Below are 70935 nucleotides of genomic sequence, written 5' to 3'. Positions count from 1 at the left end.
GTTTGTTCATAACTTGTTTATAATTTGTGTTAGATAGATGCTTTTGTGAGTTAACTTGTTTAGAACGTGTGCTAGGATATGATCTCTGTGATTTGTTGTTTGTATATTGTATCTGAATCACTACAAGAAAACTCATTTATAAAGACGGCGGTTTTCGTAGTTATTCCGTCGTAAAATAGGGTTTACAATGAATTAACTACGAAAGCCATTTCCTCGTTAAATTTATGTTGTAACGTATATTTCCTTGCTAATTCGTCGTAAATATACGAGGAAAGCTTTCGTCGTAAAGTGGGGTCAACAATTTCCTCGTAAAAGCCACATAAACTATTTCCCCATAAAAGCCACGTAAACTCTTTCCTCATAAAAGCCACGTAAACATATCCATCGTAAAGTACACGTAAATAATTTCCTCGTAAAGTACATCCAAATCATTTCCTCGTAAAGTACACATAAAGGTTTTCCTTGTAAAGTACACGTAAACAATTTCCTCGTAAAGTAGATGTTCAATTTCGTCATTATTTACATGTAAATTTACGACGAATCTGCTTGTCTTTCATGGTAAATTCCTCGGTAACAATTTTCAGTTTCCTCCTTAACTAGACGTAAATTAGCTGCGAATTTTCTTCGATTCTTTATTCTTTACAAAAACAAAAATATAATCAAATATATTTTTAAATTTATTTCAGAATTCTTAAAAATGTAAATAATATAAATCAATACGAAAATATTTTATAAATATTTAAGTTTCAAATTTATAATACAAAATAAAAAGAAGAAAAAAAAACTAAGGATTGTTGTTGTGGAGCTCGTCGAAGAACTCATGACTCCTCCCCATACTTCTTCTTCATCCTCCTCTGTGTGGGATGGCTCTGGAATGGGATTTCGTGTCTGCATATCCGCAAACATGGTCTCCAAATGAGGATTTCCAGCCGCTATAACGTCTAGAAAGCCCTCGACTGAAGTCATACGAGCTGTGAACGTAAACCGCGTCGAGTTCATCTAAGAACACAGCTGAATGACTTCATCAGCCCGTCTGACCATAAGATGATGTCGCTCTTGGGACATCGTTGACGGAACCAATCCCCAACGTACGTCCATTTTTCTTAGGGACAACCTTAAAAAAAGATTAATATTATTAAAAAAATAGATTAAATGAATAATAATAATAATAATAAAAGATTTAAAAAATTTTACATCCTCGTAAATCTGATCTACTTCAAGTGTGGATAATGTGACCGGTATTCCATCGGGAGACTGCTGGGTCAGCTGGGTTTGGCGGTCTTCAATCCGAGCAACCACCTCGTTAAAGATTTGCTCGGACCTAGGATCTACAAATTGCCCAACCTTGTTCTTGTGAGTCCTCTCGTAAAGATCCTTAAGAGACGGGAGAACTCCTGTCTCTTTGGCCTAAAAAACATTTATGAAGTTAGAATATATTAAAAAATAATAATTAATTAAAATATTTACCATAACCATACGGACACCGGCGTGGGGTTTTTGACCCGTAGTGTGAAGCATCGGCCCGTTGCCCTGCTCATCTTTCGTCTGACGGGAGGTAGAGGAACTGTTCGAGACTTTAATGGATGATGGCAGGTTCAAATAGCGGATGAGGCCATCCCACACATCTGTGGTAAGCTCAGCCCTGCTCATAACACCTTCACGATCCAATCATCCTTCCAGTTGGATACCGTGTCCAACAATAGAGCTTTCGCCTTCCCGACAAACGCTTTCTACCCTCTCGTTCACCCCTATCGACCAATGATATTTTTCTGTAAAAAGAAAAATTAGATTAATAATTAGTTTAAAAAAAATAAAAAGTCGTAATAATAAAAAATAAAGTCTATATAATTAATTAATAGTAACTTACGGTGAACATTTTGAACCACGTCTTTCTGACGTTGTCCGGCGTCAATTTCCAGTTCGGATGAGCGTCAGAAAAGTAGCCTTCGATCACCTCGGTTACGTTCCGATCGACAGAACCGTCAACCCCAAACCTGAAAAAAACAAAAAAAGTATTAAAATTACTTATTTTTGTTATAAAAAAACTGCACAATAAAAATGTAACATACCACAAAGTTCCATCCGGTCAGTCGGGGACTAAGGCAGGTAAACCTTTTCTGCCTAGCTGAGCGAGAAGGTCCTCGACGGTGTAAATAGCATAAGGAGCACTCGGCGGCACAAACAAATCGGGATGAATCTCGGCCGCCATCGGTGGAGGTGCCTCCTCTGGAACATGATCATGATGTGTGGGTGGCGTATCAAACCGAGGAACCGGTGGCGGAACATACGGAGGAACCGGTGGAGGAACATACGGAGGAACCAGTGGTGCACCAAATGAAGGCGACTGAGAGACTCACTGATAAGACTGAGAGTCGGGGACAGTCTCCGGAAACGAAGAATCAGGAGTTGAAGAAGATGATGCGCCTGTACGACTACCAGGCTCACCAAACATCTCTCTGTAATGCGGTGTAAGCTTGTTCTTTCGAACCATCTGAAAAAAATGATTAATTGTCATTATTAGCCATATAAAACATATAAATAGATTATTAATTAACATTTAAAAATCATCATCCTATATTATCAACAAATTCCATAAACCTATCTACAAATTACCTACACTAACCACCTAATCAACACTAATTATTAAACTAACCACCTAAGCTAAATTAGAGAGGAAGTAGAGAGGAGTACCTTGCTATGAGTAGGAGAGGAAATGACTACGAAATGAGAAGTGATTTGGTTAGAGTATATATAGAGACTTATATTTTGTCGTAAAACCCTCGTAAATTTACGAGGAATTAGCAAAGCCCGGGTTTTCTTTTTTATGTTTCGTCGTAAAGCCCACGTAAATTTACGAGGAATTAGCAAGGCCCGTGTTTTTCTTTACGAGGTCTTTTCGAGGAAATACCAAGGCCCGTGTTTTCTTTTACGATGATTTTACGAGGAAGATATGTGATACCACTCAAATTACCCTAAGGAGTGTTACTCTCATCAAAAGAGGTTCAGATGTAGTACTTAGGGATCGAATCCACAAGGAGCTAGGGAACAATTAAATCTAGTGTTTATTAATTCTAAAGGTCGTAATGTTTTAGATAAAATAGCAATAGTAACTAGCGAGTAAATGATAAATGGAACTTAGGTTGGAAATGATATTAGATGCAGGGCCACTATTCAGGTGTTGGAGATTATAATTCCTATAGATGCCTAACTGTTGCATGCATGATATATTAGAGCTCATTCGCTTAACTCAGTGATCAGCTGTCGCATGTACCACTGGTTAACAGACTAGATCTTGTGTCTCACCGGTTAGATGTAGACACAAGAGAGTGTCGATCGATAGTCTATGAAGACGTCGACCGATACACTTTTGCCAACATCGATCGATTGTCAGTTGAGGACATCGACCGACGGGTTCTAGCCAGGCCTATGCGCGAGTATGAAATGCCCTACTAAGATTCTAAATTGGCGGTTAGCCCTCTCTAGCAATCCTAATATGATAGATATATTTCAGGATGGGATAACAAGGGTGCTTGAATATGCAATCCTATGATCAAGTTCTAGTTAGCTAGGCTAAAACAAGCAATGAATACAAATCTATCATGAATATCACAACAAGGCAGATCTATAGTTTGGGGCTAATCCCACAAACCTATCTAAACCATGGATCTAACAGTTGAACTACTCAGGCATAGCAAAGCAATTCATGTCAATAGATAAATAGAAACTCATAGAATATATGATAAGAAAATGAACAAGGAGTTCCAATCACAAGTGATCTTCTCTCCAAATGAAACTTGTAACAAAACTAGGTCTAGAAAAAGAAAAGCTCTCCCTGCCGTCAAACACTAAGGCAGTATATATTCTACTAGGTTAAAAACTCGTCAGGGCATTTTGGTAATTTGGCTTGGCCTTGGTCTTTAAGTCTGCTGAATCCAAAATGTCGCGTCTGGTGTCTCGACATCGATCGACGGTACTTGTGTACATCGATCGATATTAATCTTCATCTGTCGAGGCATTTCCTGATATCGATCGTCAGCACTGATACGCATCGATCGATTATTCTTCCTCTCGTCGACCTCTAAGTGGTCAGCTCGGGTGAAATGTCCTTTATGCTCCAAAATGCTCCAAAGTCGTAGCTTTACTCCGAAATGCACCTGAACCTGAAAACATACCTAGAAGAGTAGAAAACATAGATATATATATATATATTAAAATAATAATATACCATGAATAAAAATGGGTCAAATCCAAGGTATATCAACTCCCTCAGACTTACCCTTTTGGTTGTCCTCAAGCAAAACATACAGGCAGTCTCTCTGAAAGAGGTTTGAAAATATTTGGGAACTTAAGATTTTAAAACCGTAGAAATCTTTCCTCAACAATTTTGCAACCACATTTAAAAAGTCCTAATCACAGAAGCACACTATGAAATATCCTAGCTTAGCAACCATTTCTAACATAACACAACTCATCAATTCACGTCTGACATCCCCTCTACTGATTTCATTTCTTAGCATAAATATAAAGTGAATGCTTTACCTTGGGAGTATCGATCACAGGATGCAAGGATTTCAGACAGGTATCTAGAGCTGCAGGTAAAAGTTAGTTCCTAGTTTCTCTCTCTCTAAATTTCTCTCTTGAGTCAAAGTCTGCTTCCATTGCAGGATCAGTGACCAAGATTGGACAGGCTTCCATGAATCAAAACTTAATGGTGGTTGCCACCAAGTTCTGTTCACTTCTTTTTGACCTATATCCAAGAGTTCTTTGCGAAAGCGAGCCTTGAAGATTGCCGCCTCCAAGTCCCGTTTCGAACTCTTTTATTTGAGTCTTTATGAATCAAGCCTTAATGGTTTTAGCCACCAAGTCCTATTCAGACTCATCCTAATTAAACAATAGATCTTACTTATTTTTTTATTATTATTATTATTATTATTATTATTATTATTTTTTTAATATAAATGGATATACTCTATAACTAATCTAGGGTCGAAATCTAGAGAGATAAAATGTGATAAATAATCTAAACCAGGCGTTACCTTTCAGACCTATCTGAAGAATCCGATCCCATGTATACCAAGCCCCAAGACAAGCGGTTATGTCAGGTTTAGTGTTGGAAATCAGCTTTGGTTACTTCATACGGTTCAAGGCAAGTGTGTAGTTGATAGGTTGATCTGCTTTAGCATCTTTAGTGTTATCTGCAATCAGTAAATCTAAAATGTTCTAAAGATTGGTTAGATATTCATGTTTAAACCAATATAAGATTATAGTCCCTATTTTCGATAGCTAAGCATAATTTATTTGAAATTCCTTCTTACGTAAGAATAAAATAAATTATATCAGTAAATCTCCCCCCAGACTTAAATTACACTGTCCCAGTGTAACTCAGCCGGAGTTATGATGAAAAGTGTATGATGTACGAAATGTAACAAGTAGGTAAGATACATCTGACCGGATTAAATATCGATCGATGGGTAAGTGTTACATCGAACGTCGTGTGGTTGCCTATGTCGAACGATGTCGACGTCTCGTCGTCGGTCGATATCAAGTCCTCCTACTCGGTTCTCCTAAATCTGAAAGAGATAAAACGAAAGAAATTAAATGCTAGCTAATAAAACCAAAGTAAAATACCTAATAGTGGGTTGCCTCCCACTCAGCGCTTGGTTATAGTCATTTAGCTTGACTGTGGTAGTGATTGGCTATTGGGTGGAGAAGCAGCTGCTTGTTGGAAAGCAAGCATCCACGTCATCTCTGTGCATTCTGGACCAAGATGCAATGAAACTTCTTGTGGCCTCATCATTTCTTGTCCATTTGTCATCCATCTTCCCAAGTACATTGGAGATGTTCTGTAGCCTTTCTTGAATGTTGTCAATGCTGACCTGGTGCCAGCCTATGTTGTCATAGGCGTATGCTGAAAGATCTGTCAGTTCCTTTTGCATTGACTCCACTGTCTTATGTATCAGCTGCTCGCCGATTGGTATAGACTCGGCGTCGATCGATGCGATTATGTGTTCGTTGGTCGATCTCGGTGAGTTGCCGTCAATCGATTTTGCTGTTGTTCTGTCGATCAATGCTGATATCTGATGTTGAGCTGCGAGTTGCCTCTGAATGGCCTTGACTTCTTTCTGTAGCCATTCTGCGTGGTTGTCTAGTCCACTGATTTTGTTGTCGAATGGAAAGTAGATGTCATTGCAGCGTTTGTCAAGTCGTTCCTCCATGGTGTCTAGAGCAGTGTAGATCTTGGATGTGATCTTGTCAACCTCTGCTGCTGTGTAAGGAAGTAACTCCGCAGGCTTCTTGCCATCAATCCAGGGTCCTCTTAGCCTGTCGATCGATGCTGATTTTACCTGCAAAAAACTTTGATTAGTAATGTTCTCAATATCCTTTTGGGCATCAAGTAATTGACTAGACAATTTGTTTAAATCTATCATGACTGGTGATATAAAGCGGTCATGCATATCCTCGTAAGTCCTCAGCCTCTCATTCATTGCTGAGACTTTGGCGTCGAGCGATGTGAAGGTGCACATGTCGATCGATGTGGCTGGATGTTGGTCCTTCTTGCGAATGGTGTCCAGATCTTGCTGTAGTAGCTCGATTTTAGTGCTTAGCCAGTCCACGTTGTTGTTGAGAGGGCAGTAAACGTCGTTTATCCTCGTGTCGATGTATGAGACTTCCCATTCATCCCTGTGTTGTGTTGAACATCGCGGTTCTGCAAGGATCTTAGCTGTAGGAAGACTGACGTCGATCGATGTTGCACGTGGTGCGTCGATCGATGCTGAGGTCGTAGCTTCCTTCTCAAGTTGCTGACGTAAACTTTCAATTTATGTCCTCATTTCTGCCATACATCTGAAAAGCTCATTGTAGCCTATATCCAAAGGCTGATGTGTTTCATCTACCAGTGTTTTGAGCTCCTCTCCCAGTTTCTCCTGAGCTCCACAAATACCAAACACCATTTCATCGATTTCTTCTTTGGTGTAGAGTTCTGGTGCCAGTCTTGTGAGTGTGAAGGAAGTGGCATGTTCTGGAAGACAGATGTGGCTCTCTTCAAAAAGAGATGCTCTTTCCAGTATTTTCCCGATGTTGTCCTTTGTGACAGGTATCATCTCACCAGCTGCGCTTCGTGCGTGTCCACGCTCATCTCTGTAGACTCCATATTCGTCCCTTTATTCCCAAGTGAACTTTCTGGCTCCATACATGTCAAAAGTGCGGCTCCCACATTCATAACGTTTGTCGATCGACGTCGGATCATATATATTGATCGACGTTGGTGTTACCCTGGCGATCGATGTCTCTGTTATACCGTCGATCCATGCTTGCCCTTTTGGTTGGCGTGATAGATCTATGTTGATCTCTGTTGTGGTGACTCCTGCGTGGTTGTTAGGATCTGTTAGAATGACGTCTGGAGTGTCACGTTGCTGTGAGAACAGGTTGTCAGGTCCATTGGCTACTTGAAGGATGTCTGCTATGTCCTCTCTGGACACTTGTAAAATCCTTCCATCCATTGCACGTGCGTTGCCATCTGTGTCCCTGAAAATACCAAATTCATCAGGTGTTAGAAAACCGTAATCAATGTTTGCATAATTTTTCTTTTTAGAAATAGAGAGATTAGGGTTTAGAGTAGTATCGATCGATGTAGATACAGTTACATCGATCGATGGCAGAGTAGTTTCTGCAGAACTTGTGTTCTTGAGATGATTGCTCTTCATGGATTTTTTTGTTGATGTAGAAGGAAGAGTGTTCATCTTATTTGCTTGTGTGTTTGCTCTAATGTGTGTAAGTGGTTTCGGGGGTGCAAAACGATTTATATAGGTATCCAGAAACCTAGTTAGGGAGGGAATATTCTCCTGCTCCTGAATTTTCGCTGCGGCGCGAATATCGATCGATGTTACTTTTGGTGTGTCGATCGATGTGAGCGGTTGTTTTGCTGGACGAGGGTGGGTATCGACCGATGTGGAGTGCACAGCGTCGAACGATGTTGGAAACGTGTTGGTGAACTTATGTGTTTCAAGTCTTTCATCCTGCAAAGACATTTCTATTGCACGTTCTTTCCAGTAATCCTCATCGTATTCCTCGGTATGTTCCTCATGAGGTGAAGTAATTACAGTGTCTACTGCAAAACTTTCATGGAAACCACTGTCTGCCCAACTGCCTATGGAATAATCATCATGTTCTCTCCTGGTTGGAGCTTGGAAGGCAAGATGTTGGTAACAATGATTAGGTGAAGCGAAATGGTCAAGTGGGTGCATTACGTCGAGTGTCGTGTTGTTGTGGTCATCGGTCACCATTGACACATTGGAATCGATCGATGGAAAGGTTGGGGTGTCTATCGATTCCGAGTACTCTGTTTCGTACTCCGATTCATACTCTCCTCCACAATGGCATGCCCCAATGAAGCCAAGTTCTTTCCCATAATCCACAGAATTAATTACCTTTCTCTTAGGTCAGATGGGATCGTAGTGGATGTTTGGGTCTATGAGCGTTAGACACAATTTGTTTTTGTTCATGTCACATACAGCTCCTACGGTAGCTAGGAAAGATCTTCCAAGCAGAAGTGAAGAGTTCCAGTTAAGCTCGATGTCTAAGACATGAAAATCTACAGGGACAAGGGTATTACCAATCAGTACCTCCAGATCTCTTATGATGCCTCCGGATCGTTTCTCTGAAAGATCCACGAAGGTGAAGGATTTTGTTGAGGGTTCGATGGTCAAACCAAGCGTGTCTGCCATGATCCTAGGGAGGATACTAACCGATGCTCCTGTGTCACACATTGAATGGAGAAATTCAACACCCTTGACTATGCATGGTATTGCAAACTTCCCAGGATCACTCTTCTTCATCAATATGATCCTGTGTTTCATCTTTCCTCTGACTTGATGAAACATTCTCATAATGTCCTCCTCAGTTACCTTTGTTTCTCTGAAGAACATCCACAACCGGTGTGTGAAGTAAGCTTCATCAAAAGGTTTTTCGATTGGGATTCTGAGGACTCGTTTAGTGAAACCATCCATCTCCTTATCGTTAGCTTCCCTCTTAAGGTTTTTAGGAATCTTCTCCTTTCTTTTCCTTAACCTTAACCTTCAGATTCTTGTTCTTCTTGAACAGGTTCTGTTGAACTATTTAAAGGGCTGGGTTTTGGTTCAGGTGGGTTTGCTAATGGTTTAGGTGGTGGTCTGAGTGCATTGATGTAATCATTATCGATTGAGGGTAACCGCACTCGGTATGTCGACAGGCACGATGGGAGGTGTGTTGTGACGATCGACGTTGGACTCACTCTGTCGATCGATGGTTGAGTTAACCGTCGATCGATTTTTTCGTAGAAAGGGGAGGGTGGGTGAAGATGCTTAGCTGCGAATTCTTCGGGAGTTAGAATTCGAACCGCATTGCATTCAGTCGAATTGGTAGACGACATCGATCGATGACTGGAGTAATCCGTCCATCGATCTTCATCATGGTCTGTCGATCGATGTGAGTTCATCGACATCGGTCGACACCATTGGGATCCGCCGAGACTCATGGAGCTTTCGACTTCGAAATCTCCTTCCTCAAGGTTTTCATTTCTCACCACTTGCCAGAAATCATCATATATGATGGCATTTACGTGGTGTTTTCCTTTGTCGGCTCCTGCCTCTCTAGCGAAAGCTTCTTGCCTCTTAATAGTCTCGCCCGTCTAAATTACTTGGGTTTCAAGTTTTCTCACCTGAGTCCCTAAGGTCTCGATTTTGGTGTTCAGATTGTTGTAGGCAGAGTCTATCTTACCGTTGAAATCCACGATGATTTGTTGTTGTCCCAACAGTACTCGATCAAGCATTTCTTCGATCTTGCTTTCCTGAGTTTGGGGTGGTGGATTTTGATAGTAAGAGTTCGAGTAGCTCTTGCTGTTGTTGAAGGGTTTTTGAAATTGTGATCTTTGGATTCAACGTTCTTAAGGTCATAACCTTTCACCGTTTGGATTTGACCAACAACATCTGAAATTAGATGAAAAGCTTAAGTTGTTTAGTTTTTAGTTTATAATATATTCAGAAGGAATGTTAGAAGAGTTAATTAGGAAATTTGTTGGAAACATACCAGAGAGTTCTAAATTGGTGTTGGCAAGGATCTGGAGTTGTTCATAGTTGCGAACCATGAATTTTTGTGGGCTGATATGAGGACAATTGTTGATGACTGGATCAATAGTTGTTTCTTCGAGGAATCGGATTAGGAAGGTATGCTCTGTACTCTTGTACATATGTGGGCATATTCCAACTTCAAAGTGGGCAACTCTGTAGATGTCACCTTCTTGTAAGGATCGACGGTAGTGATTGGCCTGTTCAGCAGGAATGATGCCGTTGATCATAGAATCCTACAGAATTTTATGATGAGTTAAACTCAAGCACTTCTAAAGTTTAACAAAACCGATATCGATGTACAAAGCTTGTTAGGAAGATTAGTATACCTTCTCATCAAGGAAAAGCAAAGTGATTCCCTTGAATTCACCGGGGTTGCTGAAATTTGAGGAGTCCCAAAAACGGAGCAGGCGGGCATGGATAGATTGAGAAGATTTACCCAGGGGGAGTGAGGAAGAGGTTGTTGAGAATCGATAGTAGCAGAGGAAGCCATTTCGAAAGTTTGAGGAAGGAAGATATCAGAAACGGGATCAGTAGATTGATCTTCCTCTTATAATTCTCTAATTTATATAGTTTCAGTTCAACTGACGGTTTCATTGTCAGATACGGGAGATGGAAAGTTGAGGTTTGAATTGTTTGAAATGAATTTAGATTTTATTGTGGGATTTATGACGAAGATGAACGGAAGTATACGGATCGATTGGGAGATAAAGATTAAAAATTTAAAGAGTTTTGAGGCATAGAAGAAGAAGATGAAGAAGAGGAGAAGTTGAATCAACATTATAATTAAAATTTGAAAGCCTCTTATTTCTTTAAAATTACAGTTTTGGATACACATGTATTTAAATCGGGTACATAACTGTTTTTTCTAGGTTGGATCTATTAAGATTGATTTTTCGGGGTCTATGTCTATTCGGTTCGGTATTTCCAGGTCTAGTTCTGCTGTGAAAAAGAAAATTGAACCAAAAGTATTTGATAATTTTAGTTTCGGTTCCAGGTTGGATTCTTGGGGGTCAGTGCTGGGTCGGTTTTCCAGGTCCAAATGAAAAGGCCTAATCTGAGTGTTGGTTAATTATTCGAAAGGAAAAAGTTAATATAATGAGTCGTAAATTTTTTTTTGCATGAAAGTTTTGGAAATGTTGTGTGGACCTTTTCAACGTAATGGGAGTGTTTACTTTACATGCTGATAGAAATACTTATACCTATAATATTAGTGGTTGTTGGGGATGGATTGAACCCATCCACAAAGCTCATCGAACAAAAGGCCCAATCCGATAAGCTGAATAGTAGTTGGCTCGGGAGCCGATGTTTGGGGTTTCGACTCAGCTAAGGACTGCTTTTAGTCGAAACGGAGAGCAGACAGAGCGCGATCGACTTAGCGGCTCGGGGCGAGCATTCACCAGCCAGGCCCGAAAGGCCGACAAGGCCCAATCGATTATAAGAAGATTAGGTTAAGTCGATCGCGAACAGACTATAAAAGGAGAGGAAAGCAAAGGAGAAAGGCATCGACACTTAGCTACACAAACTTAGCGGCGAGATTAAGGTTTATTGTCCGTACAATCGTCTCTCTGCTATTTATACTTTTCCGGTTTAAGCTCTCACGAGCTCCGGCTTGCCATTACTTTCTCCACCTTTGTAACCTCATCTCGAAATCTAATAAACGCCTCTGTTCGACCCATTTTTAGTATTGTTTACTTCATCCGAGACCAAACTCACCTTAAACAATTGGCGCCCACCGTGGGGCAGAACAGACCCAGCGTTTCTAGACCGAAATGACCACCGGAGGTACGAACCCTGGTACCTCGGCAGAGGAGCCGGAACTCACATCTCCTCAGCCTCCTCCCCTTCTCTCGTCGGAGTTCATGAGTTCAGTCATGGCTCGACTCGCTCATCAAGAGGAAGTCCAGAAGACGACAAACGACCAGCTCGCTGCCATCGTCGCTGCTCTCAGCGCACCCACCGGCAACTCGCAACCATTCTGTCGTCACCTCTTCAACACAAACCCCCCTACTACAGCGGACGGACGGACGAACGACGAACCCAGTTGACCCTGCAGAGACCCTCGTCGCCGATGCTCTTCCGGCAGCGTCCGATCCCTCAACTGTCCGAGAGATTGCTGAGCTCAAACTAAATTTCCAACAAATGAGCTCGAGAATCCAGCAAGCAACGAGCGCAGTACCTGAGATTGATAGCGTCATCGCTTCAACATCGCGCACATCTTTCACCAAAGAACTGACGGAGGTCAAACTCCGGAAAATGGACAAGTTGCGTCTCCCAGAGTACAAACCAGGAGGTGATCCCGTCAAGCATCTGACGGCTTTCAACATCGCAGTGGCGAGAGCTAGACTTGCTCCCGAAGAAAGAGACGCGGGATATTGCCAACTTTTTGTCGAGACACTGAACGAACAAGCCCTGACTTAGTTCTCGGGACTTGAAGAAAACTCGATTAGCAGTTTCAAAGAGCTCTCCTCGGCATTCCTCAAGACTTACATCATGTTCACCAAGCGCGAAGCAACAGCCTCGAGCCTTTGGAACCTCAAGCAAACGAAGGACCAGAGTCTTCGCGACTACATGGAACAATTTAAGTTGGTCGTGTCGAGAATCAACATTCCCGATCACATCGCCGTCGATGCCCTTAGGAACAATCTTCTAGTAGAATGTAGGTTCTGAGAAGATCTCTACCGATGTCCTACCACATCACTGCAAGATTCCGTTGCTCGTTCCCACAACTTCATCCGTATGGAGGAGGACACCAAAGCCATCATGAGCAAGCACAACTCGGTGAAGCAATCAGTGCCCAAAAACGCTGCTACAGCTCACATCGAACCTCGTCAGCATGCTACCAGTGACAAAAGAACCGCAAGAACGGTCTCCTCTACGTCGTCGACGAAAACGGGAAGAAATGGAACACCTTTCATCGAGAAACAGATCCTCCGAGCGAATCCCCCCGAGCAATGGCGACGGCCGCGGTCGCCCAGGTCGATTCCGCGGCGGGTTCATCTCGGACCCCTCCAAGACTTACCAAATCGTGCAAACTTCATGGCGTCAAAGGCCACGACACTTCAGAGTGCAAAACACTTTTCGCACAGTTCCTCTCCTCGCTCGAAAGCGGCGAGATCAAGATTCCCCCTCCGAAGCCAAAAAGCGAGAACAGTTGGAGCAGGAATAAAGATAGGAAAAATCAGCGGAAAAATCAGCGAAAAAATCAGGGTAAACCACGTTAAGATGACCAAAAGCCAAAGGATGCCGAGCAGACCCCTCGTCAGGATGATGATGGCGACGCCTCAGCTGACGAAGATCAACCCGGTCAGACAAAGGATAGAAGTTATTCGCGCCCAACCAGAGCCCTCATCGGACGAAGAGAGTGACCTCGAGGAAGCTCTCGACCCGTCGGACTTACGTATGCTCCTCAAGCAAAAGACCACTCCAACGAGTAGCGAGACTCCCGGACCTTCCGATCTCCGAATCGAACTCAACGCCAAAAGAACCAAGCATGCGCTGAGCCAAGGATCTTCACCAGTATCTACAGGCGATAACCCTATCGTCGATTTATGCGATCAACTTAACGCCCGGATGGACGATCTACGTACGAAACTGGACCGCAAAAGGGCCGAGCCATCAGAGGAAAGCAAGGATCTCCGAGCTCTCCTCATCAAGAAGCAAGCAAGCGTCAGGCCACAAATCAATGTGATTATGGGAGGATCACCACCTTGCGGGGACTCAGTACGGTCTTTGAAGGATCACCGCCGACTGGTGGATAGTTCACAGCGTTGGCCACAGAGGCTTCCGAACGATCCCCCAATCTCCTTCTCGTCAGAGGACCTACTCGGAGTAAACCTCCCTCATAACGATCCCCTTCTCGTCGTCTTGGCTATCGATAAGTATGATGTTACCAAAGTGCTAATCGATACATGCAGCTCGGTCGACATCATTTTTCGCGAAACTCTCTTAAAAATGGGTATTGACTTAAAAGACGTAAAACCATCTTCCAGAACTCTCACCAGCTTCAACGGCTCCTCCGAAGTAATCCTTGGGACTATCTGTCCCTCAGTACAAGCAGAGGAAGTAACTCGGATGGTCAAATTCTCGGTGGTCAGTACCAAGGCTCCCTATCACGTGATACTAGGTATCCCATGGCTGTATTCTATGCGAGCTATTGCATCTACATACCACCAATGTGTCAAATTCCCGGGAGTGGATTGGATGGTTAAGACAGTAAGAGGAGATCAGCGAGCCGCACGAGATCTCTTGATCGCAACGGTCAAATTACAGCGCTCGCAGTCACTCGTCAACTCGGATTGCCCCCCCCCCCCCCCGATAAGTAAGGTCTGCCCACAAAAAGAAGAAGTGCTCGAAGTCCCGGTCGACGAGTCGGACCCAAGCAAAGTGCTACGAGTCGGCGCCTACTTATCAGACGAGATGCAGCGTACTATCCTGGATCGACCCTTCCATCACGACTCACGAGTTGAAAGTGGATCCAAATATCAAGCCCATTCGAAAAAAGAGACAAAAATTGGGCCCCGAGAGATCCAAAGCAGTCGTCGAGGAAGTCGAGCGCTTACTCAGCGCGGGCTCGATAACGGAAGTCTGTTACCCGGAATGGCTCGCCAATCCAGTGGTCATCAAGAAGAAGAACGGCAAGTGGCGTATGTGCGTTCACTTTACCGACCTCAACAAAGCCTGTCCAAAGGACAGCTATCCGCTTCCGAACATCGACAGACTGGTCGAGTCAACTGCCGGCAATGAAATGCTCACGTTTATGGATGCTTTCTCGGGATACAACCAGATTATGATGCATCCGGATGACCGAGAGAAGACATCATTCATAACCGATCGGGGAACCTACTGCTATAAAGTGATGCCCTTCGGGCTAAAGAATGCCGAAGCGACGTACCAGCGACTTGTCAACCGTATGTTCGCCAAGCAGCTTGGTACCACAATGGAAGTCTATATTAATGATATGCTCGTCAAGTCACTCCGAGCAGACGACCACCTGACGCACTTACGGGAGTGTTTCTACATTCTTAACACAAACAAGATGAAGTTAAACCCGACCAAGTGCACTTTTGGCGTATCATCCGAAGAATTTCTCGGCTACATAGTGACGCAGCGGGGAATTGAAGCAAACCCAAAGCAAATATCAGCTGTTCTCGATCTACCAAGCCCGAGAAACTGCCGAGAAGTCCAACGACTAACCGGCCGAATCGCAGCACTCAATCGTTTTATCTCCCGATCCACCGACAAATGCCTCCCCTTTTACGATCTCCTCCGAGGAAATAAGAAGTTCATCTGGGACGACAAGTGCGAAGAGGCTTTTAATCAGCTCAAGCACTATCTAATGACGCCCCCGATCTTGGCAAAGCCAGACATAGGCAACGTCTTATCCCTCTACATTGCGGTCTCATCCGCAGCAGTCAGCAGTGTACTAATTAAGGAGGACCGAGGAGAGCAAAGACCCGTTTTCTACATGAGTAGAAGGATGACCGGACCAGAAACCAGGTATCCGACACTCGAAAAGATGGCCCTAGCCGTCGTCGAATCAGCGAGGAAACTTCGCCCTTACTTTCAGTCACATTCGGTGGAAGTTCTTACCGACCAGCCGCTCCGAACTGTTTTGCAAAACACGAGCAGAGCTGGCCGTCTTACCAAGTGAGCGATAGAACTCGGGGAGCTTGACATCACTTACAAATGTAGAACCGCCGCTAAAGCTCAAGTCCTCGCCGATTTCCTCGTGGAATTATCTCTGGAACTTGCTCAAGATCTAGAAACCTCAGATTCAACCTGGATTCTGCATGTCGACGGTTCCTCGACAAACAAAGGTTCAGGAGCAGGAGTTCAACTTCAATCACCAACGGGGGAACTCATTCGACAATCGTTCAGCTTTGGTTTCCCGGAATTGAACAACGAGGCGGAGTACGAATCGCTCATTGCCGGCCTTTTTCTTGCAAAAGCAGTCAAAGCTAAGCGACTCAGTGCGTACTGTGACTCGCAGCTTGTCGCCAGTCAGTTCAGCGGCGATTATGACGCGCGCAACGACAGGATGGATGCTTACCTCCGAGTCGTCCAATCACTAGCTAAGGAGTTCAAATTCTTCGAACTCACGAAGGTTCCTCGCGGAGAGAATGTGTGTGCTGATGCATTGGCAGCGCTCGGAAGCAAGCTCCGCGATCAGGTCAAAAGGACTATTCCGATCCATCGGATCGAGAAACCGAGCATCGATATCTCAACGGAGGCAGCTAACTTCGTCACTACGGAGTCCGAAACAACGCCCCAATCTCTGACTGACGACGACTCCGAAATGACAGACCAAGATCAGCCGATACCAGATTGGAGAACTGAGTTCATCCAGTATCTCACCAACGGCAAGCTTCCAACTGATAAGTGGGCCGCGAGACGACTAAAAAGACGCAGCGCGCACTACGTCATCATGGAAGAGGAACTCCACCGGGTAACCGCTAGCAAGGTCCTCCTCAAATGCATGTTTGGCGAGCAAACGCGATTAGTGATGGCCGAGACTCATGAGGGAGCAGGTGGCAACCACTCCGGAGGCCGAGCACTAGCCTTAAAAATTCGAAACTTAGGATTCTTCTGGCCAACAATGAATACGGATTGCGAAGCGTATGCTCGACGGTGCGACAAATGCCAATGACATGCTCCGAGCATCCACAGCCCAACCGAGCTACTGCGAACCTCCGCAGCTCCGTATCCATTCATGCGATGGGGGATGGATATCATCGGACCAATGCCGAATTCCCGCCAACGCCGCTTCGTGTTGGTATTAACCGATTATTTCACCAAGTGGATTGAAGCCGAAGCCTTCGCGCAGGTTACCGAGAAGGAAGTTCGCGGTTTTGTTTGGAAAAACATTATCTGTCGTCACGGCCTACCTTATGAGATCGTGACTGACAATGGATCCCAGTTTATGTCCGGAAATTTCAAAGATTTCTGCAACAAGTGGGACATCCGACTAAGCCCCTCGACACCAAGGTACCCTCAGGGAAACGGACAAGCAGAGTCTTCGAATAAGATCATCATCGATGGGATCAAGAAGCGTCTCGATCTCAAAAAGGACACTGGGCCGACGAACTCGACGGCGTCCTCTGGTCACATCGGACGACCCCCGAGGAGCGACTAAATCCACCCCTTTCTCTCTCGCATACGGGATGGAAGCAATGGCTCCGGCTGAGGTCAACGTAACAAGTCTCCGCCGATCAAAGATGCCCCAGTATGTCGAGCTTAACCAAGAGATGCTGCTCGATGCCCTCGATGAACTCGAAGAGAAACGCGACCAAGCCCTTCTTCGGATCCAGAATTACCTAAACCAAATCGAAAGTTATTACAACAAGAAGGTCTGCTCGCGTCCTCTCGAACTCGGTGATCTAGTCATGCGAAAGGTCTTCGAGAACACAAAAAAGCTCAACGCCGGAAAACTCAGCGCGAATTGGGAAGGACCGTACAAAATCACTCGAGTCGTCAAACCAGGTGTATACCGACTCGAAACTTCCCACGGAGAGGCAATCCCACGAGCTTGGAACTCGATGCATCTTTGTCGCTTCTACTCATAAAATGAGTAAACTTATAAGAACGAGTAAATGATCTACGTCACCTTTTACTCGTACAAAAAAAAAAAAAACCCGAGTAGATGCACCCTATGGTCACTTTTACTCGTACAAGTAAATGACTACCAAGTCACTTTTACTTGGGCCAAAACGAACTACGAAAGGCTTGATCCTCCACGGAGGTACGCAGGCATCCCCTCTACAGGGTCCAGCCCCAACAAAAAAAAAAAAATCCTTTCTACTCATCTCGTTTCTCCCATGAGCAAAATAACGAGAGTAAAAACCAGAACACACGATGCTAGCCCCTTAATTCGTAAGCAGCGCACGAGCACTCGTCCCGATTAATCGAATGTATCCTGATCAGATATCGAACGAAGGGAAAAATTGAGTCCCGCGTCACTGATGCATCCCGCATTGACCGACTCACGGGTGAAATTTCCAGACCTTATCGCAAATCGAAGAATAACGAGTTGGCCGACCAAATTTCTCTCGATTACTGTGTAGCGTCCGGATACCTTTTCCTTGGAAATTTATTAAAATTCTTGTCTTTATTTTTTCCGACTAATCGTAAATGAGATTGGTGGGATTAAATTAACGAGCAAAGGATTATTTCAATTTCAATTAAGTCATTTATGCTCATTCATGATGCACTTAAGATAAAAATACTTAATAAAAATTCGAGTTTTAAAGGAAAGGGAAATATCCCGAGTACCGAACAACAAGACCCAACTGGGTCGATAATACAACGCGAAAAAGGAGTTCAAGGGCTTCGACAACCGAGACCGAGATAAAAAAAGAAAGAAAGTTACAACAAACAACGAGCTTCATCCATCGACGACAGGAGGATCCTTGCTGCCCGCGCTATCTCCCTCCCTGGGACCCGAGACGCGACCAAATGTTAGGATCGGCAGATCTGCGGGAACCTCTTCCGGACGACCCGCAGAAACGCCATCTTCCTTCTCAAGATCTTCAGAGGAAGATGTCGACGAACTCAAATTTTTAGACGCCTTCGCGGAAGAATCAGTCAGAACGATGGTGGGCACAGCTCCATCCTTCGGAATGACCGCGCCAGCCGACGTCTGCTTCGCAAGATCAACGTCTTGATTAGCGCACTGAGTAGAAGATCCGGCGGTTTGAGCAGGTTCCTTCATTCGATCTTCGGAGCGAGGATCTCGATCGGCGCGGGGAGTTCGGAGAGCTTTAGCGGCTTCAGAGTCGATCAAATCAACGTTCGACCCGAACGGATCGATCTGCCGCCAAATCTCGTCAATTAAGAACCGAGACTCCAACACTAGCGGAGAAAGGCGAAGATCTCCCTTTGGAATCTCCTTAACCTCTAGACGAGTTGCTGCCCGCTTATAATGCTCCTCTTGCTCGGCGAAAGTATCGATGATCTCCTGAGGGATTTCAGTTCCCGAGTCCTTGATTCGCTCGAGACATCTCCTCGTCCCGAAAGCTTGACCTTGCAGGCACCGAGCTTCATCATATTTGTCCCTTTGCTCTTCACGAAGAGAAATCCGATGAAAGCATTTTTCGGCTTTGGCAATCATAGCGATCATCACACGGATCCTCTCGTGTGTGACTTCGTACCTGCGAGATTTCCGAAGTCTATTCATCTCCTCGGTGTGCTTCAGCGATTCCGCGGCCCTCACCTTCTCCAGATCGGCCTTTTCCTTCCCCAACCTCTCCAGCACGAACTCGAGGTTCTTCATTGATTCCTTGCACATTTGCAACTCAGCTGCGTCGGCTGTCCTCGTCTCGTCGAACGCTTTCCTGAGAGCCTTTTCCCGAGTAATTGCATCGGCCTTATCTCGTACTGTAGCTCGGAGAGCTTCCTCGGTTTTCTTCCTAGCCTCTTCGCCCTCACGGACCTGCTCTCTGGCTCGTTTCAGCGCTGAGTCGTACTTCTCAACGAGAACATTCCAATCGCCATGACTCTGATCGGAGCATAACAAAAAAAATTAGGCAAAATATCCTTTTTAAAGAAAAGAAGTGATGGAGAAGAACGGACAACCACTTACTTTTACAGACGAGCAAGCGGCGTGTTGGTACTCATCCTTAAAAAGGAGATCCCCCACCGGAGGAAGCTGGTCGGGACCGCCCTTGACCAGCTACAGCAAGCGAGCGCAATCTTCCGGGTAACAGGCCAACGGAAGCTCGCGGTTAAACTCGAACCAAATTCCATCCTCCGGGGTTTCCTTGGGACGTCCGGACACATGGGTCTCGGATCCCTCTGCAATATAAGCAGGAGACTCGTCAATCAAGCGGTCTCGCCGTCCCACGGAAATTGGCGATTCCCTCAGAGCCTCCGAGATGCCCTGATCACCCGTCAAGGCTCCACGAGACCCTTCTTAGATAGTCCGCCCCTCCCGCCTCCGCAGACGTAACGCGACGGTCTTGTTCTCATCATCATCTGAGGTTCCAACCTCGGGGACAGTTTCAGGAACCAGAGCCTGAAGTTCCTCCTCACAAACAGAGGATGGTCGAGGTAAAGTGGAGTCTTTCTTCTTCGTCTTCTTCTTCTTGGGAGCGTCTTCTGCAGGCAGATCCCCGGCCTTCCTTTTCTTGCCTCCCTTCTTGGAGGAGCCACCTGCGTCGGTTTGCTCCTCCTCATTAGACTCCTTCCGAGCCCCAGCATCTTTTTTCTTCTTCTTCGAGTTTTTTCTTGGGGAAGAGCCGCCAGTGAGCGCTTGCTCGGCGGCAACGGGAACGACATCAGCAACCTCTGACCCCGAAGGACCAACCTTGCTTCCAGAAGCACCTCTCTTGGCACCTATCTTCCCGGCCATAATGAGGCTAAGATCTGGCAATTGCTTCATGGATTTGGCTCGGTTAATTTCTTTCTGTTCGGCTCGAGTGAAAAGTGACAACCTCTTGGTCGTCGACTGATTGATGTGAGGGAGTGAATCCGAGATCCAATCCTCTGCAAAAGAAAGAAACTTTTAAGTTATCGATTATTTTCTCGGAAATAGAGAAGGAAAGTAGAAGCTCACGGTTGGCAATTCGATCGATAGATCTGTGGATCTTTTCCCGAGTAAAGTTCTCCCAATGATCCTGCCTCTGCAACGCGACGGTTCGGGCACTCTCCCTCCAATCCTCGGGATAGGTGGCAAGATTCGGATGACCAACTGCAAAAAAAAAAACAACGACAAACACAAAATATCAGATGATGCAACAGTCGTCATTAAATCAGTATGCTATACCCATCTCCGCATTCCAAAGAACACGACAGCTAGATCTCGGCGGATCCTCGAACGCCGACCTATTCGACTTCACATAGAAGTACGAACGCTGCCAATCTGAGGTTTTAGTCGGATACCCGGTGACCAAGTTGTAGTTCGGGCGCATTCTCGTCGAGACTAGCCCATCATCAGAAATTGAGACCGAAGTCAATTCCTCGAATGACCTCACGCTCAACGATGTCCCCGCTTCGGCTGCGATCACCGACAGAACGACCATCAGACGAAGCGAACCGTTCATTAGCTGACTCAGAGCAACTCCCCTGCGGAATGCGTAAGCCGTGACGATTCGAGGAATCGGGAACCACAGCTTTGTGTCGTTCTGGAAGTACGACTCATAGACGCATTGATAACCTCTCGGCGGGGACCAAGGCCTCTGGTTTTCCTTCGGGATTATGAACGAAACCCTGTACGCGGTGAGATCTCGGAGAATAGCCTCTACCGACTCTATGGTGGACTTCGTCTTCTCGACGTTCGGCCAGTCCTGACCATCGACAACGGAAGGCCGCACCCGCCAGGCCTCCAATGGACTCTCCTCGGTGAAAATATTCCCCGGATAATAACTGATCGGAACGATCGAGACGTCGACTGCCTCTTGACCATCGTCGTCGCCCCGGAATTGTTCCCTTGCCTCCGAGACAAGAAGATGTTGCGCCAGATCCATATTCCTAGTATCCATCATCGCCTCGCGATGAATATCCTCCGGATCCTCGGAAGAACCCCGAGCAAGTGCTACTTCTTTCCCCTTTTGCTCCCGAGTTAACCTTTGGGGCGACGACATCTCGATAATCGAAGTTCTAAAACAAAGATTAAGAGAGAGAAGGAGGGTAGAGAGAGAAAGTACCTTGACGCTGCGGAGAAAAGTGAGAAGAAGCGAGGAGGGGTGCGCTATTTATAGGGGAAGGCGAGCGCTGGGATTAAGGCGCAATCATTACGACTAATAAGGCCTAAATGGGCCTAAACCCTATTGGCGCGTGATCGACAAACGCGTCGGTTCGTTTTCTCGACCAAGAAAGCATTTGTCTCACGATCACGACGCGTGATCGACACATGCGCCGGTTCGTTTTCTCAACCAAAAAGCGTTCGTCTCACGATCACAACGGTTTGATTCCTCGACAGCAACCGTAACCTTCCACTTCGAGAAAACATCAGTTCCAGTCATTTGCTCGGATTAAGCCTTTTGTCCTCCGAACTAAAGACACCAAATTCATCGAGGATCGACCACTCGATCTATCGATGAACTGGGGGGGGGGGGACTTACTGTTGGGGATGGATTGAACCCATCCACAAAGCCCATCGAACAAAAGGCCCAATCCGATAAGCTGAATAGTCGTTGGCTCGGGAGCCGATGTTTGGGGTTTCGACTCAGCTAAGGACTGCTTTTAGTCGAAACGGAGAGCTGACAGAGCGCGATCGACTTAGCGGCTCGGGGCGAGCATTCACCAGCCAGGCCCGAAAGGCCGACAAGGCCCAATCGATTAAAAGAAGATTAGGTTAAGTCGATCGCGAACAGACTATAAAAGGAGAGGAAAGCAAAGGAGAAAGGCATCGACACTTAGCTACACAAACTTAGCGGCAAGATTAGGGTTTACAATCGTCTCTCTGCTATTTGTACTTTTTCGGTTTAAGCTCTCACGAGCTCCGGCTTGCCATTACTTTCTCCACCTTTGTAACCTCGTCTCGAAATCTAATAAACGCCTCTGTTCGACCCATTTTTAGTATTGTTTACTTCATCCGAGACCAAACTCACCTTAAACAGTGGTGAAGATTTATTAATTATTTAGTGCAGTAAGTAACCGTAACAGTGTGCAACCATGTTGTAGCAATCTAGATTAAATATAACTTTGATCAAACTAACGGATTCATGTATCCATACTAAGCCTATTCCGGCTGATTTACCGCCAATTTTCTTTATATTAAATCAATTTTTTAAAGAAACAATACTCTTTGGTTTATGAATCAAATTTAACCCGTCAAAGATTCATTAATAATCCAGAAAAAAGAAAATATCCATGGAAATCAAAACGATAACGACAGAGATCAAAGATCATAATGAGTATCATAGCTAGTAGAAGTTTTTTTTTTTTTTTTTTTCAAAGAGCTAGTAGAAGTTTTTTTAAAAAAAAGACAAATAAGACTGATGACGGGTTTGTAGGAATATGTTTTCCCAATTACTCACGGCCACGCTTGCGTCTCTGCTGAGCGCCTTCATTCCCTGGATTATTGCCTGATGCACGTTCTTCACTAATCTTGACTCCCAAAACAGACGGGCCCGAAGACGAAGCTTCCAATCCTGTGTCAACTCCACTGTTCTCAGAGTGTGTCTGAGATACATGAAAGTGATATTTTAAAAAAGAGTCCAGTCAGTAAATATAGTGATAAGTTAAATTAGACAACCTCGCTAGCTTCAGAGATGGTGGCAACGGTGAAGGTACGGTGATTGGGAGTGAAGTTGAAAGGTGTTACACGGATCTGAAACACAAACTCCTTCCCTGCTAGCTCTTCAAGACAACTTGGGAGATACTCCTCTCCACCGTTTGAAACCTGCAGCAAGCGGCCAGTAATCGCAAGTTATATTGACCTACACTAAATGCGTACAGAAACCAAAATGGTTCCAGGGAAGATGGAGATACCTCATCCAGGGCAAGCACAGCAGCTTCCTGTTTGGTGAGCTTGTTCATCTCCTTATCGAAGACAACAAACGTTGTGCTATCTTTGCCGTCATCAAAAGCAAGCTCAACGCGGAACCTTACGTTGAGTAATGGACAGGTAAATGGATATTTACATGAAACCGCTTAACCAAATGTTAAAGACTACACAAAGTTACCTAACAACACCAGTCACGTCAGAAGTTGCACATCTGCTGCAGTCCAATGACGTCCCACGTTTTTCCAATTTTTTGTGGCAACCAGTGCAGGACACAAAGAACCACCCATTTTCCTGAATGACACCAATAATCTGGGCTTTGCAGAGGAAATCAGCTTCTTGGGTCTGCCCAGAAGTAATATTTTAGTCAATTGAAAGTATAGAAAAAAGTGAATATATATATTGGAGTAAACAAAGGCAGACAACAACCTGTTCGTTAGAGTTCGAGATGAATGTGTTGAGATCCCCTATTGACACAAGCTCCTTTTTCTTGACTCTTTCAAGCGTGTCGACACATGTATAATCTTGAGGTGGTGTAGCTCCAATGCTGGATATAGCATGTTGTTATGATTAAAACGTGCTGAGATTTTGCTACTATTTAAGTTTGATTATCTTACCTGCTAACAAACTCTGCTATTTCAGAGATACTGGTGTCAAAGAAGAACCTAGTCCCTTGTGTGGAATTGAGATACAGATTCCCTGAACAGAGAATAAACTTGAGAGGAAAATATATAAAAACATTATATGGATTAGAAAGCAGATGATTCTTACCTCCAAAGAGTTTAGGATTAACTGTGGTCACCAACATCACGGACTGTGATTTATCCCCAGCTTTCAAGAGACCTCTAAAAGCTGATGCAGCCTCATCCCATAAAGACATGAACACGGTCATGTTCCTGTTATGAAAACAATAAGAATACGTTTCAACTACACATATAAACAAAACCAAACAGTTATAATTCCTACCAACAGACTACACAATTTGAGACTATAACGAAAGTTCAAGTGGACCAACAGACTACACAATTTGAGACTATAACGAAAGTTTAAGTGGAAGTATAAAACAACATACGGTTCAATTAATAGGCGGACAACAACCCTGCTTCTGGCTGTTTGGTTCTTGAGATCGGACCCCTGCACAGATTTTATCTCACCAACAACATCTGCGAATCAGAAAATTACTTTAGCAACCAACATTATGATGAAATTCAAAGTTTCGCTGAGGAAAAAAAAGACCTGGTAGCTCTAAACTGGTGTTCGCAAGCACTTGAAGCTGTTCGTAACGCCTAACCATAAACTTGTCCATCTTGATCACAGGGGCATCCGTTTGGACCTCAACAACACGCGTTGAAGGAATGAACCGGATGACGTACTGATGCTCAGTAATCTTATACGTGTGACCCACCCTTGCCACGTCAAAACGGTCCAATCTGACAATAGAACCGGTTCTCAAAGAGGACCGGTAATGGTTGGCCCGATTAGCTGGAATGAAACCATGAATCACCGAGTCCTGTAAGAAATAAAAGAAGATTAATAGTCTTTCATGACAACAATCCGAAAAGAAAAAAGTCAGGGTCAGAAACAATCCTTACTAATTCATCGAGGAGTAGAATTGTTATCCCCATAAACTCTCCGTTCTTGCTGACGTTGCGGGAATCCCAAAACCGGATGAGTCGACCAACAACAGATTAAGCAGATCTTCCGAGACGAAGAGAGTAAAACGTGGGGTTGCCGACGGCGGGGGCGGCAGCGGCGTTAACGACTGGAGTTGGGGATGAAGCCATTATCGTAACGGATTCAGAAACAGGATGAAAAAAAGGGAGGAAAAAGTAGCGAGGAGGGCGATACCTGATTTCATGAAGAACCTATATATAGGATCTTCTGGATGCGTTAGAGGTTGACGTTTCGTCGTCCGAGGAACTTAAGACAGCCATAAAGATCGAGTTAATCCGATAAGACCGAAGAGGAATCGACCATAGGTGAAGGATCTGGAAGAAGCCGAGGGCTCGGTCTTTCTTCTTACCAAAACGCAGGAGCAACCCTTAAGCCCATTCAATAGCTATGAACAAACACGAAGCCCATTTATTTAGCCCACGGGGTCCGGAAAAAATAAATAAGGTGGGTCCCACACGTTTGCCTACGTGTACACCTTAAGGAGCCTTGAAACTGTCCTATTATAATGTTGATTTTTATTCTCACAGGCTTTGTGAGTCGTGAGAGAGCCAAAAAAAACTGACCATGCCTACAAACTGGTCTTGGGAGATTGAGGGCAACCTGTGCATAACATACTCTTATTGGGGGTATTGCCTCTTTTGGAATATGAACGGATGCATATTGTCATTTGTGAATAACTGAATCCTTAGGAATAAGACTTTCTCGCCCACATGAATCCCTGTCAAAATATGTGCCGACATTTGAGGGAGATCATTAGCTCAAACTTCAATGCACTACAACCGCAACACCGAGCTTGAAAAATTTAGGAAATATGAGAGATTTTAAAAGTAGCGAAGGCAGCAAGAGAACACCGTTGTAAGGTACCTATAACAGCAGTACAAACCTGAGATCAAAAGGTAATGCATCAAACCAAGCTTTTGGGAGAACTCCAATTTCAATGTAATTTGTAATGTGTTATTTTTCTTGAAAAGTACCTGAGGAGAAGGATATATGGTGGATCCAAGTTTCGACTTATTTCTTTAATCTACAGACAAAGGTTCTAACAACAGATATCTCAAACCAGAACCAGTTACTCCACCAACAGCATTAAAGACCAATAACCCCTTGCAAGCATGTATAGTTGTCGGCAAGATCTCTGACACTGTTAAGACAAAGGTCCACAATCTCCTTTCCAACTGCGACTATATAACTTCTAATCACCATTTGAATAATCAGTAAGAAGAAGAGAAAAATAAAATTTTCTCTCACCATTGGCGAAGTTGTTCCCAGAGTTAAGTTACTCATGATTGAAAAGCTGCTAGTAAGTCCCGGTAGACTTTATAGATGACAATGGTCTCGAGTTCAACAAAGACAGCTCCCAAAATATGGTTTCCGGCTCCATTTTTGCAGACGAAAGTGTCGAAAGCGTCAACCGTCGTATCATTGCTAAAGAACCAAAACGAAGCTATGATCAGGTTCTTGGCTCAACCAAAAAAAAAACTTTGAATCCATAGAAATTTGAGAAATTTTGTACGAAAGTGAATTAAACCAATGAGTTTCATTTTGTACTTTTTCATTTTTCTTGAGGGCTTAGTCCCAAAAAGGTAAAATATGCAAGGGAAAGTGTACTCTCACTCACCGGGTGTTGTTTGTGAAATGGGAGCTAGATGTTTCCACCTCAGCGTTCTTTCCAAAAATCGAACCAAGCCTTCGATATACTGTCAAGGTCTTCCATGTTTTGGCTAGAAGTTCCTATAAATCTGAAAAATGCCAAAAATAAGGTTTTGGCTTAGAAAAAGACAGAGATTGAAAGAAAACGAATAGTTTGGTTCAACGAATCACAAATGACCAAATTACAAATCAGTAGTTTGGTATTGATAATCTCACAAACGAAATCTCTTTGCAGTAGTCGAAAGAACATGCATTTTGAATCCGCCTCCTCTCCTTATATCCAGACCAATAAGCATGCATCCTCTCGCTGTGCTCTGGGATCCCAAAAATGGATGATCCTAAATAGAAGCTTCGCCTCTACCAAGCCGAGAAGAACGTAACTGAAGAACATAGCGTAGTGAATGTGGAGGATGATATTGCTGATTTGTTGGTCATGGAAGTGAAGGATTTTTTGTAGACTGTAACAGAGTGATATATATAGGGTGAAGGCAGGGAAATTCTATCGGCAAGTAGGTTTTGATTGCAGAAGCCATTAACATAGATTTGATGAAGCTTAATTATTCAGGTAGAAAGTTACACCAGAAATCCGGAGCGGCAGGAAATTTGGGGTTTCGCGAGTAGAAGAAGATGAAAGGACGTGGCTGTATAGATTTTCGGGAAATGTTTTGGGCCAGTTAAAGGCTTTTTGCAAATCTTTATATATAAAAAATGGTTTTCTCCCTCCTGGTGAAGTCACATAGGCAGACAGGTCAGAAAGTCAGTGATTTTGGGCGCGCCACGTGTCCTCATTCTGCGATTCTGCGTTTCATTAATATAGTTGTGCACACCATTTGGGCTTTTAGTTTTGATGGACTTCGTTTTTACTTTGGACTTCTGTGAGGGTTAGACCGTGTTCTTCTTCGTCACCTCTCCAGTTCTTCGCAAGAACTCTTTCATATTCTTCCTCAGATACAGAAACATACCAGTTACGAATAATCATATTAAAACCTCTCCATTAATCTCTCACATACGATTCATATTCAATGCGATTTCTAGATCTGCAAGGCGGTGGAGGTTCATCTATAAAAAGGTATGATTTTTTTCTTAGAGAATCAACTTCCCATTCTTCTAACGTTTCGGTCTTGCGATCTGCAGACGCGCTCCTCCTCCTCCTCTGTTCAAGTCCGGTTGCTCTGTTTATAGGAGGCCAGGAGTGACCGCCGTGGTGGAGAACTCATGTGGGAGTGGATGTACTCCTTCTCGATTCTCAGGTATCTTATTTAACTTTGCCTTTGTTCATGAACAGAGTTCTTTCACGGTGTTCTTTGGTGTTTCTCAACTCTCTTTTTTTTTAGAACTGTGTTGCTCAACCTAGCGATCTCAATAAATCCCTTAGGGTTTGCTATTTAGGCCTATGAAAATTTATGTTATAGGATTTGCGTAATGTTTGAGAGGATTAGACTAATACATTCAACATAATACTGACTGAGATTATACGGCGGTGGTATGAACATATTCAGGACTTTTGCGGTGGCGACCTTCGATGGAGGTCTTCTCAGAGATTTTATCTAACTTTCCTGAAGCTTCACAGAGATCTCAAAACGTCCACAGCCATGGCGATAAACAAAGTCCACGGATTATGCGGAGCCAATCATACGTTTCCTTAGATCTTTTCCTTTCCTCTTTTTTTGGTATGCTTACTTCCTCTGTATTCTTTTACTGGAATTCTCTTTGTCTTCCGGTGGTTTCATGGCAGATCCATTACTTGAGTTTAAGGTTGTTCAAAATGTTAGCTCCAAAATAATATTTGACAGGTTTTAAGTATTTTTGTCATGCATAAGATATGAGTACTGAAAGAAATAATTAATATAAGTCATCTAATAGCAACAAATCAGTTTCTAAGAGAGCTACATGTATGTACTATGTAATTCTTAATTTATTTTTCTTGGTAAATCAAGTTTCCACTCAGAAACATTATGGCTATCGCTCTAATTTTGCAGATCTGGGCGAGAGTATATGATTGGGCAATTGATGTGTCTTGGTTTTTGCAGGTGTTGAGGAATTCATACTGTTTTCTTTGTGCTTCTGAACTCTTATGTTGATCCTGAGTACAAAGACTACATAGGTAATTTGATCAACTCTCTTCTGCATTTTCAAAAGTTGCATATCAGTTGATCATGTTCTTTGATGTCATGTGCTATTATCCCTCAACATTATAGAGTTCAAAATTTAGTAGTCCAAAAAGTTCAACATATATAGAAAACATTGAAGTTTGAAATACTTTTCATTGTGTTTAAAAGTATATATTGTTCATACCTCATGTGTATGAATGATGACATGACATCGAGTTTGACTGAGAGTGTATTACAGCGGACGTAACGCTGCGTTTGACTCCATTGGTGCAGGCTTAGCAATGCCACCAGGTGATGTAACTTTAAAGGTGTGGCTGAATAGGTTTTCTAAGCTTTAATCGCAATTCTCATCAGCCCCTCCATCATTCACCAAACAGATTTATGGGCCTACCAAAATAGACAAGCAGAAACGTTTATGCAGCTTTTTTGCCATTTCTGCTGCTCTTCGTTTACATGTATAGCCCGGTCGGAGTTGGAGAACAGAGGTAGCAGCTGCAAATACTGAAGGAAGATGAGAGCTTGACTTCTTGAATGGCATCGACCTTGATTCTCAAGTTATGTGTCCAAGTCATTTTTCTCAGTTCCACGGTAATTTCTTTACTCTTTAGTTTGGGATATACCATGCAGAGTAGCTATTTGTTTGGTGGTTTTGCTGGCTGTTTTAGATTGCTAAACTGGAAATTATGAAGCTATAGTGGAAATAATTGTTAAGGATGTTTTTTGTCTGATAAAATGATGCATATTAGTGATGGCTAAAGGATAGAAGCATTGCAAAGGAAAAGAATTCTGAGCACTGTTTTCAGTGAGATCTAAATAGTTACATTTTGAAACTAACGTAAACTTTAAAATCTTTCATCACTTTTTAGACTTTCACCCTAATGGATTCATGCCCATGATCTCAAACAATTAGGATATCTACATATATTCTAACAGATGTGTTTCTTATGTTGTTTCTAACATGTAACTAATAGTGTGATCTTTCTCTTTCTTTTTTTGAGTACTTAGTGGCCACAATCAATGATTTCCAAAGAGCTTTTATATCTAAAGAACTGTGATGCAATGTAATATTTTCCTCCATTACTCTATTCCAAACTTTATATACCTTCCTATATGAGGAGCCCCATTACTAACATCTCCAGACATTGTCACTCACTTTCTCTATAATTGTAACTTATAAGTAATTTGAGTTTGGCTCCATTTTCTTAAATCTTGGTTTTCTGGGTTAACACTACTTGACCAGTTTAACTGTATACATTTTTTCTTATAATAAGTCTCATTGTATTTGCTACAAAGAGATAGACATCACAAAAAGATAGAATCACCTAAGGCCTAAACAAAGGTTTCATGTAGTTTTGAAATAAATGGTAAAATCAATAACATTATGAACTTATTGGAGTATGTCCAAACGTGGATATATTTGTTTCGTTTGATTTTTTGTAAATGGGCCTCAGACAATAATCTAATTACAGTTGGGTCAGGGGTACATCAACGAAAGCTCAAGAGTACATCCATCTTCAACAAGTATATAATTTTTAAAATGAATGGTAAAACAATTAGTTACAAATGTTGTTAAAAAAATTGTGAACGTTAATGCTACTTATTACTTAAGTTAAAAGTTAATTATTATTTTTTTAACTGTACGTTAAAAGTATTTTGTCCACACTAACTGGCATAGTATTTTATCAAATATTGATAAATATATGCATTATCATTTTAATAGAAATATTTAGTGATAAGTTGAACATCATGACAAAGTTTTTCGTCATAATAGAAATACTTTTTACTGCGTAAATAAATTTTGAAATATTCATGCATTAAAATTATTTAATAATATATTAAATATTAAATTCTTTATATGACAAATTTATCATAACATAAATACTTTTGTACTGTTTAATAAATTTTAAAACATTCATGTATATACAAATATTACATCTATTATGCCCATATGTGTAAGGGAAATTAAACCCCAAACTAAAACCTATATCTTTCAAATCTATACTATAAGGGAGGTGAATACAAATTTACCAAACACGAATATAATTTTTGCAGTTTATTAATTCTAAAAGGGTATATAATAAAGTGATATATCATAGTTGTTTGGAAATACGTAGATAAAGCAAGTATCCTCCAAGTTTCTTAGCATGATATGATTCAGAGAAATTAATCGACTACCACTGCTTTGGAATTAACTTTACCATTTGATCAAAGTATTTTATCATTGACAATCTCTGAATTATTTAAGCCAAATCACAATTCCTAAATAAACAAAAATAAATAATTATACTTATTAAAATATTCATATTTCTGCAGTAAATTACTTAGACAACTAAACTTATCAAAAATAAAATTAAATAAATGATAAAGAGTAGATGTATAACTTTGTATGTTTTGTAGAGTATTTCTATAAAAAAAAAAATGTAGATAATATTACGTAAATAACAGTATGTAGAGCATATATAAATATCACATTTTTAATATTAAACTATGTTAAAATTATAATGAATGAAAGGTTATTACCAATTGATCATAGTTATTATAATAATTAGATATATTCATACTATTATTTGAAAATATGTAAAATAAACAAAATTATCTAAAATCATGGAGACTGTGACAAATCAGCAAAATCACTTCTTAAATTATATATATATATATATATATATGTATAAGATTCAGAAAAATAAGAACAAGTAAAATAATGTAATTATTATCAAAATAAAAATATTGTTTCATTTGAAAAATCATAATTATGTCTGGTATTATGCAATTTACTCAAGCATCTTTGATGCTCAATATTTTGATATCATATATAAGTAAATAATTCAGGAAATAATTGTTTAAACATAATATAAAACAATCAATTGAAGCAAAATAGACTCAAATATTTAGCAGAGTATTAAACATTATCATAATCTAAACATTATTGTAAATTTTCCAATACACTTACGAATAAACTTCAAATTTCTTTTTTTTTTTACGAAATATCAAGTGAATGGGGGGAGTTGTAAGATAGCCAAAATGTTAAGAGTCATGAACGAGACTGACAATGTGATAGTCCATTATTTTCATATCTACAACTTGAATAAACTATAGTCTATAGCTACAATCCGAAAATCCAAAACCCGAATAGATCCGAACCGAACCCGAATGGATACCCGAATGCCCACCCTTAGTAAGTGTCTCTTTCTCTATCGTTTTCATTCTTACATTTTTAATTTTCCAAAATACAAATCTACTAAATCTCCTATCTTCTTTTGTAGCAACAATGCTACTGAGACAAAGAGCACCATGATGAAATCTATCTCCAATGGAAGCTACAAACACAAGTCACTATTTGCAGTGGCGGACTCAGGTTTGATTTTAAGGGATGCATATTGGGCTATAGCCCAACATAATCAAACAATACTAAAAAGAACATATGAAGCCCTCTGAGCTATGCCACATCGGATTAGAAAATCAGCCACTAAAATTACAGCAATCCTCCGTGTCATTAATGAGTTGCCTGATTTCTTAAAGACTGTGGGCCCCGCGTTCTGACCGGTTATGATTAGTCGATTAGGTTTGGTGTTCTGTCTGATTTTGGTTCTCCATGTTCGGTTAGATATTAAGTCAAACTCTGCGTTTTCTCTTTCAATAGATTAGGGTTTAATTCTTTTCGTTCTTCCAGTTTTCGATATCGCCGTCTCCGCTAATCTTTGAACGCACACACACAATGATTTCTTCTCACAACTCTTAACCTTCCCTATGTTCAAAGTATTTCTCTTAATTTCGCTAATAAATGTTATTTTCATTGAAACCAAAAATGATGACGACCTCTCTGTTTCCTTCACGTCAAACCTATAAATTGGAGAGGGTTGAGAGTTGGATCTTGACATGAAGAAATGAAGCCTCGGAGGAGACAATGGAGAAGGACAATCCTCGGGTCAATCGTCTCTTATGCCAAGAAATCCGCCAGTGAGTTATTTCATGTACATATGTGAATTCTGAGTAGATTTATTTAAAGCTTCAAAGTGCACTACTCAGGACCGCTTCTGGTCAGGTCGAAATGATAACGAAAATTGTTCTCATTTTTTAAATCATGCAAGTTTCAATTTTCTTTCACGAGTATTTTCTTTGGTTTCTTCTCAAACATATGATACTAAACTTTACTAAAACCTTTCAGCGCGGATCAGCACCGGAGGGAATTCAGTTAGAAAAAGCTTAAAAATTGTAGTCGAGAAGGAAAAGCTTAAAAATCTGAAGGAGTGTTCTGACTCATGTTCGACAATATTTCATCCAGAAGGTCGGTTCCTACTTGACCCTATTTCACTTCCCATCAGACTATTCCTTCGCTTGATCAACTTTGTCAACGCCTGAACATTATAATGATGCAACTTATTAGGATAATGCTTGTGTTCTCCTTCCCAGCGAAGATCCGCATTGAACCAAGCTCGCTTATGTTCCTTAGTTTGTGCTTTTGCTGCCGCTGGATCTGTGGACACCAACTAAACTATCTTTAGCTTCTGGACTACAGTCAACCTAATGTCATAGCGGCTCCTTGAATATATCTATATCGGTAAGTATTATGGATAGACTCACCAAGTCAGCCCATTTCCTAGCGATCAAGAAGACGGACAGTGATGATCAGTTGGCGCAGGTTTCATCAGAGAGATTGTGAGGTTACATGGAGTTCTCGTTGGTATTGTGTAGATCAGGATGCAAAATTTCACATCAACATTTTGGAGAGCCTTTCAGAAGGAACTTAGGACAAAGGTTCATATGAGTACAGCCTATCACCACAGACATGTAGTCAGTGAGAGAGGACTATTCAAAATTTTGAGGATATTCTTAAAGCTTGCATTTTATATTGGGAAGGAAGCTGCCTCTAGCAGAGTTTGCTTACAACAACAACTATCATTCGAGTATTGAGATGGCACCGTATGAGGCACTTTATGGTAGGCCTTGTCATACACCACTTTGTTCGACAGACGTGGGGGAGCGGCAAGACTTAGAACCAGCAATGGTTGAGGAGATAGTAAAGCAGGTAGAGATGCTCAAGACTCAGCTTAAGGAAGCCCATGACCGTCAGAAGAGCTATGCAGATAAGCGCCGTAAAGACTTGGAGTGTCAGGTAGAGACTTAGTATACCTGAAAATGAGGACATTTCAGGGAGGATCTAGGACTCTGAAGCTAAAGAAGCTTAAACCGAGATATATGGGACCGTACCCAATTGTGGAGCGGATTGAAGCAGTGGCTTACATATTGCAGTTATCATCAAAGTGTTCCATGTGTCAGTTTTGAGGAAAATCGTGAGAGAGCTAGAGCTCATTTTGCAGCAGTCATCCAGTGATCTTGAGAAAAAATTGTTTGCGCCTTGTCAGCCAGTTAAGATTATAGATCGGCAAGTGAAAGAGGTTCAAGGGATGTTGACCATGTTGGTCAACGTTTGTTGAGAGAGACAAGATCTGAGGAGACCTGAGAGACTGAGACTTTGATGAGGATTGATTATCCAGAGCTTTTTCAGGATGCTATTAAAAAGCCGACTCAGGATTTGAATTCGAGGACGAATTCCTAGTAAGTGGGGAAGAATTGTAACGACCCGGTTATGCTAACCGATTTTGGTTTGTAATAATCCTCTTCTGCATAGTCCACTTTCTGTCAATCCAGTGAGCTGTCACAACCATGTAGCTGCAAGAGGTTGTAGGAGCAACCCATATATCTGTGGTTAGAGAGACCCTCTTCTGCTCAGAACTGAACAAGTGCTTAAACGCTTCTTTCTCTTTCAAGAACATCCCAAAAATGTCCTCTCTTCAATCCAGTGAGCTGTCCGTGTACATAGGCAACACGTTCTTACAGAAACGCCTAAACCCTTCAGATTCCACAAAAGCAAACGGTAACTCATTCAACACAATCATCTCATTGACAGATCTCCTAAACAGGGTAGCATCATACTTCACTGCAGTCACTACACCACTACTATCACCACCTAGGATTGTCTGACCCCCACTAGACTAAAAGAGTTCATGCAACTTACAGCGAGATATGTGATTTTTCATGGCACTTGTTCCACTCTTCTTAGAGTCGGATCCTATATCTTGACCAAAATATCGACAAATAGCTATGCTCGGGTCATCTTCCCTCTGAATAAAGTGTTGCCACACTTCTGCTCTGTGAATTTGTTTCTTCTTTGTAGGTGGAGGCAGTTCGGTACTTGATCTCTCTGAAGCCGGCCTTTTCTTTCCACCAGCTTGAGATTCATGTCCTTCTTCAGGTTGATCATCATCAATCTTATCTTCATAAGCAGACATCTACATCAAGGAAAAAAAATTAAGACAATGAGATACAAAATCAAACCATCATTCAACATTCAACACAAAATTAAGACCATGTTCTACAAAATCGACACACTTAAATCAAACCATTATTCAACACTAATCATAAAATTCATATCGATTTTGACTTTAATCCCTAAATGCTAAATGTTTCAAAATCGATCTGAAACAGAAACCTAATCTACAAAATCAACAGACAATCCGTGGTAATAGATAGAGAGAAAGTGAAATCGAAAATACCTTAAGTGAAATTCTCCTAAATCCCAAAATCGAAATACAAACCCTAATCCTCCCAACCCAAATCATAAGCAGAAAGAAGATGGAGATTGAAGAAGAACTAACCTTTTTAATCGATCGGTTTGAGAGAAATGGAATTGATTTTAAAGATTAGATAGAGAGGTTATGTTTTCGATCTGCTTAGTAAAAGGTTAACCGACCATTAAGCTTAAGAGAAGTATTTATACCTAGGTTTAATGATTCTCGGGTTTCCGATCGGTTACTCTTAACCAAACCGAACCGAGGGAATAACCGAACTATATACAAATCTCTGCCGAACGGTTTCCTCCCCGTAACCGAACAATAACCAAAATGTCAAAATGTCGGTTCGGTTCGGTTCGGACCATTCGGTTCGGTTCGGAATCGCAGGCCTAGGAGAAACCATCGTTGTTGTGATTCATGTTATTGGGAACATGACTAAGACGAAATGAGAAAGTGTAACCGGAGCCATCGCGTTCCATCGCAACCAGCCACATATTGCATGGCCATGATCTATGAGTCACCGCCACCGGAGATCCACGTAGCCACCGTCCAAGCTGTACCAAACCACATAAGATCATAGACATCATTACCGGAGGAGCAGTCATGCCTTTAGAAGTATTGTGGTGATCTGTCTACGGTATGTAATGGAAACGAGAGGTGTAGACGTGGAGAAGAGACGGAGCCACCGCATCATCATATTTCCGTTGTTGTTCTTCACCATCATCAATGGTGAGCCACTGGACATGCACTTCATGTAGGGATATTAATATGGGTTTTGGTCTGTAGGGTTAGCCCAGCCCGCATCCATTTTTTTAACCCAAAAGTCCTTTATTTTTCTTTTGTGAAAACAAATCAGAACGGCGCAGTTTTTAGTTTCTTCTCTAGTTCTCCATCTCTCCTCGACGGCTCGACGCTTCATGGTGATCTCATTTCTTCTCCAGTTCTTCATCACCTGATTGTAATCGGGAGACACGATTTCGTCTCCAGTTCTCCATCATTTCATTTCGAAAAACTTCCCTCCTCTCTCGCGATCCTCCGTGTTGTGTCCGTCGAGCAATCTCCTCTCTCCTTGACATCGGTGAGAAAATCGATCTAGAGTTCATGGGTCTAAGTGGTTTTATAGTTTATCATGTGTCTGAAACAAGAATTTTTTAGTTATCAACGTTGTGGATCTCTGAAACTTTATGTTCTCTTTGTATTAAATGTATATTATGTTTGGTTCTTTGTGCCTTTGTCTTTGTCAGTTTTGTTTCAGCTTGTTTATGTTCTCTCGGTGCTTGTACTTGTTTATGTTCACTTAGGTGTGTTCTGCAATTTGTGATTGTCTTCTCTTAGCTCTTGTGTTTGAGTTTACTTTAAATACTTTTGATTGATTCTGCCTCAAACCCATACATCACAAATCGTATAGCATTCACGGACTGTGTCTTCTTTGACTGTTTTAGCTTTTAGCTCATGAATCAAGCATCTTACTGCTGGCTGTGATAAACTGATTCTATTTTTGGCTTCTTACAGAGCAACGAGTGTTTGAAGAGACTCAAGAGTCAAGAGACTTGGAGAGCAACAAGTATTGGCTGCCTTGGAGAGTTTAATAAAATGAGTTTGCATTAACATGAATGTAAACTTTAGTTTTTAATTTCAGTGAAGACAAAAATGAAGAAAAGACACATTTTGCATTTACATGATCATACTTACAGTTTTTAACATTTAAATTTAAGTCAAATTTGATAGGCAAAAAAATATTGACTTGTAAAAGAAATTAAATGGGCTAACCCTGATCTAGCCTAACCTTTAACAAAAAGTAGGGTTAAAATAGGGTTGGGTTAAAATAGGGTTGGGTTAAAACAGGGCTAGGTTTATATAACCCAAAGAAGGGCTTAACCTTAACCATGTACATAACATCCCTAACTATATGTCACCGGAGTTCAAGATCCTTTGACAAGTCAAAGCCGTGAAGGTTATGGAGTCTTCTCCTTTGTTTCTTGTGTTACAAGCAACATTTATAACTTAAAACTTAATTAAGGGTTTCATTCGTTGGGAGAATCGGACAAGAAACCAATTCTAAAGCCTAACCTACCGAGTCTTGTTGCATACCAAGTTTTTGGGAGTTTCATGATTCATCTCTTATCTTGGCTAAAGTGAGGGTCTATTTTGTAAATTTTGTACCAATGTAGAATTCTCCCTATGTTAGTTTGGATTCTCCCTTTGTATTAAATGTATATTATGTTTGGTTCTTTGTGCCTTTGTCTTTGTCAGTTTTGTTTCAGCTTGTTTATGTTCTCTCGGTGCTTGTACTTGTTTATGTTCACTTAGGTGTGTTCTGCAATTTGTGATTGTCTTCTCTTAGCTCTTGTGTTTGAGTTTACTTTGAATACTTTTGATTGATTCTGCCTCAAACCCATACATCACAAATCGTATAGCATTCACGGACTGTGTCTTCTTTGACTGTTTTAGCTTTTAGCTCATGAATCAAGCATCTTACTGCTGGCTGTGATAAACTGATTCTGTTTTTGGCTTCTTACAGAGCAACGAGTGTTTGAAGAGACTCAAGAGTCAAGAGACTTGGAGAGCAACAAGTATTGGCTGCGTTGGAGAGTTTAATAAAATGAGTTTGCATTAACATGAATGTAAACTTTAGTTTTTAATTTCAGTGAAGACAAAAATGAATAAAAGACACATTTTGCATTTACATGATCATACTTACAGTTTTTAACATTTAAATTTAAGTCAAATTTGATAGGCAAAAATATATTGACTTGTAAAAAAAAAAAAATAGGCTAACCCTGATCTAGCCTAACCTTTAACAAAAAGTAGGGTTAAAATAGGGTTGGGTTAAAATAGGGTTGGGTTAAAACAGGGCTAGGTTTATATAACCCAAAGAAGGACTTAACCTTAACCATGTACATAACATCCCTAACTATATGTCACCGGAGTTCAAGATCCTTTGACAAGTCAAAGCCGTGAAGGTTATGGAGTCTTCTCCTTTGTTTCTTGTGTTACAAGCAACATTTATAACTTAAACCTTAATTAAGGGTTTCATTCGTTGGGAGAATCGGACAAGAAACCAATTCTAAAGCCTAACCTACCGAGTCTTGTTGCATACCAAGTTTTTGGGAGTTTCATGATTCATCTCTTATCTTGGCTAAAGTGAGGGTCTATTTTGTAAATTTTGTACCAATGTAGAATTCTCCCTATGTTAGTTTGGATTTTAAATCATGATTCGTCTATTTGAATTGAGTCAATTTGAGTTTTGATTGATAGTTAATTCATTCATGGTAAAATGAAACTAGGGGTTTAGAGGATTCAAATGATTGTGTGATGTGAAGATATATATATATATATATATACACATAGTTATGAGTAGGGATTATTTGCGGGGGGAGGGGGGGTGGGGGGGGAGGGTTCAGAGATGTCTGGACTAGTGACACAACTATGGAGTGCGGGGCTCAGAGACATCTGGGCTAGCGATGCAGATTGTTTGGGGCATGGGTGCGGAGACGTTTGCATTCGATGCAGCTTTGGAGGGCGGGGGTACAGAGACAGACTGTACTAGCGAAGCAGCGTATGTATATATATCCATATGAGGAGATGTGGGGTGTATGGACTAGATATATGGTATCATCGCATTGTTTGTTTTTGTGTATGTGTGATGCTTTAAGCGTCTTGCTTGTTCATGTTAGAGCTAAACTTCCATAGTGGGAATTCTATTTACTCAAGTCGGTAGTTTGCGTGTTTAGCATCCCATACCTCACGGAGTAACTTCCCTGTTACTCCCCCCCTCCTTTCCTTCCCCTTTCAGGTGAGACTAATGAACATGAGTGATTGCTATCGGATTGGTGCTTTGGAAGTTTTATTTCTTTCTTTTTCAGACTTGCGGTTTTTATGCATTTATCGATATTTTTGGAATCTATTAAGTTATTTGGATTTATGGCTATTTATTGGATTTATAGAGTTTAGAGACGATTTATGAGGATTAATAAATGAAGATTTCAAGATTATTATTTTTATTATTTATTACGGGAAATATGGATGTTACAATTCAATCGGTGACAGCTTGTCTTGTTGGAAATTTGTTAAAGGATGAGATCTTGGATTCGAGTAACGCCAAGCGCATCAATAACTTACATGGAGGAGTCAGTGAGGGCGCACATGTGAGGGGTTAGGGTCGGTGCCCTGCAGGTCTGTGAACTTGAGGTCCACGGGATCGGTGGGGTCTACGAGACAGGTTGTTACAATTTTCTGCTTTTGGTTTGCAGGTGAATGTTTACTTGGAAGCTGGCTTATTCTGAAGAGCTTGGCCTCTGCAAAACGTTCCCAGCCTTAGACGCTAGGTATATGTTTGTAAGCTTATCATTGTGTAAGCATAGCGAGTAGAAACAAGTAATATTTTCTTAGTCTCTTAGAAAGTAAATTGCAGATATTGGTTTGGTATATATAAGGTTCAGAGTGTTTTTTTGAATCAAAGATTGATTCAAGAAACTGACCTACCTAACCTTCCTTGCAAGCGTTAGTCAAATAAAGCCTAAGATTGTATCCATTGCACCTCTCTTTGGAAGGAGGCTAAAAGGATGTAAAATGTGAGTTTTTATGAGAAGACAATACTTGCAGATACTGGTACACAACAACTCTAACCACCTTAACATACATTCTCCTGACTCGCACATTATAGAAATTATTTCCCTCTTGTCCACATAGACAGTTGACTCCCTATGAAACAGTAAAGTTGAGGCCATCGAACCTATCAATGGGTGGTGCTACATTTCATGTCCCAAATGTTCCAAAAAAACTGCAGCCTCGAATATGATCCTTCAATTGCACAACATGTTGTGACACCACCACCATTTCTGTCGTCAGGTAACACTTTACCATTGTAGCATTCATGTTCCCTAGAGCTCCTATCAAGTGATGTCATCGGACTAACCATATGTCCACAACTCAAAATGTTTATGTCTTCTAGGTAACGGGTCGAGATGGCAGTCGATGATGGGACAAAGTCAGCCGTGTGACACCTTCGTGTGCTAACCAAACGAGAATTCCCACCTTCTCATTTACTCTTCTTAAGAAATTTTAGCCATGATAAATTTAACATGTACGCCTATATTCAAGCTTCTATGATATGGTGACAGCCAGACATAGTAAACATTGGGAGCTAAGCTTCAAAGAACCACATCAAACACGAAATATGTGTAACTTCTAATCGAAACAGTTACACACGTCTACCTATGAAATGTGGAAACATCACTGGACTTCTTGACCTGGCGTGTAAGACTGTGGCAGATATGTTGATAGGCAAGACTTGGGAAGCGATGCGCACGCACTTCAACATCAAGAACGACTACACATCTGAGGAAGAAGCTGAGGTTCGCAAGGAGAATGCATAGGCCTTCGAGTAACTTTTGCTCCCTGGTGGGTTAGGATAGTCTTCTATTAGATTTCTTCTTTCTTTTCCCTTTTTGTTTGAAGTTTGTCATATGTCTACGAATACCTAATGCTTTGTTCTACTAACAATTTCTATTGGTTTTTTATCATAAAGTTTGGGTCTTTGTGCTTTCTATTGACCTATAGTTGGTCGATATCATCATGATGTACCAGTAGACCGTGTTATTGATCCAAATGCATGTTCTTAAGTGTGGATGTTGATGATAAAAACAGATTACTTATAATATGCACCTTTCAATGCATTCAGAACTAACATTAAAGGTCACTGCACTTATGTATCAACAAGTGTCACTTTGGTCGAAAATAAACAAAGTCACCGACCCCATCTGCTTTTATATTAACCACATTAATATTTCTTTCTTAACAAGCTTCTGTTAGCTCCAAGTTGGAGCCGGTTCAATGTTGAGCAGGGCAAGTGCTACACGGTTGAACCGGTATGTGACATATCGCGTGACAAAGCCGTTACACGGTAATGACGTGGCAGATAACCATTACGAAGATATTGCTTCAGAGAGAAGCAATCAGAGATCTCGTCTGTTGGAGAGATATCAGGAAGATTAGATATCTTAGGGAATAGGATATAAAAAGGGAACTCGACAGGGTGTCGAGGTTACGCTTTTGAGAACTATTTCTACGTGCTCTGAGGTTTGTTCAGTAGTACACGTTAGGTTGGCAAACGGTGAAGCTGTCATCGTTAGTGCACTGGGTAGATTAAGAATTGGTCCGTCACAAGTCAGGTTAGACGTTGTATCATTCGGATTAGACTAAGTCCTGTTGGATTGTCTAAAAGATTCTTAATAAAACAAGTTTGTGTTTGAAAATCCTTGAGTGTTCTTTACTTTAGTTATCCTAGATCTTGCATTTGGTATCAGAGCGGGTCACCTCTGTGGACACATTGAGTCTACTCACAGGTTGAGATCCTGCGACAATCATGGAAACTATGAAGGAACTCGTTGCACTACAAAAACCAATCATGTTGGATGAGGGGAACTTCGGGCATTGGAAAGCGAGAATGAGACATATCATTCGAGGGATAGATGAAGACGCATGGACTGCTGTTGAACAAGGGTGGACTGCTCCCACCATGGTGATGGATGACAAGTCCATGGGACCCTTACCCAAGGAAAGGTGGACTGACTCTGATAAGGCTGCATCAAAGTTCAACTCTAAGGCTCTCACAACGATCTTCTCAGCTGTTGATCTTGATCAATTCAAAATCATTCAGGGTTGTGAATCAGCCAAGGAAGCGTGGGACACACTCATCAATCACTTTGAGGGAAACACGAGTGTAAGACGCACTAGAATTGACCATCTTGCTTCTAAGTTCGAGAATCTACGTATGGAGGATGATGAATCAATTGGGAGCTTCATCTCAAAGATCAGTTCCATAGCCAACGAAGCCTCTGTTCTTGGAAAGAAATATAACGAAAAGAAACTTGTGAAAAAAGTGTTGAGATGTCTCCCTCCTCGATTTGAGGCATACAAAGCTGTCTTGAAGATTGCAATCAACACTGATGAGATGAAGTTTGATCAACTGGCCGGGATTCTCAAAGTTCATGACCTGGAACGAGCAGAAGGACTTCCCAAAGAGCAAAAAGGAATCGCTTTTACTGCAGACAATAAGGAGATTGATCGTGTCAAACGAATTGAGGACAACATGAGTCTTATGGCTAAGAACTTCAACAAAATGCTTAAACGGGTTGAGAAGGGACAGAACAGGTCTAGCAACCGATTTCAGAGCAGAGACAGTGATCGCTCGAACGTACGAAATGACTCAGGAAGAGGAAACCGTAAAAAGGAACTACAATGTCATGAATGTGAAGGCTACGGTCACTATCGTAATGAATGTCCTTTGACCAAAAGAAAGGAACTGAAATGCATCGAATGCAAGGGGTATGGACACACAAGGAGCGAGTGTCCTAACAACCTCAAAAAGGACAAATCACTCATCTGTTTCAGCGACACAGAGTCTGAGGAGGGCAGTGACAATGAAGAACTACTTATGAACTTTGTAGCTCTGGTTGGCCAAGATGACGCATGTGAGACAATCTCTATGACAGATTCAGAATCTGAGATAGAACCAGAAGGAGATAACTCCGATCTCAAATCTGAGTACCGACTTCTGTTTGATAAATTCACTGAGCTGAGTCTTGAGAATCTTCAACTGATCAAGGATCGAGCAATGCTAAAGGCTCAGGTAAACATTCTTGAACTGGAACAACCGGCAAAAGATGATGAAGTCACTCCTGTGAATACTGAAAACAGAGAAAAAGAGAAACGAGACTCTCTTGAGAAAACCATCTCAGATCAGGCACATAGCCTAAAAAGCCTGGAGACCAGATATGATCAAACCAAGCTGTTGCTGAATGAGGAGTTAGAAAAGAGTCGACTGCTGCAGTACGAGCTCAGTGAGAACTACAAGAAAGTGAGGATGCTTAACACTGGATCTGACAAACTTGATCACATTTTGAGGGTCGGACAATCACCAGCCACTTGCCGTGGACTTGGATATCAAGGCTATTGTTCACAGTCAAAGGATCTGACCCAAGGAGTAACGTTTGTGAAAGGCTCTCAACAGACTAGTTCAAGCATACCTCAGACAGTTGGTTCCGTCAACCCAACGGCCACAAAGAGCTTCAATGTACCTTCCACAAAACGAAAGAATGGATGTATGTTTTGCTGCAAAGCAGGTCATAAGGCATCTAACTGTTATTTCATGAGAAATCAACTTCAACGCGCTTGGAGGACCAGCAGATGTTTCATGGAACCTAGCAAAGTGGGACATGTGTGGATTGCTAAGACTGATCTGTATCCAAAATATGGAAACAGAGTCTCACCACTCAGGATCAACGCTGATGAAACGACTGGATCAGGACCTGAACTCACTCCTATCAGTGATCAGAGAGAAGGAAAAGCCATAATGTGCAATCTTGCTTTTATTCGAGACTGGGAACCATCTGATGAAGTGGCTGTGTCACACCACAAAGATGAAATGTCACTCCCTCAGAACTGCGATCCTCTACTTGAAGACATGAGTAATAAGATGATAGTGGGAAACGTGGCATACACATCAACTGACAGCGCTAAGCAGACTGATCTCCCATGGTATTTTGATAGTGGTTGCTCTAGACACATGACTGGAACCCTGGAATGTCTGGAGAATGTAGAAGAAATTCAAGGTGGAAAAGTAACCTTCGGAGATGGAGGTCAAGGAAAGATACTTGGTGTTGGTTTGACAGATAGAGCTGACCTCCCACGTCTCATAAATGTGTTTTATGTCGAAGGTCTGAAAGCCAATCTCATCAGTGTGAGCCAACTCTGTGACGAAGGACTCCAAGTTATCTTTGACAGAAAAGAGTGCCGAGCAGTAAACGACAGAGGGGATCTTGTATTGTGTGGATATCGTTCGGGCAACAACTGCTACATGTGGAAACCATCAAGTCAATGTCTAACTGCTAAAGAATCACAGACAGAACTCTGGCACAAGAAACTTGGAGCTAACAGCTTCACCTTTGACTACCCTCTGCTTTACCAAGAGATGATTAAGTAAACTTCAGCTGCGAGCAGTGATGGCCACGGCTGCCATGGCCGAAGAACGATGACCGGGTGTCAAAGCTTGACGGTCAACGACTCCCTTCAACAGTCACATAAATGCAAATAGGATAAGATAATAACATCAAAAATAAATTCAACAAAAGTAGGAACTGAACTCTACATCGAAATAACACATAAAAGAACTACCACCATTACACTATTAACAATATTGTAAAAAGAATATGAATTAATATCGATAATTACCAACATAAATAAATTAATAACTTTTTTTTTATTTTGAATTAGATCAGTGTAAAATATGACTAAATTGAGGTGACATGGATATATAATTTTCATTACGAGTAAATCTCCATGGGATTAGTCGGTTAGGCCTCGGCCGACCGGAGACCCCCGAATAATCGTAAAAAAAACAGACTAAATTAAGTTAAATAAATATATTTTTTGAAATTATCTTATAAATATATTCTCGCAATATAAACAACAATTTATAATTAATGTATACAAAATTTACATAAATATAAAGAAAATATTTGATTGTTTGTTTTCACACAGTAGTCGGTTTTTAGTTTTTCTAAAAACTTCAACATATTTTGATGTTATTTTATTATTTCCCATGTAAAACTGCATATGCATTAAGCTACATAAATTCAGTACATCAAATGGTCAAATAAAATAACATGAAATTTGCATTTGTAAAATTTAATTTATATATACACTTTAAAAACCTCCTTTTTGCATAAAAATGTAATTCAAAATACGTAAATCTATAAAATTCTAGAAACTAATTTTTTATAAACTAATAAAATCTTATAACATATATTTTAAATGTATCTAAAACTCTCAGATATGGAAACAACCCTTTTCCTATAGTTTACCACGTAACATATACCCACACATTAACTTATTTATCATATTTATATGATAAAGAAAAAAATAATATATTAAAATTATAGAGATAGTAAAATATATTTATAAATTTAAGTATTATTTATTTAAAACGATAAATTTGACAATTAAATGTTATTAATCCAAATATATCTTAAAATAGTATTTTAACTCAACTGAAAACAATACAATAAACATTCCGCCGAGAGAGTTCTCAACCGGTAGAACCGTGCGGTCAGCGATCCAGAGCTCTACCATTTGAAACGAAACTTCAAACTGATAGCAAGGGACAACTTGACAGTAAGGGTAAGCCTTACCGGCAGCTGCCTCAGAGTGAGCTCCGGGAACGGCTTGATACACGACGCCTGGGTTAGATCCGTGCATGGGAGCTGGGGAGATATCACTGACGCTAAGAGCAATGCTAGAACATTATTAACAATTCATTTATTGGATTCAGTATCATTTTGAAGACAAAGTATTTAACTTATACATCCACAATGAATCCCCTAACATATTACCACATCTTTGACATGTACAAAGCACAAGAGGATTGTTACTATTTTAAGAGAATAAACGAATTTAATATCTTCATTTAAACAAGATAATCACAAAACAAACACATGAATTTACTTGTTTGCTTTTAAAACATAGATTTTAATTTATGTTTTAAGTTCAAATATATTTACTTTGGTGTAACTATCATCTATTTATTCTATTTTTATTGCATTAATCTATGAAAATAACTTATGATATTCCTCTTTGACTTAAGCAACTTCAAAACGAAGCAATACACTACAGTCATTAAACACTATCGAATGTATCACAAAAAAAAAATTGAACTCATCAGAAAATAAAACATATGAATCTGGCACATAGCACCGAAATACCACTAGTATATTAAATAAAGGAGATAAAGCGTGCACATTAGGAACAGTCCTTCCTCTGTGAACCTGATATATGTTCAGTAATGTGATAAATGTAAATTGTATTCTTGGGTCCAGACCCTTCCATGTCTTCTACAATGTTTCTCTAAAATCACTATTAAAGACCCAATAGATTTCTTTAGTGTTGTTATTCAACTTGCTCTCCAATCAGATCAAGAGCAACCAGTAAGAAAGAAATTCCCTAAAACAAGAGGAAGTGGAAATGGGTTCCTTGAGCTGATAACAAACTTCGAGTTGTTGCGGTTAATAGCAGAAACGCTAGTGATAGCTCCTTCATATATATATATATATATATATATCCTATTGTGCTTCTTCTTCTTCTTCTTCTTGATCTTCTTATGAGCTTTTTCTCAGCCTCTGTTCCCGGTGCAGACACGCCTCTCTGATGTTATTTTTTCTTTCCTCCTTCGTTTTTAACTAAAGCAGCCAGATCTCCTTCTGATGATCGTCTTGTTTTTTTTTTTGTAAAAACTCATTCGTATGCACTTCCTAGCTGAAACAGACCTGAGACCATTGCGTTGAACTTTGTCACAGACATTGTGTTTTCAAAGAGAAGGTATGGGACAATGAACGAAAATGAATTTGGGGCTGGAAGGATGTTGAGGAAGGACATTGTGGCAGGTATGTAGCATACAACCCAAGCAGGAAGCTCAGTCTTCGGCACAAAAATAGTCATTGGCAAGATGATGCAAAAAAAAGCGTGAAGGAATTGAAGGGCAAGATAAGCTTCCTTAGGAGGAAGAAGAAGAATATCAAATTGAACTTCTTGCCTATGCTTATCTGCAAAACACACACACTGCATGGTATCAGCAAACCCCCTAGGCTATACAGCCGGCAAACTATTGAGAAATAGTTGCATAGGTCCCGAATGCCATCAGTGTTGCTGTTTTCGGTAAGCTTTGTAAGATGTGGATAATTCACAAATTCACTGAGAGAGAAAGACAATGGCACATTAGCCAGGAGCCAAACAAAAACAAACACTTTGTATATGATGTTGGCAACAATACCTCAACATCGCTTAAGAAAATGAATTTCCAGCCTATGGAGATAAGCACGAAAAGCAATGTCCATATCCTCAACGGTGGTTCTCTCAAGCCAGCCACCAGACTCCTCCAAATCCTTGACCCTCCACACACTAGCTGTTCCATTGAACCCAAAAAAAATCAAGAAGACACTGTTCAGTTGCTGTTCAACCTCAAAGTGAAATGCCAAGTTAATGTTCTGTAATCTTGTCAACAAGTTCTCTTCCCTATTCACAAACGATCATCTCTCTTGTACCAGTCCCTTTTCTTCATTGTCCTGTTACAATTCAAAAATGATAAATCTGAATTCTCTGAAATTGGGAGCCATACAAACAAATGTTTACCTTAAAATGAGGAATGTTTTTTTTTTTGAGGAAATCGGGTAAAAGCTGAAAATCAGCGTCGAAAATGGACATAGTTATGTAGTCTTTGACAAAGCTACAGTTCATTGAAGACTTAAGATTTCCAGCTTTGTAGCCTTCTCTATTCACACGATGACGATACACAATGCGTGCACCTTCCTTCTGCCATTTATGAACCTCTTCTTTGATTAAACTTTGTGTGATTGGATCTTCAGAACTAGGGATGTTGTATGGGTTGTCCAGCGCAATCCAGCCCTATTTAGCTTAAGCTCAACCCTAAGTGAGCCCTAACCCTTTTAGAACCCATTAAACTATGTAAAATAGGGCTGAACCCTTTTTAACCCTTTAAGCCTTTTATATTTTTTTATGTAAACACATTTTGTTATAATCTCATATAATATATACTAGTGGCGTGTCCGCGTTTCGCGCGGATTGTTTACCAATTATGTTATTCACTTGTGTAATTCGTTTTGCATATTTGTTTTATTTCAAATGTATTTGATATTGGAGTAGACAAGACAATATTATATTATTGTGATACGATCATGGGCGGTTTAAGTAGAAGGGCGGGGAGTGCGACCTCCTAGGGTCCGAGATCCAAAATTTCAACTTTTTAATAAACTAAACATTTTTATAGGTATAAGTAGATTTTTAGCTAATTTTTATATATCTTAAATACTATTTTAAATAAAAAATCTCATATATAATAAATAACTATATTAAACATAATTTTTACTAAATGTTTTTTAAATATATATTTTTGTAACGACCATTTTTTTGCGCCAAAGGCCTCCATGATTCTTGAGCCAACCCTGGATGTGATTTCTTCATGTAAATTTTTAAAAGAAAATCATAGTTGAAATGTGTTTAGTTTATAGTTGATCTACTGTGTTTCCTAATGTATGATATAAATGTGCAGTTCACTAAATATATATGTTTTGAGTAAGAGGAGATAGGCAAAATGACAACATAGAGGAGTATTTTCTTTTGTGACAAACATATGTATGTTGTGCTCTACAAATTTTGACTGACGCAATCGTTTGAACGATTTAGTAAAAGAAACTAAGGTTACCTATTCTCTTCTATCGAATATTGATTCGCTTTGCTTCTTTAAACTGATTCATCTCATAAACCAATATAAAATTGATTTAATCTGCTTTACAGTTAATGCTCACATCGTCAATTGTCAATAATAATATTCTTTTGGGTAATTTGCGATAGTTAAAAATTCTTGGCTTTTTCAACTGAAAATCACATCATCTACTTCCCAAAACTATCCTCACAGATCGGATTCGAACATTTAACTGATACTTTGTAGATCTACTTCATCCTTACTTTATTAAAAAAATATCACCAGTGCCAAAAGATCGGAAGATTAATAACAGACCCCACTTATATATATATATATGGGAATTCATAGTGCTGTGATGGTTGATAGGCTAGTTATGTGCATATTCTACACATGGTAAACCGTAAACTTAACTACTTGATACAACAAAGAGTAATGCAACAAAAAGTAATGTAACTTATTACATAGTCAAGGCAAAGCATTTCTTCATGCTCACTCTTTTACATAGTACTGTTGTTGACTCCCAGGCTCTCTCACTTGATGTTCCAGGTGATATTCTTCAGAAAACATTTGCTGCTAGTGTAATATAAATAGAAACAGTGAGGGGTGATGGGAACTACAAACTTAATATAGACATGCACTAAAGAAAAATTTGGTCATAGAGAGAAGACAAACCAGAGTTTCCAAGTGATGAATAACTCCTCAAGCTTCACGAAACCATGATTTATTAACTTCTTCACTACGCTACCAATCTAGTTAATGAATTCATAGTGTGAGGAGAACGTGACATACAGAGGCATCAAACTTCAACTACACATACTTAAGTGTATGGTCTCTCTCAAATTCTTTGATTTAGAAATGTTTACCTCTTTCTCGTGACCGTATATCGAAGCACAACCGATGTGTTTGTACCCAATCTAAAATTGAAAAGAGAGTCTATGTAAGTGAAAATCAAATACAAAAGGCGCAAGACAGAAACCAAAGGGTTGACGTGTAATACCTTAACCGCTTGTTTGATTGTTGACATAACTAAGGGTTCTTGACCTAACGAACACTACAAGAAAACATATTTTTTACGAGGGCAATATACGTTATAAATTCATCGTAAACGGGGTGTTACGACGAATTAACCTCGAAAGACGTTTCGTCGTAAAACGTCCGTCGTAACTGAGGTTTCGTCGTAAATGACTTGTTCGTTTACGATGAAATATATTCCTCGTAAAGCGCAGGGCATCGTTTCGTCGTAAACGACACGTAATATTTCGTGGTAAACTCCACGTAAAGGTTTCAATGTAAAGCAGACATAAATACTTTCGTTGTAAAGAACACGTAAACTTTTCGATGTAAAACCCTCGTAAATCTTTCGACGTTAATCAATCGTAAGCATTTACGTGGAGTTTACATCGATTCGTATTAATATATAATAGATTTGAATATTTTTTTAACCTCAAATATAAATTTGAATTTATTTAAAATTCAGAATTTAAAATAAGTTTAATTTTAAAACGAAATATGAAAATAAAAAACATATTTTAAAAAAGCATTTAAAAGTCATACAATAATATTTAAATTCATAATACAAACCGATATATAAAAAAAACTACATATCATCGAAGTAGTCATTGGGGTTGCTCGGCTGTTGACGGGTTGGATCGGACTCTTGGGGATCTCGTACTGGCAACCCAAGAGCGGCTCGTCTCTCACTCAACATTCTCTGCATAAACGGGTTTCCCACGGCCATCACGTCTAGCAAATCCTCAAGAGAGTCTAAACGAACCTGCTGGCTATCCATTCGAGCTTTCATCTGAGAAGTCTCTTCATCCCGTCTCGAAGTGAATGACGAAGTTGCCCTTGCAACTTCGTTAACAGAGCCTATACCGACTATTCGTCCCTTCTTTTTAGGAGCCACCTATAAAATTAAAACATATATTAATATAGTTAATTATGTTAAAATAATAAAAATAATGTAAACAAAAATTTTAAGTTGTACCTCTTCGAAGATTCTGTCGGCGTCTTCGGTGGACAATGTGACGGGTAATCCATCGGGAGACTCCTGGGTTAGTTGCGTCTCCTGTTCTTCAATCCGAGAAGCCACTGCTTGGAAGAGTTTCTCAGATGCAGGATCCACAAAAACTCCGTCGGATGTGGCGTGAGTCATCTTGAATAGGTCAGACAGAGATGGTAAGACTCCCGTCTTCTCGTACTACAAAAAAAAATTAAATTATTTGAAAATTTTAAAATAAATATTTAAAACAAAACTTACAGCTTCTAAACGGATTCCTGCATGAGGTTTTTGTCCGGTTCTGTGAAGCATGGGCAAATAACCATCTTTATCCTTCGTTCTTCGAGAAGCCGAGCACGAATTGGCCTTTTTGATCGAAAAGGGGTGCTGCCAATAGGCGATGAGGCCATCCCACACATCCTTCGTGAGCTCAGTGGGCTATCCCTCATACCCGTAGATCTCCCACTTGTCCATCCAATCAGAGACTGTGTTGCAGAGGCGGATCTTTGCCTTTGCAACAAATTCCGCCTTCACCCTCTCGGTGATTCCCAAAGACCAATGCCACTTTTGGTGAAACACAAAATTTTTGAAGAAATTATAATTAATAATAAATATTTAAAATATATATATATTTAAAAGTGAAAATTTAATTAAATTTTAAAATATTACCGCAAAACATTTAAACCAAGTGATCTTAACGTGATTTGGTGTCTTGCTCCAATTCGGATATGCCCCGTCGTAATAACCCTTAATCGTCTTCGAAACTCTCTGGCTAACACGGTTGTTAGCCCCAAACCTGAAAAAAAAAACAATATAACCGTTACAAAATAAAAATAATTTAAATTTTAATGTAATAAAAATTAATAACTTACCAATAAGTTCGTCGGGGTCTATCGGGGTCTAGAATATCCAAACCCTCCTGACCAGGCTGGGCAAGAAAATCCTCCACCGTATATCTCGCGAATGGGGCATATGAAGGCACACGCAAATCCGGATGAACTGCACCTTCTGGGACAGGCTGAGGTGCAGCCGCTGGAGGAGGAGGTGGAGGCATCTGCGGTGGAGGAGGAGGACTCCAAGCAACTCTCTGAGAAGGCTGAGAGTCTGGAACTGCATCGGAAGACGATGGACCGGAAGAAGACGTACCGGAACCATCGCCAAACAACTGGGCATAACTAGGTGCTGCTGATTTCCTCCTAGGAGCCATCTAAAAAAAATTAAAATAAATTTAATCAATTACGACATAATTAAAAAACTATTCCGTTACCTAACTAATCACCTAAACTAGTATTCCGTCACCTAACTAATCACCTAAACTAATTACCTAACTAATCGCCTAAACTAATTACCTAACTAATTAATCACCTAAACTAACTTTAAAAAAAAAAAGAGAAGAGAGAGTTTACCTTAGAGGGAGAGCAAAGGAGTTTGGGAGGAATGAACGAGGTAGTCTCGCTCTCGGCGTCTCATTATATAGATAACGATTCGTCGTAAACGCGACGTAATATTACGACGAATTTACCAGGCCCGCGTTTTTCTATTTACGACGAAGTTACCAGGCCCGTGTTTTTCCATTTACGATGAAATTACCAGGCCCGTGTTTCTCGATTTACGACGAAATTACGTTGAATAGGTTTACCAGGCTTTTCCATTTACAACGAATTTACCAGGCCCGCGTTTTCTCATTTACGACGAATTTACCAGGCCCGTCTTTTTCCATGTACGACGAAATTACCACGCCCGTGTTATTTTTACAAGGATTTTACGACGCTTAACCCTAAACACCGAGAATGAAATCCCTAAACCCCAAAGTCACATATCATCTAACATCATATCTTATTCTTTACTACTTCTTACTCTTTCTCCAACTTAAACCCTAAAACTCCAAATAAATTTTTAAAAACTAAAGATGAAAAATTATATAAAACAACATTTGTTACACATATATTAAGATGGTAAAAAAATAATATTTCTTTAAACATACATTACAATAGAGAAATACAACATTTGTTACATATATTACATCACTCTAAATCGTTTTCGTTCTCATCAATATTACATCACTCTAAATCGTTTCGTTCTCATCACTATCATTACAATCATCATCTTCACTTCTCTCGAACTCGTCTTCACGTGCTTCATCTGTCGCATCTTCGGGAATATCTTCATATTGAAAGTTTTGCGGGTCGATCAAAAGGATTTCATCAGTTGGTCGTTCTGGTACCTCAACTTCAGTGATAGCGTCTTCTTCTTGCAAGGGCGGTTCTTCTCCAGCGACAATGCGTCCACGAGTTGTAATTTTGATAGCAGCTACCCAGTTTATCCAGGAAGTTCGAAGCCGAGGATAAGGAAGGAAGCTAACTTGCTCGGCTTGTGAAGCTAAAATGAAAGGTTCAAATTTGTTGTATCTTCTCCCATAATTGACATCCACAACACCAAATTTGTTATACCGAATCCCTCGGTTCACAACAGGATCGAACCATTCACATTGGAAGAGGACGCATTTTAGCTTCAATAACCCCGGAAATTCCACTTCAATAATCTCTTGCAATATCCCGTAAAAGTCTGTTTCACCTTTCACACATATTCCGTAGTCACTCGTTGCCCGATGTCTCTCATACTCGTATGTGTGAAAGGTAAATCCTCGTGTGAAATACATAGGTGATGTAGTGACCTTTGCAACTGGACCTTGAACCAATTCGTGAAACCATACGGGATAATATGGATCGTCATAATCAACCTGCAAAAAGCATATTTTCTTAATTAATATTGAAGTATCAAAACACTTACTTAATTAATCAATGTATGAGATATATTACGTACCTGTGATTTTAACCACTTGACAAAGTGCATATCTTTACGTGTGTCCACATCAGTTGCAGATATTCCTGGTATTGCTTCTTCAACTTGAGATACAAACATGCTGCAAATTAAACAAATAATCAAGTCATACATAATTAACTTCAGTCCATATAATTAACATTCACAAAAATATTTACCTTTCAAAGTAACGGGTCATTGCATCCTCGTAGTTGAGCAGAATATAAGTGTGGGCACTATGTTTATCCTCTTCACATGACCACCATACTTCTTTCGTTTTACCACCAAACCGTCCAATTTCGCAGAAAATGTCAGGAACACTATCAATTGGATATGATGTCGGTACTCCACCATCATCATATCTCCTAGGAACTCTTTTTCTCGTACGAACAGTTGGAGCAGAGTAGTATGATGTGAAGTTAGATGTTTCGGCTGTCAAACTCCCCGCAACTATTGAACCTTCTACCTTTGCAAGATTTCTTGCTTTCCCCTTCAAATGTTTCATCTGTCCCTCATACGGATACATCCATCCGTTGTGAACAGGTCCACGAAGCAATGCTTCATACGGTAGGTGGACAACTAGATGCTCCATGACGTCAAAAAATGAAGGAGGAAATATCTTCTCCAGGTTGCACAATATGATCGGAATGTTGTGATGAAGTTGTTCGATGACTTCTTCCTTGAACGTACGTGTGCTAAGATCTCTGAAAAATGCTCTGATGGCTGTATATTGCAAAAGTAATCAAATTAATAACATTTCATAACATATGTATATATATTACAAATTTATAATTACCTACAAGTGCTTCATGGACATTTGCTGGAAGGAGCTCGGCAAAAGCAAATGGAAGCAGTCGTTGCATAAACACATGACAATCATGACTCTTCATTCCGGAGAACTTTTGACCTCGTTCAACACATCTTGACAGATTTGAAACATAACCATCAGGAAACTTAACTTCCGATGCAACCCAGTCAAACAAGGTTGTTTTGGCTTCTGATGACAACCGGAAGATGGGAACATGAACATTTCCATTGCTCTTGATATGTAACTCACTTCTTGAGCAAATATCAGGTAAGTCCATCCTTGACTTTTTGTTATCTTTTGTCTTCCCAGGGACGTTAAGTAATGTATTCATGATGTTCTCAAAAAAGTTCTTCTCAATATGCATGACATCCAGATTGTGGTGTAAGAGAAGATCCTTCCAATAGGGTAGCTCCCAAAATATACTCTTCTTATGCCTATTGTGAGAGACACCATACCCATCAGGCATATTTCCAGGAACATGCCAATTTCCTTCAACCTTAACTGTTTCCTGAGCTCCGTAATAATCAATGTCCGCTTCGATCTGCTGGCCGGTGAGATATGGAGAAGGACTGTCTCTGACAATTTTTTTGTGCCGAAACAATGTCTTATTTCTTCTGTACGGATGGGCAAGTGGAAGAAAGCGACGATGACAATCAAACCAACAACTCTTCCTACCATTCTTCAGTTGAAAAGCATCCGTAGATCCAAGACAATATGGACAAGATAATCTTCCATGTGTTGTCCAGCCAGACAATATCCCATAAGCAGGGAAATCACTTATCGTCCACAGCAGAACTGCTCGCATCATAAAATTGTTTTTCAAGGAACAATCGTACGTCCTCACCCCTTCTGACCACAATTGCTTTAGCTCTTCTATCAACGGTCTTCTATCAACGGTTGAAGAAAAACATCAAGAGACCGTTTTAGATGCTTCAGCCCAGAGATTAATATGGTCAAAAATAGAAATTCTTGTTCCATGCACATATCCGGCGGTAAATTGTACGGCGTAAGAATGACTGGGCACAAAGAATATTGTCTACCAGACATTCCAAATGGACTAAATCCATCGGTGGATAACCAAGATAGACATTCCGAATATTTGTAGCAAAATCTGCGTGTACCTTGTTGAAATGTTTCACGCTCTTGCGTCTGATGGATGTGCAACCTCGCCATCTCTCTGGACATGTTCAGCATGCCACCTCATCGACGCAGCAGTCCTCTCAGATTGATATAATCTTTTCAATCTGTCTGTAATTGGTAGGTACCACATCCTTTGGTACGGTACCCTATTCCTCCCACGGCCTTGCGGTTTGAATCGTGGTTTTTTGCAGAATCGACACTCTTCTAACTTGTCATCTTCCTTCCAGTAGATCATGCAGTTGTCGATGCAAACATCAATCATCTCCGAAGGTAACCCAAGACTATAAACCAATTTCTGAATCTCATAATAAGATTCAGCAGACACGTTGTCTTCTGGCAAATACTCTTTAAACAATTCCGCCCATGCATCCATGCAATTCTCAGGTAAATTATGATCTGTTTTAATATTCATCATCCTAGCTGCTAGAGACAATTTAGAGAGACCTTCTCTACAACCAGGATAGATTGGTTGATTTGCTGCATCTAGCATTTCATAAAACCTTTTTGCATCCAAATTAGGTTCTTCTACATTTCCAGTTCCATCAGCTATTGTTGTAGTTGTTTCTAAAAATGCATCACTAATCATATCTTGAACCCTATCATGATCTACCATATGCTCCTCTTGTTGATACTTATATTCATTATGCAAATGATTCGGTTTTTCATTATGATGAGCATCCTCAAAATTATTATTACTACTACTAGCTTCATTTCTCCCCATAACCCTCTTCATGTTGATACCAAATGTAGTACTGTGGTGTAAATCCTCTGTTTACTAAATGATTCTATACAGTTTCACTACGTGCAAATTTTGAATTCTTGCATTTTCGACAGGGGCAGAACATCTTACCGCTTTCCTGCGTGATCGGTGTACAGCCCGCTTGGTGCATGAATGTCTCTAGCCCGTTCAGAAATGCGTTCGTCACTCTCCCATCGGAATCTTTGTGCAAATACATCCAACTTCGTAAATCGTAAATACTACCGCCACCGCCATTTTTTCTTAGATTTTTTTTTGAAAATTTTTTTTTGCTGATTTTTTTTTTCCGTTTGTGTGTTGTGAGGAAGAGAGTTGTGTGTTGTGAGGAAGAGAGTTTTGTGTTGTGAGGAAGAGAGTTGTGGGAAATGACATATATATAGAGAAATTTTCGAGTTGGGTAGTTGAAATATAACAACGATTTTACAAGGAATCTTTAACATGGATTTTACATGGTTTTAACATAATATTTACAACGACTTTACAACAAATTTAGGTAAGTTAAAGCACATTGAATACACGTTTTCACCTAAATATAACGGTAACATGATTCGTTGTAATGTCGATGTAACGTTTACGACTATTTTCGCTTTCCACGTACTTTCGTCGTAAACTTACATGGACTTTACGACGAAACACTTTCGTCGTAAAGTTCCATGGAGTTTACGACGAATTTTGGTCTCGTCGTAATTGCGTTGTAAACACCTTGCAAATTTACAAAGAAATATTTTCGTCGTAAATCTTCGTTGTTACTGCTACGTTTTCTTGTAGTGGAAGGTAACTCGGCACCAGTAGTGTTCCAAGTGAAAAGGTGTAACTTCAAAGATGAGTGGTTCTATTTTTTGAGCATGAAACAGCTTGGATGAGGAACCATTCTGTGTTGAGGCATCCCCACTCAACCTAAAGAGTTTAAAGATGACATCACAGTACCGTAAGATGATATATTTACAAGATATTTTACGCACTCGAGGTGGACCATCTAATAAAAGCATAACAAAATACTAATTTTTCATGTAGATTTTTTAGACATCTGTCTGAGAGTCAGATGTGGGTTCCAGATGTGCCGTTGAAAAATAGCCAGCCTGCATCATGGAAAGACTTTTATGGAAATTTTTTTTAATAGCAAAATAAATCCTAATATAGCGGTCACAGTTATATGTATATGCAAGAAAGATGATAATATTTTTTTTTACCTCAAACAATCTTGGGATTGATGCTAGTGACTATCACTAATTTTGGCTCAGACCCGCAGCTTTCAAATTTATCGTGAAGTGCAAAAGCTAAGCCATCGAAGAGACTGACTCACACATTCATATTCCTGTTAAGTAGCAACGGTAATGAGATAAGTGTAGCATAAGATAACATGTGAAATTTTATGGCAAACCAAACACTGGAGTTGCAGATGTACACCTTTATAGACGTAGAGTAAGCATTACACACTGTGTTTCGTGTATTCTGTCATTGATTGTGCTCCTGATTGCACTGACCTCGCCAAGGATGTCTAGCCATTTTTTAGGAACACGGCCGTTTAAATATTGTATAGATGCGTAATGAAATAGTAGATTAAGAAATTGGATTTAAAACCTGGTAGCTGTTTGTTTATATTTGCTAACGCCAATAACTGCTCGTGGTTGCGGAATCATAAAAGCTTTGTAGGGATTGCCTTACCGAATTCGTCATTTCAACAAAGGACTTTCCATCACATAATTGAATAGAGATAGAGGCTCCGTGCTATGTCGAAACCACTAAGCTAGTAGACAGAACCCTCTTTGAAAAAGCGTCGGTACTGTCGATAAGTGACAACACTGCCCACTGGCATCGGACAGTTCCTTGGATGAGGGTTGACTGCTTGACCAAAAAAAAAAGATCGGACTATCAATATAGAGAGATATGTCGAAAGATCTAATAAAACACAGTGGTGTCGACACCCATGAGTTGGCCACCTTTCTTAACACTTTTTGCTTTCCAGAATCAAAGGACACGGACTTCGAGGTGTTTGAACAGCATCAAGCTTTCAAATCGGCCAGGAGAGTAACCTCATGCTTCTGATGGATCTCGAAAAGACGAATGAGCCATTGCTTGATTTGATGCTTCACAGAGAAAAACTTTGGGATTTTGTTTTGATATGAATCTTCATCCCAAGAACGAAGCCATTTATAGATGCAGCTTAAGGCCGTTACCATGGAGGATGCAATGGCCGATTTCATTCAAAAGAGTGGGCAGAGTGGTGAAGAAGACGTAAATGCTTCGATTAAGTGACGATAAATGAAGGCGTTACGAACCTTCGATCTCCATCTTTGCGCCAGAACCGGTAAGATGTGAAGAACTACGGCGTTTTGACATTAATCTCCATCTTTGCGTAAGTGAAAAAAAAAACCTAATCACAACTTGGCCGGTCAGATTAAAATAGAAAGCCCACAAACTTAACACATAACAGCCCGTAATATAAATCAGACATAAAAAGACAAGAGAAAAAGGTAAACGAAAATACGCTTTGGTGAGTTTTTCATATACTGACACGTGTCAAACAAAGGAAACCCTTTCGCTGACGTCGCTTCACCTGGAACCTTTCTAGTGGAGGTGTTCAATCCGGATATCGGTTCGGTTTCGGTTCGGTTTTTTTCGGTTTTCGGTATTTCGGTTAGTAAAATATAACTACCATTCTAAATCCATATTTACTTCGGTTCGGTTCGGTTTATATACCGTCGGTTTTCGGTTTATTCGGTTTTATACCAAAAAACATAATTATTTTGTTTGAGATCATATTATATGAATTTTAGAGTCATATTGTCAACACACTCATTTATTAAAAACCTATTACATGTTCAAATAAATGAACAAAAAAGTAAAAATGCTTCTACCATCAAATAAAATAATCAAATCTATAACTAAAATCAAAGCTTGAAATTTTGAAAATAAAAATATGAAACAAAAGAAAAGTTTTTTCACTCTTCCATATTTAGTGTTCATTAAAGTCATGTTTTTTCAATTGAAAATTTTCCATTAATTATTGTCCATCAAATTTATAATCTTCATATTAATTTAGTGAAGACTAAAATAAATCAAAAAGATCAAAAAAGACTTAGAAAATAAGATGTCTGAATTGCGATGTATTGTTATTTAGTTATAGTTCAAGTGTTTTACAAATTAAGATTTTTTATTACTATAAAATCATGGTAATAATTATTAACACAAATTTAAATTATGTAACAGATAGATTTTCATGTATTGTTATAAAATAGATACATATTTACATGTTTCTACTTTTAATCGATTTTGTTCGGTTTATTCGGTTTAATCGGTTATATACCAAACCATATCCAAATCCTACGGTTTTTAGAAAATTATATCCATTCGGTTTATATGGTATATACCAAAACCAAACCATATTGTCTATTTCGGTTCGGTTCGGTTCGGTACGGTTCGGTTTTACCATATTGAACAGCCATACTTTCTAGGCTACTTTATTAATATAGATAGACTAGGGATTAACCCGGGCTACGTTCGGGATTTTTATTTTTTTGAATTTATGTTGTTAAATTATTTATATTTAGGTTATGATATATATTTATATAAATGTTAAGATGCATGTCATAAATAAAATTTATTTTTAAATTTTAACACGTTAAATTAACATATTTTTTACTATTTCAATATTTTTTTTTGTAATTTTGTTGGCTATCTAGTTATTATATTTAGCAAAACTATATGTTGATTGTTGGAATAAGTGTTTTAGATATTTAATTAAACTGCAGAGTATTTTCGGATCGACCACATGCTCAACAATCGATCGATCCGTAAAAAAGATGATCGATCTCCTTGGCCAGGTAAGTTCAATTTTAGCAAAAATATCTTTGATTTTAAAATATTAAGTATATAACTATTCTTTTGAATATTGTTTTTTTTTAATTGTATTTTTGATTAAATTATTGTATTATAATGTTTTTGTAAATATTTTTTGTGATGTTTTAATTTGTGTTGTTCGTATACTTAACCTAGATGATATTGATGTTTAACAATTTATTGTTTTTTGTGTATTTACTTATATTATATATTTTACATTTTAAGATAGATGTTTAATGCTTAATGAACTTTTTCCATTTTTAAAAAAAATTGTGTATTTACTTAATATTATATATATAATTCATATATTATATATTTACATTATTTACTTATTATTTATTTTCCTGTATATGTATTTCCATTTCTTGTACTTTTTATTTACTTAATATCTCTATTTTACATTTTAAGATAGATGTTTAAATCTTAATGTACGTTTTCTATTTTTTTTTAAATTGTATATTTCCATTTGTTATACTTTCTATTTACGTAATATCTATATTTTAAATTTTAAGATATATTTTTAAATCTTAATGTTATTTTCCATTTTTTAAATTGGGTATTTACTGATATTATATATTTACTTATTATTTATTTTTCTTTATATTGTGTATTTCTATTTCTTATACTTTCTATTTACTAATAAATTTATATTTTAAGATAGATTTATATTTTAAGATAGATGTTTCAATACTAATGTACTTTTTCCATTTTTTTAAATTGTGTATTTCCTTTTCTTATACTTTCTATTTGCGTAATATCTATATTTTACATTTTGAGATAGATGTTTAAATCTTAATATACTTTTTCCATTTTTTTTAAGTTGTTTATTTCTTTTTCTTGTACTTCCTATTTACTTAATGTCTATATTTTACATTTTAAGATAGATGTTTAATATTTAATGTACTCTTTCCATTTTTTAAAAATTGTGCATTTACTTATTATTGTATATATAATTAGTATATTTATATATTTATAATATTTACTTATTAATTATTTTTCTATATATTGAGCATTTCTCGTTCTTATACTTTATATTTAGTTAATATTTATATTTTATATTTTAAAATAGATGTTTAAATCATAATATATTTTTCCATTTTTAATGTAAAATGGTAATCTTACATATGTTTGATGTAGTATTTCCATTTTTTATGTTGTTTGTTTACATATTATTTATTATTTTCGAAATTATATATAATGTTTTTTATTTACAAAATAGTAATGTTACATTATGGAGATAAGCCGTTCTTTTTTTAGTGAAAAATGGTAATCTTACATATGTTTAATGTAGTATTTCCATTTTTTATATTGTATGTTTACTTATATTTATTATCTTAGAAATTATATATAACGTTTTTTGTTTTTTTTTCATAAAATGGTAATGTTACATTATGGAGATAAGCCGTCTTTTTTTAGTGAAAAATGGTAATCTTACATATGTTTAATGTAGTATTTCCATTTTTTATGTTGTATATTTACATTTTTTTTTAAATAAAAATGTAAAATGGTTATCTTACATATGTTTAATGTAGTATTTCCATTTTTTATATTGTATGTTTACTTATATTTATTATTTTCGAAATTATATATAATGTTTTTTGTTTTTTTATAAAATGGTAGTGTTACATTATGGAGATAAACCGTCTTTTTTTTAAGTGAAAAATAGTAATCTTACATATGTTTAATGTAGTTTTTCCATTTTTATGCTGTATGTTTACATATTATTCATAATTTTCGAAAATTAGTAATATTAAAATGTAAAACTATATTTTATGCCACGTGTCATCTTTCGGGAGAAGTTTTTTTTGCTGATGTGGACACTCTATGGAGTCTCAAAAAGTCCCTTTATTAATATAGATGTCGTTTTATATACTAATACATATCAAATAAAATAGTTTCTGATTAAAATGAAAATAAAAAGAATGCGAAAACTGTTAACGTTCTTGTCAAATTACTTCAAAGAGTCAACAAACTAAGAGGATACTTTTTTAACGAGACAAAAGAAACGTAAAGAGTTTAAAGACTATAGAGATCCAACAGTTTCAAAGACACCAACAGAGGCTAAATGCGTAAGGGATCGCTGTAGATCCTAAAATCTACACTAAGAATTTGATAGTGATTGAGAGTTTAATCAGGAGAAGATAAATGATGTAGGCAACAATATCTTTAGAACACAACGATGTAATCAATTTCCGGTAGGCAAAAATGGATTCTTATTGATGAATGAAATTGAATACAATGAGTAAAACGAGATAGAACGTTACAATTAGATCGTTAAGAGAAATGATATAAAGATCGATGAAAACAAGGTCGAAATGTGGATGTAGCGCTCTCTAGGGTTTTCAACGTGAGTCTCTCCATGTGTGTTCTCCTCTCTTTATAGTAGGTCGACTTCGTGATCTCCATAACCGTTCTGCGATCTCGGGAACCGTTTATATATATATATATAGTTTGTGGTCAAGATTGAGAGTTCGTGGTCCGTTAATCCTTTGTGTCTCGGAAACCGTTTATATATATATATATATATTATGCTTCACTGGGCGTATCGTCTTCTTCAGTACTACAATCTTTCTTTCTCTTTCATCATCTTTGGTTTTTTTTCTTTTCCTGTTTTGAGTCTATGGCGCTTGAGAAATTTGGTCCTCATCTTCCCACGATCATCGAGCCGAAATTTATCAAAAAACTCTACGAGCTCTGGGAATCGATTATGCCGTTGAGATTGAAGCGGCTGAAGAGGGCGAAACTCTAGAGACTGTGAGGACGGGGTATTGCAGGGCCTACACGTCGCATTTCCAAGATGGAGGTTTGTCATTTCCTCTTCCTCGCTTTCTTCTCGAGGTGCTCGTGGAGCTTGGGATGGCTTTTGCCCATATGGCGCCTATTTATGGCGCTATTTCTTGGCTTCGTGGATCGAGCCAGGGAGGAGGGTCTCAGGTTCGGTTTTGAAGAATTGAAACAACAGTTTTGTATTAAGGGGAAGAATGGCTTCCCAGGAACAATGATTCTTGCCCCTCGGCCTGGCCGTTCTGTTCTAGACGGTATTCCTAATAGGGATGACCGGTGGAGGGAGAAATTTTTCGTTTTTAAGATTAATCCAGCCTCGGTCGGTGACTTCGACTTTGGGACGATCCCTAGGGTCTGGTCCAATGAGATTGGTAGGTTTTTCTTTCTATTTCCTCTTAGAGGGCTTCACTCTTTGATTTCTTTTGGTGTTTTATGACTTCTCTCTGTTTATTTGCAGAGCCATTCGGTTCTGCGCCTATGACTCCCGAGCTTCGGGGGTTAATTGCCACTTTGAGGCGAGGTATCCCTCGATGGCTCGTGTTCACCGTAGATCGAATTAAAGCTGCTTACGCCCTTCCGTCGGGCGAGAACCGTGCTACTCCTATCGGTTCAGTGGTACATGTTCGACCCCGGAGAGGTTGTCGCGATAAGAGTAAGCTGACTTTCTATTGTTTGGGAGGATTTGAATGCCTATGCGTTGCTTAATGTTCTCAAATATGTTTTGTTCAGGGGCGAGGGAGAAGGAGGCGCTGCCCAACCGTCCTGATGAGTCTTCTGAAGTCGGGTCACTGCAGCGAGCTCAGAAAACTCGGCATGGCGAAGGTACTTCGCAAGTTGACCCGAGCGCTCGTATTCCGGATGCGCAGGAGACCTTTTCGTGGATATTTTCGTATGACGATGAGGTACCGATCCTCGAGTACCCCGAACGTCTTGCTCTGATTTGGCGCAAGATCAGAGAGAAGGGGTGCGAGCTTCCTCCTCTAGATGATATGCGTGAGCGTGATGCTTATGTGCAGATGGCGGTCACGAATGATAAGGTAATATTTCTCGCGATAGCTCCTGATACTCTATCCGGTTAGCTGACAATTGTTCGACCTTTGTTGTTGCTTTTGCTTAGGCTATGGAGGCGAGTAATGAATACGCCGCTTTGATGGAGAAGCGCTCAGCTGATATTCCGTGTAAAGAGGAGGTCGGGGGTCATCTTCTTATGATTCAACAGCTCCGAGGTGAGTTGGAGATCGTTCGAGTAATAGAGAAGCAGCGCGAGGTCGAGGTCGAGGGGCTGAAGGGGAAGTTGTTTGCTACTGAGGCGGAGAAGGTCGCTCTTCAGACTGATCTCGACTCGATGGAGGAAAAGCATAGACGGGAGATTGAGGGTTGCAAGGCGACAGCTCTCAAAGAACGCAATCTTGCTTGTCGATCTCTTGCCCAAGAGTATGACGCGGTTCTTTTCGTGGTGAAGGATAAGCTCCGGAAGAAAAAGGAAGAGACGGCTGCAGAGATTCGTTTGCAGGAGGTGCAAGCTCGTATCGAGGCTTTGACCGAGTATATCGAAGACGGTTTCAAGCTCGAAGAGGAATTGGTGCGTCTTAAAGATCGGGAGAACTCGCTCGATCTTGATTATGGCATTGCCTCGGTGTCGGATTCTTTCCTTAGTTCCCCGATCTTCCTGAGGTTTCTGGTGATTCGGTTGACCAAGAATAACGCGAGTTGTTAGTTTGTTTGCTTTGGAATTTGTAGTTTTTGTCTTTTGGTTTGTTTAAAAAAACATAAATATGTCTTCAGAAAATGGATTATCGGGTTAATACCTTTCCTAATCGAATGTTTTGTTTAACTTTAGCTACGTTGAGCTTGTTCCTTTTAATATTTAAAAGGTGTGTGTAGAATAGAGACTGATCAGGAATCTGTTTTGTGGGCCTTTATATGGCCAGATAGCAAGTCGGGCTATCAGGATTGAATATTCTAAGAAAAGTAACAAATGTTTGTTCGGTTGTTTGGGTTGCGCTCAGTGTTGAGCTGCCTACATACCCTTTTCGAGGGATCAAGCCTTTTCGTAGTTCATGTTGTTCTTTGACTGAGCTGTAGGGTGAGGTTGGTAGCCCCCCAGCTCGAAGCTTTGACGGTTATGGTCGAGGTTCGGGTTTTGCGTCATTTGTAATATTTATTTAAGTTGTAGGCGTTCCAAGGTCTCATTTCTGGGAGGCCGGTTTTGCGTTTTTCTAGCTCGTAGACCCCGGTTCGGATTTCTTTGGTGACTTTGTACGGTCCTTCCCGTTTTGCCCCTAGTTTTCCTGCCCTGGGTTCTTTTGTTCTGTCGAACACCTTTCGGAGAACTAGGTCGCGTACGGAGAAAGCGCGGTTTCTTACGTTGGAGTCGTAAAAGCGTGCCGCGGCTTGTTGGTAATTTTGCACTCGTATAGCTGCTTTTTCTCGTCGTTCCTCGATCATGTCTAACTGGTGGATCAATAATTCTTCATTGAGTTCGGCGTCTTCTGGACATATTGATGTGCCGCAGTCCACGGATCATTACATGGAACCAGCTCAGCATGGAGTTCAGGACGTTCTGAACATTTCAACCGAGGTTCATGTTTTTCACTGTGCCAGACTTGACGTAGATCATGCCAGACTTGAGGTGGATCATGCCAGACTTTACTTGGATCATGCCAGACTTGACAAGGATCATGCCAGACTTGACTTGGATCATGACAGACTTGACTTGGATCATGAGGTTTCACAAAATGATCGAGACTTCTCTCTTTTGGCTCGATTGGCTCGTACCGCATGTACCGACGGTCGTGCTGATGATTTCTCTACCTTGTTCGATCCTTAAGCTATCAGAAGACTTACAAATGGAGATTCTTCGGACCACTCCTGACGTGCCTGGAAGGAGAAAAGGCGAGGAAAGTAATGGAGGAAATACATTCCGGCTCCTGCGGCAACCATTCCGGCGGAAGATCACTAGCCGTGAAAATCAAACGCCACGGATACTATTGGCCAACAATGATCGGAGACTGCGAGAAATTCGCACGAAAATGCGAAAAATGCCAAAGGCATGCGCCAACTATCCGACAACCGGCCGAAGTTCTTTCCTTCATTACATCGCCCTATCCCTTTATGCGTTGGGCCATGGATATTGTCGGACCTCTGCATAATTCAAAGCAAAAACGTTTCCTTCTAGTCCTTACTGATTTTTTCTCAAAATGGGTAGAGGCGGACTCGTACGCAAGTATAAAAGACGTCCAAGTCGAGAATTTCGTATGGAAAAACATCATCTGTAGGCATGGAGTTCCTTACGAAATCGTAACCGATAACGGGTCTCAGTTCATTTCCACCCGATTCGAGGCATTCTGCGAAAAATGGAAGATACGACTCAACAAGTCAACTCCCAGATATCCGCAGTGCAACGGACAGGCTGAAACAATCAACAAGACCATTCTCGACGGACTGAAGAAACGTTTAGAAGCCAAAAAAGGTATATGGGCCGACGAACTCGAGGGAGTCCTCTGGTCTCACCGTACCACCCCAAGGCGAGCAACGGGAGAGACTCCCTTCGCCCTGGTATACGGCACGGAATGCATGATTCCCGCAGAATTAGAATTTCCCGATGTTCGAAGAAGGTTCTTACCCGAACGAGAGGAACTCAACGATGCTATGCTCTTGGATGATCTCGACCTCATTAACGAGCGCCGAGATCGAGCGCTCATCCGAATTCAAAACTACCAGCACGCCGCTGCGAGATACTATAATTCCAACGTACGGAATCGTAGGTTCAATCAAGGAGATCTGGTCCTTCGCAAAGTCTTCCAAAACACCGCTGAACGAAACGCGGGAAAACTCGGAGCAAACTGGGAAGGTCCCTATAAAATCGAAAAAGTCGTCCGACCAGGTTCTTACGAAATAGCCAACATGCAGGGCATAAAAATCCCTAGAACCTGGAACGCGATGCATCTCAAAAAATACTATCACTAAACAAACCAACTCGCAATCACTGAACTACGAGACGGCTTGATCTCCGCAAGGAGTACGTAGGCAGTTTGTCGAAAGGCAAATTCAGCTGTCCCCCCTCATTAAAAAAGGGGGGGGGGGGAGTGGGTACGTATACTCGTATACTCCCAAAAAAATCGAAAAACTTCTTACCACGCTTTGGCGTTTTCGACTTATCAAAACATCCTCACTCGTAAAATCAAAACGAGGTCTTCGGAAATTAGTCGGCCGCTTAAGAGAAGCAACCTTTAGCATCGCGAGACGTCGCAAAAGATGCCTCACAAGTTTGTTTCTTTCGAGCGAACGAAACCTCCGTCACAAAAAAGGCATATATATATGCACACACTAACACGTATTTTGCTCAAAATATTCAAAACAACGGCACGCGCCACCAAGTCCGATGCTGATCACATCGAACTCGCAAACGTCCTAAACAGACATAGCCATCTCACGGAGATGACTCTCTTACATCCGACACAAGGATAATAGCGCTATAAAAGAAATCCGAAATTTTGGTCTAGCACTTCTGGTCTCCGGAGAGATGCTCGGTTCGTATCAAACAAGTCATATAAGCCGAGAACCTATCGCGGACTTTACATCGATACGAATCAGGAAGAAATCGCGACAGGAAAAAACGATAGCCGGTTAGTCACCGCACAATCCTTAAACCGAAAGTAAACCTAGGTCTTGCCCTAAACCCAGCGCACTGGTCTCTAACATCTCAAAGACATGATATCAAAAGATAAGAGATTCTTAAACCATGCCTCTATGTTTATGTTCGACACCTTCAGCACCCCCGCAGAGTTCAAATCTCGCGGAAGAACTCTCGAAACAGATCTTGAATGAAACATTTCACAATCGAAGAAGGATATGAGACGACAACTCATCACCTTCCTCCCCACTATTCACAAACTCATAAAAAAAGCGTTATCCGATTATCGTACTATAGAAAGAAAGCCGCGGAGCGGCAGGGATTCAAAGCCACACACGGCCAGTCCCAAAACACAAACAAGGCCATTCAAGGCCGAAACATAAAAACATAAAAAAAAATCTCTCGCAAGAGATCTAACCCAAGTCACCCTCAGAACTTACGCCCCCTCTTCACCCGCTGCCTCGTCCGAGCCTGGAGCCGCGTCGCTTCCGTTCTCTCCGACCATCGGGTCTTTCCCCTCTGGGTCTTCTGAACACGTCGGAAGGAAGCAAGCGGATTTCAGGTCAGCCAGGATGAGATCGAAATCTCCATCCTCGGCCGCCATATCTCCCTTGCAGCCGGACAGTCGGGCCTCTTCGGCCTCCAAGGTCGGGGGAGTCTCACTTTGGAACGACCGAACCACGGCCTTTCCGCCCTCAATCGTCGCCAAAGCGAAATCCCTGCTCCGGATACACTCGAGGGAACCCAAGGAAGCAGAAATCTTCGCCAAGCGAGCTTGAAACTCCGCATGAAGGGCATCCGTAGCCTCTTGGATCCCGCGGCGCGCTAGTCCCTCGTCACTCTCGATCTGACGCTGGAGTCGACGCACCTCCGAGGATTTGGCCTTCCTGGCCTTCTTTTCCTTAAGCAAGGAACTCGCCGTCTTCCCAAGGTCCCTCTCAAGCTCTCCTATCGCAACCTCGAGCTTCGCCACTTTCGCAGAGTGAGAGTCCTCGACAGCCGTCAACATAGCCTCGGTTTCGGACCATCTGCCCTGAAGCTCCACCAACTCCCCGGACAGGCGACTGGTCTCAGAACCACATTCTTAAGACCAACGATATGAACTGCAAACGGTAAAATTCTTAAGACTAAGAGAATGCACGAAAGACGATCGAGAATTCAAACAAGAAACAAACCTTTCCGCGAAGTCCTGATGCTAGGCTCGACCCACCTCGCTGCGAAGTCTCCCCGTCACCGCTCTTGGCAAGTTTCCTCTTCCGACTCTTAGGCTGAGTAGCCAGGATAGCGCTAGGAGCACGCAATGCCAGAACGATTTCTTTTCTGGCTGGAGGAGGAGGCATAAAGTCAGCGGCCTTCTCTTTGTCCTCGACGAGGATCGCAGTCGTGGAAGATCCCGCAGGTAGGGCTAGCGGGAGAGGAGCCGCGACGTCGGTCCCACACGGGGCAACGACCTGCGCGGAAGAAGACGGAAACTTGGAGCCAGTTTGAGCTAGTTCTTTCTCGGCTTGGCGACGAACTAGTTTCTCTCGGAAAGAAAGATGACCGGCAACACAAGCCGGCACTTCCGCCGGAGAAGTTGGAATCGGAGCCGGAGAAGTGGCATCACCCATGTCGACGTCGGAATCTTTCTTATCACCTTGGGAGGAAGACATGTTGAAAGGAAAGTTTTGAAACTAGAGAGGTTTTTGAAGGAATGAAGAAGGGAAGGTGTGAAGAAAATGAATGACAAGAGCTCACTACTTATAGAAGTATGGGTTCGGAATGTCGTCTCGACAACTTTTTTCCGCGGAATTTCAAATGTAAATTTCGTCCAATACACTTAACCTTGTCAAAGTCACCTATCCGCCCGCTAGAGTCACAACTCTAACGGGCTGGGGGGCTAACTGTTGGGGTCAAAAACGGTTACGACAAATTTACCTTCCAAAACATCCGAGGAAGAAAATAAGAATTTCTCCGAAGAGTACTTTTCAAAATAAACTCTTTCTTACGAAAGAGCTTTACGGAAGAAAGAATCGAGATGTCCGACGAAAGCTCGAAACAGGTCGCTACGTAGCGACCGAGCGATCGTCCCGCTCGGTCGCTACGTAGCGACAAAGCCCAGCCAAGCTCGGTCGCTACGTAGCAACCGAGCGATCGTCCCGCTCGGTCGCTACGTAGCGACCGAGCTCGAGCCAAAGCTCGGTCGCTACGTAGCGACCGAGCTTGAGCCAAAGCTCGGTCGCTACGTAGCGACCGAGCTCGAGCCAAAGCTCGGTGGCTACATAGCGACCAAGCTCAGCCAAGCTCGGTCGCTACGTAGCGACCGAGCGATCGTCCCGCTCGGTCTCTACGTAGCGACCGAGCTCGAGCCAAAGCTTGGTCGCTACGTAGCGACCGAGCGATCGTCCCGCTTGGTCGCTATGTAGCGACCGAGCTCGAGCCAAAGCTCGGTCGCTACATAGCGACCGAGCGATCGTCCCGCTCGGTCCCTACGTAGCGACCAAGCTCGGCCAAGCTCGGTCGCTACGTAGCGACCGAGCGATCGTCCCGCTCGGTCGCTACGTAGCGATCGTCCCGCTCGGTCGCTACGTAGCGACCGAGCTCAATCCAAAGCTCGGTCGCTACGTAGCAACCGAGCACTCGTCTCGCTCGGTCGCTACGTAGCGACCGGGCTCGAGCCAAAGTTCGGTCGCTATGTAGCGATTGAACCTTTCCGAACATCGATGCGACATCAGTCCTTGCATTCTCGTCAAACCTTCGAATGCTATCTCCTGAAGACCGTAGCAAGCTCAGTCCATGTTTCCCGCTATTCTAATTCATCGATTAAACTTCGCGGATTAGAAACCGCGGAAAACTCGTAGTAAACGTGTCGAGTCGGAAGACGGCCCAAAGGGACCTAAAACACGACTCGAGGCCCATCCTACGATTTTTCCTAACCAAAAGCCCGTGAACCACAGCATGGTTCACGCTTTGCCCACGAGGAATGTTAAATGTCAAGTTTCCGCGGATAAATACGGAAGTTTTGAAGATAATTGTGAAGATCGGGAAAAATGGAATATCTCCATTTTTATGCTATGACGGCTTAAGGGCAGAAGAGTAAAAGCGTAAACCGACCTTGGAGCTAGTATATAAGGAGTCCTAGGCGAGGAGCAGAGGGGAGAACTTTTTCAGAGCAAACTTAGCACTTAGAGCAATTTAGGCAATTTTCCGTTTTTGTTATTTCGAGCTGCGACTCAATTAGGTTTAGTCGTCTTAGGGTTTCTAGAACTAGGAATCTCGCCGACAGCTCTCGAGCCCAGGCTTATACCTTGTTGTAAACGCTCCTACGCAGATTCGGAATAAGAT

At 40.7% G+C, this 70935-nt stretch overlaps 5 protein-coding genes, 1 long non-coding RNA gene and 1 pseudogene across 11 annotated transcripts; 3 read left to right on the top strand and 4 right to left on the bottom strand.

Moving 5' to 3' along the window:
• Positions 1 to 18483: 18483 nt before the first annotated feature.
• On the bottom strand, positions 18484 to 21679 carry LOC125578136 (meiosis-specific protein ASY2-like). Its single transcript, XM_048740435.1, has 5 exons — positions 20863 to 21679; positions 20653 to 20787; positions 20086 to 20582; positions 19681 to 19770; positions 18484 to 19596 (listed from the first exon to the last, which is right to left on the bottom strand). Exons 1-5 carry the CDS (start codon positions 21677 to 21679, stop codon positions 18484 to 18486), a joined length of 2652 nt encoding a protein of 883 aa, XP_048596392.1.
• Positions 21680 to 23017: 1338 nt separating this feature from the next.
• On the bottom strand, positions 23018 to 25631 carry LOC125575302. 2 transcript variants are annotated; one of them, XM_048740232.1, is made up of 11 exons: positions 25393 to 25631; positions 25137 to 25306; positions 24781 to 25054; positions 24617 to 24707; positions 24316 to 24440; positions 24162 to 24243; positions 23974 to 24091; positions 23726 to 23889; positions 23532 to 23646; positions 23296 to 23442; positions 23018 to 23222 (listed from the first exon to the last, which is right to left on the bottom strand). In XM_048740232.1, exons 2-11 carry the CDS (start codon positions 25167 to 25169, stop codon positions 23070 to 23072), a joined length of 1302 nt encoding a protein of 433 aa, XP_048596189.1. In that variant the 5' UTR covers positions 25170 to 25306; positions 25393 to 25631; the 3' UTR covers positions 23018 to 23069. The 2 variants fall into 2 exon arrangements, with proteins under 2 accessions (XP_048596189.1, XP_048596190.1); XM_048740233.1 differs by lacking the exon at positions 25393 to 25631 and having other exon boundaries at positions 25137 to 25351.
• A 922-nt stretch (positions 25632 to 26553) lies between these two features.
• Positions 26554 to 37664, top strand: LOC106416668. 5 transcript variants are annotated; one of them, XR_007316335.1, is made up of 8 exons: positions 26554 to 27937; positions 28003 to 28118; positions 28368 to 28538; positions 28899 to 28972; positions 29253 to 29567; positions 29846 to 32936; positions 33145 to 36629; positions 37064 to 37664. XR_007316335.1 is itself a non-coding variant. In XM_048740234.1 (5 exons), the coding sequence occupies exons 1-4, from the start codon at positions 27891 to 27893 to the stop codon at positions 28934 to 28936; spliced, it is 372 nt and encodes a 123-aa protein (XP_048596191.1). In that variant the 5' UTR covers positions 27698 to 27890; the 3' UTR covers positions 28937 to 28972; positions 29253 to 30176. The 5 variants fall into 5 exon arrangements, 2 of the variants coding, with proteins under 2 accessions (XP_048596191.1, XP_048596192.1); XR_007316333.1 differs by having other exon boundaries at positions 26555 to 27937; positions 29985 to 32936; XR_007316334.1 differs by having other exon boundaries at positions 26556 to 27937; positions 29726 to 32936; positions 37064 to 37662.
• Positions 37665 to 41918: 4254 nt separating this feature from the next.
• On the top strand, positions 41919 to 44537 carry LOC106417262. Its single transcript, XM_013858096.2, has one exon. It carries the CDS (start codon positions 41919 to 41921, stop codon positions 44535 to 44537), a length of 2619 nt encoding a protein of 872 aa, XP_013713550.2.
• LOC106417261 lies at positions 44342 to 47666 on the bottom strand (annotated as a pseudogene).
• Positions 47667 to 56870: 9204 nt separating this feature from the next.
• On the bottom strand, positions 56871 to 58910 carry LOC111199844. Its single transcript, XR_002653651.2, has 5 exons — positions 58292 to 58910; positions 57933 to 58193; positions 57759 to 57849; positions 57542 to 57666; positions 56871 to 57430 (listed from the first exon to the last, which is right to left on the bottom strand). It is a non-coding gene; the product is annotated as an uncharacterized LOC111199844 (long non-coding RNA).
• Positions 58911 to 62001: 3091 nt separating this feature from the next.
• LOC106417260 lies at positions 62002 to 64818 on the top strand. Its single transcript, XM_048740612.1, has 3 exons — positions 62002 to 63627; positions 63705 to 64012; positions 64093 to 64818. Exons 1-3 carry the CDS (start codon positions 63408 to 63410, stop codon positions 64690 to 64692), a joined length of 1128 nt encoding a protein of 375 aa, XP_048596569.1. The 5' UTR covers positions 62002 to 63407; the 3' UTR covers positions 64693 to 64818.
• Positions 64819 to 70935: the final 6117 nt, after the last annotated feature.

Source organism: Brassica napus, chromosome A9 (assembly GCF_020379485.1).
Source record: "Brassica napus cultivar Da-Ae chromosome A9, Da-Ae, whole genome shotgun sequence".
NCBI classification, from domain to species: domain Eukaryota; kingdom Viridiplantae; phylum Streptophyta; class Magnoliopsida; order Brassicales; family Brassicaceae; genus Brassica; species Brassica napus.
Note: the sequence above shows the minus strand (reverse complement) of the source record. Positions and strands in the feature narration are given on the sequence as shown.

What these genes read in the sequence shown, in the direction of transcription:
- LOC125578136 (XM_048740435.1), bottom strand. Translation starts at nt 21,679, where the DNA reads ATGTCGTCGCCCCAAAGGTTAACTCGGGAGCAAAAGGGGAAAGAAGTA. An exon ending in TCTTTGGAATGCGGAGATGG is followed by an intron (nt 20,788 to 20,862) that starts GTATAGCATACT and finishes TTTTTTTTGCAG; the next exon opens with TTGGTCATCCGAATCTTGCC. An exon ending in TTCCTGAAACTGTCCCCGAG is followed by an intron (nt 19,771 to 20,085) that starts GTTGGAACCTCA and finishes CGCTTGCTGTAG; the next exon opens with CTGGTCAAGGGCGGTCCCGA.
- LOC125575302 (XM_048740232.1), bottom strand. Translation starts at nt 25,169, where the DNA reads ATGGGGATAACAATTCTACTCCTCGATGAATTA. An exon ending in ATAGCAGAGTTTGTTAGCAG is followed by an intron (nt 24,092 to 24,161) that starts GTAAGATAATCA and finishes TGCTATATCCAG; the next exon opens with CATTGGAGCTACACCACCTC. An exon ending in TCTCGAACTCTAACGAACAG is followed by an intron (nt 23,890 to 23,973) that starts GTTGTTGTCTGC and finishes ACTTCTGGGCAG; the next exon opens with ACCCAAGAAGCTGATTTCCT.
- LOC106416668 (XM_048740234.1), top strand. Translation starts at nt 27,891, where the DNA reads ATGCGATTTCTAGATCTGCAAGGCGGTGGAGGTTCATCTATAAAAAG. An exon ending in GGAGGTTCATCTATAAAAAG is followed by an intron (nt 27,938 to 28,002) that starts GTATGATTTTTT and finishes TGCGATCTGCAG; the next exon opens with ACGCGCTCCTCCTCCTCCTC. An exon ending in TTTCCTTTCCTCTTTTTTTG is followed by an intron (nt 28,539 to 28,898) that starts GTATGCTTACTT and finishes TGGTTTTTGCAG; the next exon opens with GTGTTGAGGAATTCATACTG.
- LOC106417262 (XM_013858096.2), top strand. Translation starts at nt 41,919, where the DNA reads ATGGAAACTATGAAGGAACTCGTTGCACTACAAAAACCAATCATGTTG.
- LOC106417260 (XM_048740612.1), top strand. Translation starts at nt 63,408, where the DNA reads ATGACTTCTCTCTGTTTATTTGCAGAGCCATTCGGTTCTGCGCCTATG. An exon ending in GAGAGGTTGTCGCGATAAGA is followed by an intron (nt 63,628 to 63,704) that starts GTAAGCTGACTT and finishes TGTTTTGTTCAG; the next exon opens with GGGCGAGGGAGAAGGAGGCG. An exon ending in TGGCGGTCACGAATGATAAG is followed by an intron (nt 64,013 to 64,092) that starts GTAATATTTCTC and finishes GCTTTTGCTTAG; the next exon opens with GCTATGGAGGCGAGTAATGA.